Source organism: Castor canadensis, chromosome 9 (assembly GCF_047511655.1).
Source record: "Castor canadensis chromosome 9, mCasCan1.hap1v2, whole genome shotgun sequence".
NCBI lineage: Eukaryota > Metazoa > Chordata > Mammalia > Rodentia > Castoridae > Castor > Castor canadensis.
In genome coordinates, this window is record NC_133394.1 from 50,144,700 (window position 1) to 50,216,788 (window position 72,089).

Below are 72,089 nucleotides of genomic sequence, written 5' to 3' on the forward strand. Positions count from 1 at the left end.
GGAAATGACAATAGAATTTACTATGTGGTAAAAGGTTCATTTGAAATTAAGTATGAGCAGAGGTAAGCTAGTTCACAGTAATGACCGCACATCTGCAATCCAGTCTAGAGAGGCCTAGGGTCCTTCTTAAAGAATGCTTTGTGATCCAGGCAAAATTATCAACTTTCAACCATTGACAACTAAAATTTAAAATGCTCCACATCAATACGATCTGCACCATTTGCCATATAGATTAAGGTCAGTGCACAGAATCTCATGGCTTGAAAGTAGTCTGAGAAAGCATAAGAGGATTTTATCAAAGTCATCACTCACCACAAAGCCTTTGTGTCACAACCCATGTGCTAGTTTTTTCTTTTGATTTATTCAGAGAAGAGCTCTCCAACTACCTCAATGCTCAAATACAATGAACCCAATAAATGCTAGGTTGTCAATGAATATGAACATAAAAGTAAATTTAGAAACACAAATCATTGCCTTTTACAGTCTGTTTCTAGGTTAGATGAGTAAAATTTTAGCATAAGAAAATAATGTGAATTTAAATAATAATTAACAAATAACATCAGGATCAAAGTGTTTTGTATCTCACAGGTGTGCAACCTTTCAAATTTGCAGCACTATAAAATTTTTATTGTATAAGTTGGTGGCACTGTGTGGATGAAGTATATTATAGACATGCATACACACATATTTCAAGTACATTGTAATTGTCCTCTGAAAATAAACACACATATTTATTGTAAGTGTTAGATAATTCATAGTAATTTCATGTGCTCATGTATGTAAATGGAAAAATAAGATCTGTTGACCAGGAATGGGGGTGGGAAGGATAAAGGGGAATAATAGAGGGAATGAATTCAACTATGATACATGGTAAAAACTTTTGTAAATGTCACAATGTACCCCCAGTACAATAATATGATAATATAGTCACCTACACCCCCCAAAAAGTATGAAAACAATCTTTCCCTAAGAAAAAGCAGTTTTACATAGAATTCCTTCTACTTGAACAAAGAAGAGTTACTGGTCTGAGTAACTTACCTGAAAAAGACAAAAAATCCATTCTTAATAGATGGAATAATCTATGATAAGCTAAGAGCTGAGTTTAACATGTATTTCCACAAACCACAGAGCTCAAACAAGTGTTGAAGAAATGAAAGTGGGTACCACTCAACACTTTTCTTATGGTTAGTGTTGCTCTTCTTCCTGTATCTTCTTATCTTTGTGGAACCATATTCATGCCAAGGCACTTCCCCATATCCAAATGAATTGATGTAAACTTAATTCCTAACAGAAAGCAAATGTAATTGTCATATCCTTATAAAGCCTTCAGATCTGATTTGTAAATGATAATTCACTGCATTTGCTTGTTTATCATCTGCTTACCCTGCCAGATTGAATTCAGGATCCATGCTTCTCCTATACACCAAAATGACATTAACAGCAAGTACAATGAAACCTTCTTGTTAATGAGTAAATAAGCATGTGTTTCACTTTTAATTGGTTGACACATACCACACAATATTGAACTCCATTCTCTAGAACTAAAAATCTGTCATTTTTAATTAGTGCTTCTCAAACAAATAAAACTGGCTCCAGGCATTGGATTTTTCTTTAGAAATTCAGTGTGTGGTATTATAATTATGTTCTTAGTTCATTAAAGTCTTTGAAACTTAAGTGCCTTTGTGAGTAAAAATTGAGTTTGACTTCTAAATGTGAAACTACAACTGGAATTCCTAATGAATGAAACAGGCTATCATTTTACATGCTATCAATAAATGCAAGATGAGATGTTAAGAGCAAAACTTTCTTTAGACATAAAGGGAAATAAGATATTTTGCTGTTATTGAAGAATGTCTCTTCAAAAAAAGATGACAAAAAAGGAAGAGTTCATCAGGAAATAACCAAAAACTATCACAAAGAAGTCAGGAAAACAGTCCCACTAAATACAAGGAAATAATAACATCCCCCAAATAAAATACTTAGGAATAAATTAACCAAATATGTGAAAGAAAATGAAAATTATACAACAACAAAGAAAGAAATTAAGGTAGACAATAGAGAATGGAAAGACAGCCAATGTTAAGAATTAACACTGTGAAAAATGGCCATATTATCAAGCATGATCAAAAAAGATTTATTGCAATTTCCATTAAAATCTCAATGACATTCTTCACAGAAATAGAGAAAATGGTGTTTATATTTATATGCAAGCACAGAACCCCAATAGCAAAAAAATCTTGAGCAAGGAAAAGCAATATTGGTGGTATTGCAATAATTAACAAATGGGCTGGAATCAAATTAAAAAGCTTCTGTATAAAAAAAGAAACACTAGCAGAGTGAAGAGGTAAGCCTACTCTCAGTGATAAAATCTTTACCAGTTATTCATATGAAAGGGAAGTAATCTAGAGTATATAAAGAACTCAAAAACTAAAAGCCAAAAGAATAAATAGCCCAATAGCTAAATGGACAAATAAATTTCAAAAAGTAAACAAAACTAACCAGTAAATATAGGAAAAAATATTCAAAATCTTCAGACATCAGTGAAATTCAAATAAAAAAACACTGAGGTTCCATCTCTTCCCCATCAAAATGCTAATCATCAAGGAAACAAATGTCAGTGATGATGCAATGGAAAAGGAAGACTTACATGCTATTGATGAGAATGTAAATCCCATCAATGAAACCACTATGGAAATCAGTATTTGATTTCCTTGAAAATTTAAAAATATAACTACTATATGATCTCCAGGGCATATACCCAAAGGAATCGAAATCACTGTACAGCAGAGATGCCTATGTATCTATGGTTATCATGAAAGTATTCACAATACCAAGTTATAAAATCATCCTAGGTTCCCTTCAATCAATGAATGGATAAAAATTATGGTATGTATACACAGAGGGGTATTATGCAAACATTAAGAAGAATGAGATCACGTTTTTTTGCAGAAAAATTGATGTAACTGGAGATCATAATGTTAAAGCAAAATAAGCCAGGCTTAGGAAGACACATGTTGCAAATTTTGTCTCATATGTCTGATCTCAAGAGAGAGAGAGACATTAGACTATTAAAGAAGAGGAAGGATATTAAGATAAGCTAGAAGGATGGAAGAAAGAGTAACAGAGAGAGTAAATATGACCATGGTGCTTTATATACATGTATGAAAATGTCAATAAAACCATTTATTTCAACAATTAATATATGCTAATATAATCAGGCTGGAAGCAAAACGACTGTGGAGGTTTGACAATCAGACAATGAGCTGTAAAAGGGTGCATTTCCATCTGTGAATTAAGTGTCAGCACAAACAAAATCCTCCCTTATTGTTGGAAAACTAAAGATGAACAACAATTCAGTTGTCTCTTTTTGTGTCCCACTGATGCATGACTCCAAATTAGAGACCACTCTTCCAGAGGAGGCAACTTTTAAGCTTTAATCATTATTAATAGGTGTTAGGTTTCTTAGCATGAACTTTGTATTTGCAGGAGATTTTGCCTGCTGTACAGGTAGTGTCAGTGAGTATGTGGTAGACTGTTAGGCTATGCAGCTTTCTTTATTGCTGATATATAAATCCTCAGTATTTGAATTCTATACTTTTTGTAGCACAAAGTAATCTATAATTAAGCATTTATTGTAAAGTAAATAAAGCTTTGCTAGTGAAATTTACAGTGCAAAGATGAACGAAGTGAGGAAGATGGTGAATTAGAGGTACTTAATGCTTTCGTGCATTTCCCAGAGTTGAAACAAAATACCAGGTACATGGCTGCAAGAAGAGGTGAGTAAAGAGTACACAGAGTCCAGGTAAAATCTAAAAGTATTGAACTGTAGATTTGTATAGAAATAAGGATCATAACATCATGTACTAAGCAAAACAGTAGAGAAGGAAGAAAATCCCCCTCCTTCCCCCCCACCAGTGGGACTTGAAACAAAAGAGAAAGAGAAAGCCTCAATGTTTTCCAGAGGCATATAAATCTGGCCCCCTCCAAAAAAATATAATTTAAGGTCCAAACAGCAAACAGACATGGGAAAAGTTCCCTGGCACTTCCTAGCTTGCTCACTATTACCATGATAGGGAACCATGTAAGGACATGTCTCACAATAAAACCTTTCAGGGAAGGGGAGAAGAAGCTCCTGCTTTCTCCAACCTCCAACATCTCCTTCCTTTTCTCTGGCTAAGTAAGAAACCACCTGAGAATCAGTTTGGGCCCAGAAATGGTTGTCACTTTGACACACACTTAGGGACACAGGTGTACAAGGTGGGAGAATTGTTGGCCTTGCTGAAGAGGGATGTGGAAGGTGATTATATTTGAGAACTGAAAACTGACATCTGGGAAGAGGAGTGAGACCATCTGTGTGTGAGCATGAGTGAAGATCTAAGACAAAAAACAGTGTGGCCTTCAGGATCCTTCAGTGCCCATGCCTTGTCCCCACCACAGCCCCTTCTCAGCACAAACTGTTTTGGTCTGATTGCTTTTCACATTCTCAGAACACTAAAGACACTTAGTGGAAATGCAGCCACTGTTTGGACATTTCCCATTCCCATGCCTGCCCTGACAAAGTGCCTCTGGTCAAGGAAGCACCCAAACAGACAATGACAGAAACATCTTAAGGGAGGTTCCTACACTCCAAGCATTTCTGGGCCTACACATGGAGATTACTGATAACACCATTGGAGAAAGGCAAGAGAGGCTCAGTCTGCAAACAGTCCTTTCTGGTCTAACCTATTTAGCTTCAGAGAGAAAATTTACCATTACCTCACTACCTCCCATACTATGTAAACAGTAAAAATAATAATCTGTGTGGAAAACAAACAAACAAACCACAAAAAGAACAAATGAAAAAGAATCTGCATCCTTTATCTCCTCAGTAAGGAAGAAATATTGTTTGTTCTTTTTCTAATTGTTTTCTGTTGCTCTGTATTTGCTTTATTGTGTTTTCCCTCATCATACCTTCATCCCATGTGATTTTCCTATCTTTCCTATGTGTTTTCTTCTCCTTTTTCCTCTTCCCATCTTCCTTGTTTTTATTACTTACTTATAAATATTTTTTAAATTGCTAATTTGAGGATCCAAGATGGTGAGTAAGGCACAGAAGCAGACAGTGTGAGCTCTGTAAATCAAAAATCTTGCTGAGACACTGGAGCAACACTTGGCAGAAATAAAGCACCAAGAAGAATCAAAAGTTAACACCCAGAACCTCTAGCCCATACAGAGCTTCTCCATGCTACATTACACTGAGAAAACAGGAGGGCTGCCACTGCTGCCAGACCCAGGCTCCAAAACTGCTTGGGAGACATTTGGCAGAACAAACAGGTGAGTGCCCAGCATTGTGTGGTTTTCACCCAGCCACCCCTTGGATAAACCAGCATAGCCCCCTGGGCAGATTGACACCCCCCCAAAAAAAATGAATAATAAACAATGAATTGAAAACTAACACACAGCAGAGGGGGCAGAAATACTGAAAGCACACCAGAGAAGGGAGGAGAGGCAAGGAGCTGATCTCCATGTGAACTTTCAGTAAACAAAGGCAGGAAAGGCAGGAAGGCCAACAGTAGGGCAGTGATAAGTTGCTGCCTGAAATAGGGCAGGTAGTGATCCACAAAGCTCATCTCTTGAGCCAGTGAGCAATATCCAAAGTCAAACAACAATGCAAAATTGAAAAACAGCCAGCAAGCCATCACAACACGGCAATAGCAGAGGGCCAGCTGATGGATCACTGACCTTGCCCCAGACCAAGGGGGCGAGGCAAAGAAACAAGCACCCAGTAAACCAACACAGTGAAAAACCAACTCCAAATCAGGATGGCTGGTGGGCTACAGACCTGACCTTCGGAACCTGAGGACAACATACAAACTTAAACTGCCACACCTCACTGAGGGAGGACCTAAACAAGCAGCTGCCACTAAAAGACAGAAAAAAAACTGGCTAGACTCCCCAGTGATCTGGTGAGACTAAGACAGAGCTTCTGCTTAAATACCAGCACCAGGACTGGATGCTGAAGGGGTAACACCAGAACAGCTATGCCCACCTTATTTTTGACAAAAACACCAAAAACATATGATGGAGGAAAGACAGCCTCTTCAACAAATGTTGCTGGGAAAAGTGGTTATTCACCTGCAAAAACTGAAACTAGATCCATGTTTATCACCATGTTCTAGTAGCAACTCAAAATTGATCAAGGACCTTAATATCACACCCATAACTCTGAAGTTAGTACAGGAAAGAGTAGGGTATACTCTGGAAACAATAAAGAAGGACTTCATCAATAGAACCCCAGCAGCTCGTCAACTAAGAGAAAGGATAGACAAATGGGGCTACATAAAATTAAAAAGGTTATGCAGAACAAAAGAAATGGTCTCTAAACTGAAGAGACCACCCACAGAGTGAGAGAAAATATTTGCCAGCTATACATCAGACAAAGGACTGATAACCAGAATATACAGGAAACTTAAGAAACTAAATTCTCCTAAAATCAATGAACCAGTTAAGGAATGGGCAACTGAACTAAACAGAACTTTCTCAAAAGAAGAAATTCAAATGGCCAAAAACACATGAAAAAATGTTTACCATCTCTTGCCATAAAGGAAATGCAAGTCAAAACCACACTAAGATTCCACTTCACCCCTTTTAGAATAGCTATCATCAACAACACCAACAACAGGTATTGACAAGGATGTGTTGAAAAAGGAACCCTGATACACTGGTGGTGGGAATGCAAGCAAGTGCAACCGCTCTGAAAAACAATATGGAGGTTTCTTAAAAAACTAAACATAGATGTGCAATATGATCCAGCAATCCTACTCCTAGGGATATACCCAAAGGAATGCAACTCAGGCTACTTCAGGCACACTCATGTTTATTGCAGCACTATTCACAATAGCCCAGTGATGGAAACAGCCAAGATGTCCCACTACTGACAAATGGATTAAGAAAATGTGGTACTTATACACAATGAAACTTTACTCAGCTATGAAGAAGAATGAAATCTTATCATTTGCAAGTAAATGGATGGAACTGGAGAACATCATCCTAAGCGAGGTTAGCCAGGCTCAGAAGACCAAAAATCCTATTTTTTCCCTCATATCCAGACATTAGATCTAGGGCAAATGAAGCAATGTTGTTGGACTTGGGTCACAAGCTAAGGGGAGAGCACATATGGGAGGAATGGGGATAGGTAGGAAACCTAAAACTTGAAAATGTTTAATGTCCCCACTGCAGAGGAGCTAATACAGTAACCTTAAAATCACAGAGGTCAATATGGGAAGATGACCAGGAAGTAGTGAAGAGGTCAGGTAGAGATGAATCAATTCAGGTTGTAATACACTTCTGCATGGAAGCAATGCTAGGAATCTCTCTGTATAGCTATCCTTATCTCAACTAGCAGAAATGCTATGTCTTTCTTATTATTGGTTATGTCTTCTCTTCAACAAAATTGGAGAAAAGGGCAGAACAGGTTCTGCCTGGAAGTGAGGGGTATGGGGGGCAGAGGAAGGAGGTGGGGAATGGGGGGAAGAAATGGCCCAAACAATGTATTCACATATGAATAAATGAATAAAATAAATAAATTACTAATTTGAAATTCCTAGTTTTTCAATTAGGATACTAGATCTGTTCTTTTCTATCCTTCTTAGGGATAAAATTTTGCTCCTAATTACTTTTTATAGTTTTGAAATATTGAGAGTGTTTTAGAGTTGTTGTCACTATTGTTGCTGTGGTCTTATTTCTCTTTTCTGAGTGGTAGTGGGGACTGAGAGTTCAAGAAAAGGCTGATCACTAAGAAAATCCTATATAAGCCTGGAAGAGATAGCCATCCCAATATATGTGTAAACTGAAAACAAGAAATACAGGAAATGAGAAATGGAAAGATAATATGACTACACCAAATGTTCATGAGTCTTCAATTACCACAGTCAAAGACATAGAAATGGTTGAAATGTCAGATAAAAATTCAAGAGTCTACATTTAAAAATAACCAATGGCCTCAAAAGGGATTCAAATGAACACATGAATGAAGTAAAGAAGTCAATTCAAGATTTGGATAAGAAATCCAGAAGAGATAGAAATTCTGAAAAAAATTTAGATAACTTGGAAATGAAAAGCTTAATAAATCAAATTTAAAGTTCAGTGGAAAGCATCATCAATAGACTAGGTCAAGTAGAAGAATATCAGAGATTGAAGAGACAGCTGAGGAATTATTAAATTTAGATAGCAATAGAGAAAAAAGGTAGTGATTAATGACTACGACTTTTAACTCTATGACATGATAAAGAGACCAAACCTAAAAATCTTTAGTGTTGAAAAAGGAGCTGACATACAGACTAAAACTTATTATATGATATTATGGCAGATATCTAAAGAAAGAAATGGACATCCAAGTAAAGGAGGAATTTAGAACTCTAAATAGGTATTGACCAGAAAACCAACTCTCTTGGCCATATTATAGTTAAAATGCCAAAGCTACAGAACAATAAAAAATATTGAAGGAAGCAAGAGAGAATTCTGAAGTTATTTAGAAAGTAAAACTCCCTAGTAAGCATGAGGTCCTGAATTCAGACCCCTGTACCACCAAGGAGGAAAAAAAAAAAAAAAGAAAGTAAAACTTAAAGAATTGCATCATACCTCTCAGCAGAAATCCTACAAGTCAGGAAAGCAAGGAATGACATACTTTAAGTCTTAACAGTTAATAACTGCCAGCCAAGATTAGTAGATCTAGCAAAGTCATCCTTTAAAATTGATAGGTAAATAAAGACACTAAAAGATAAGCACAAACTAAAGCATTTCACTAGCACTAAACCAGACAGTACTTAAAGGAATCCTACAGATAGATGAGAATTCAGGAAACAATAAGTTTCATGAGACTAGATAAACAAAAGAGTATAAGGAAATATCAAATGTTGTTCTAATCAGTAAACCAGTAAGTCTCTAAGATTTGTAAAGGAAAAAGAAAGAACAAAGAATACATAAGTCACCCAGGAAAAAATTGCCAGGAATTGGAAAATATCTCTCAATTATAATCTTAAATATAAATGGTCTTAACCAGCTAATTAAAATATAGAGACTGGCTGATTAGATTAAAATACAAGAGCCAATTGTCGGTGTTCTGGAAAAAACATACCTCAATGTCAAAGACACACCCTGAATGAAGGTGAAAGGATGGAAATTGATATATAAGCAAATGGATTCTGAAAGCAAGCTGGAGTAGTTATTCTCATATTTGATAAAATATACTTCAATCCAAAATTTATTGGAATACATTAAAATAGGTCCAGAAATACAATAGTAGGAGATTTCAATGCTCCATTATGATCAATAGACAAATCATCCACACCAAAAATTAGCAAAGAAATATCAGAATGGGAAACTGCACTATCGATCAAATAGATTTAAACTGTAGAATATCCTATCCAATTGCTGTGGAATATGCAAACTTCTTAACAGCCCATGAAACATGAAATTTTTACAAACTAGATCTCATTCTAGGCCATAAAACAAACCTCAACAAATAGAAAAAAGATGGAACAATTTCATGTTTCTTATTAGATTACAATGAAATAAAACAGAAATCCACAGCAAGAATAATCGAAGAAAATATACAAACATGGAGACTGAACAATACTCCTTTATATAATCAAGGGATCACTGAAAAAAATCAAAGGACAATTTAAAAATTTCTTAGAGTCAAATGAACTGAAAACACCAGGTACCAAAATCTGTGGAATATAGCTAAGGCAAATCCAAGAGGGATATTGCTATGAGGATCTACATTAAGAAGTTGGAGATCTGAAAAAAATTAATTAATGATGCATCTCAAGATCTTAGAAATGCAACAAGTGAAACCCAAAATTGCTGGTGGAAAGAAATAATAAAGATTATAACTTTACCGAATTGAAAATCATAATAACACCACATAGCATCAAGGAAACAAAGAATATATTATTTTAAAAGATAAATAGGAATAGCAAAACCTAACCAATCTAACCAAAAGAAAGACAACAAAGACCAAAATCAATAAAATTAGAGATAAAATGGGGATATTATAACATTTACTAATGAAATCCATGGGCTCACTCAGGAATATTTTGAAAATTTATATTCCAATAAATTAGAAAATCAAGAAGAGACAGATAAATTTCTAGACACATATGACCTACCAAAATTGAACTAAGCGGATATGAAAACCTAAACAGGGTTATAAAGAGCAATAAGAATGGAAAGGTAATGAAGACTATCCCAACAAAGAATACCCCATGACTGGAGATATTAACTCCAGAATTGTACCAGACCTTTAAAGATTACCAGTGCTTCTCAAACTATTTCATAAAGTAGGAAGGGAAGGAATGCTTCCAAACTCATTCTACCAAGCCAATGTTATCCTGATACCTGAACAGGATAAAAATGCAACAATAAAAATAAAACTCTACACCAATTTCCTAAATTATCAGCACTAAAATTATCAATAAAATATTGAATTATCAGAATTAAATAACACATTAAAAAAGATTGTGTCCTATCGTCAAGTTTGCTTCATACCAAGAATGCAAAGATCTTTGACATAAGCAAATCAATAAATTTAATATATTACATAATAGAATCAAGGACAAAAATCACATGATCATTTCAATAGATACAGAAAAGGCCTTTGATAAAATTCAACACCCTTTTATAGTGAAATTCCTGAAAAAACTAAGAATGGAAGGATCATACCTCAACATAGTAAAGGTGATTAAGACAAACCAGTAGCTTGTTTTTCTGAAAAGGAAAAATTAAAAGTATTTCCTCTAAGACAGTGAATAAGACGTGGGTCTTCACTCTCACTCATGGGTCTGCACTTGAAATCTTAGCCAGAGCAATAAGCTCAAAGAATGAACAAAAATGGATAAAAGTAGGAAATAAGAATAATAGCTCAGGAAATAGAGTGAAAATTGACAAGTGAAAGCTTCTGCACAGCAAGGAAACACTCAACAGAGTACAAGAATAACTTACAGAATGGGAGAAAATCTTTGCCAGCTATTCATCTGACAAAGGATTAATATCTAGAATACATAAAGAACTCAAAAAATTAAACACCCAAAGAGCAAACATCCTACTCAGTAAATGACTAAACAACCTTTGAAAAGAAAAAATTCAAATGGCCAAAAGTAGAGGAAAATATCTTCAATCTTAGCCATCAAGGAGATGCAAATCAAAACTACACTGAGATTTCATCACATCCCAGTTGGAATGGCTATCATCAAGAAAATAAGTAACAAGCAATGTAGGTGAGGGTGTGGGAAAAAAGAACTCTTATACACTGCTGGTGTGACTATAAATAAGTCCAACTACTATGGCAATCAGTACAGGTGTTCCTCAAGAAATTAACAATATAACTACAATCTGACCCATCTACAGTAGACCCTGGGTATAAGTGAATATATGGTTTTAAGGAGACTGCCGTTGAGGATCAACTATGAAGTCTCAGGATATATAGCAGTTAGTATTTGCTACTGATGCTTAATTCACTTTTTCCATAACACTGTCCAAGTTCCACCACTTTTCAACAAATCTAAGATTTTTACTTAAATTAAACACATTAACTTTTACCTTGTTTTTGGACACCATTTGTTTTTTGGAAGGCAGATTTTTAAAAGCTGGGAAACAGCCTTTAAATACAACTGACTATAACATAGGACTGACTGAAAACTTCACATCAACTGAGCTATGTAATGAATGAAAAAATTTAAAATGTTTGGTTTTGAAATTTCTTTTCATTTTCAAAATTCATCATTATTTTTTGTACATGCTTTTTCAAAACCAAGTATAATAAATCTGGAAATAAAGTGGACTTATTGCATACCACTTCTGGCAATATATCCAAATGAATCGAGGTCAGCCTTCTACGGAGATAAATGCATATCCATGTTTATTGTGCTCTTACTCACAATACAGTCAGTCTTGGTACCAATCAATGAATAAATGAATAAAGAAAGTGTGGTCTATATACACAATGAATTTTATTCAGTATTAAAGAAAAGTAAAATTCTGTCATTTACAGAAAAATCGATGGTACTGGGGATCATTGTGTTAAGAGAAATAAGCCAGTACACACAAAGACAAGCTTGCTGTGTTTTCTCTTACGTGGAATCTTTGGGTAATAAAAGGACATTAACATAAAAACAGAATTATTAGGGATGTAGAAGGAGGCAGGATAAGAAAGGGTAAGAGTATGATCAAAAGTACATCATATTCTTATCTGCAAATATCCTAGCAAAACTCATTACTTTATGGAAGCAATATAAGCAAATTAAAAAGTGATCTAACAGCTTGTTCCAGGTCTGTTCTTAATTAATTGAACTTATATATTTGAACCATCCATGATAAAATGTTATTGGATGTTAAATAATTAAATGTCAATTGTTAGTTTCTAATTTGTCCTCATGATTTTATAATTTAAAAAACAGATAAACAAAACTGATTTTTTAGTACTGACATGCATCTATTGTAGGTAATAACACATAGCAATTCAATTATGAATTTTATTTATATAATTATGTAATTTCAACATATGCATATTCACATTACATCAAAGTAAATACAAATCATACCAATATGTTAAATTACTTTGAATTGTGAGTAATTTATATTGAACAAATAATTATTGAAATTTAATAATTATTGAAAATTTAATAATGTAAGTATGTACAATTATTTGCCTTTACATTTGTGCTTTGAAAATACCTATGTAAATGAAAATATCTTGCTCCCACCTGGCTGTACTTTAAGCCTGCAATCTTAACTACTGAACTTGGGAGGATTGTGGTTTGAAACCATCCAGGGCAAAGTTCGTGGAGACTTCATCTCGACCAAAGACTATGTGCTTGTCATCCCCAGTGACATGGGGAAACACAAATAAGAAGATCACAGCCCAAGATCAGTCTGGATATAAAGCAAGACCCTGTCTCAAATTAACCAACACAAAAAAGGGCCTAGGGGCATGGCTCAAGTGTTTGAGCACATACCAAGTACAAGGCTCTGAGTTGTATCTTGGGTACCTCCCAAAAAATAAAACAAATATTGCTCTCATTTGTATCAATTGGTTTTCAATGAAAAGATACCTACATAAATTTATTATTTATATACAAATCTTATTTATGTATTTTTGATATTTTGTAAGCTCAGTTTTAAAAGATGTGTAAAAGATGTAAAAGAACTATGTCATGATTTCAGCATTGGTTATTTTTATATAATGTTATTAAGGATGAATTTTCCTACTTCTACATTATTTTCTTAAAATTTGCTAAATACATATGAATTACTTTGATAACATGGAAGCAAACAAGGAAAGATAAGTTAAACAATATAACAAAAATATCTTTGACAAAGCTTTGAATATAGAACTTCTTTTTACTTAATTCCAAAAAAACCACAATTTCATTTAAGAAATACAGTTTGTCAGACGTTCATTTGGTGATATGTAAAGTTTTTTTTCACGTATTAAGAACCTGAAAAATCATTTTTCTTTACAGTGCCTAACTCCCTCTGATATCAATCTAGGCACATAAAGCTAAGGTTTGAAACTTAAATGATTTTGGGGGCCACACAAGCTTTGTAAATATGAGAAACAGCTGATAAAACACAAAAGGTAATTATGGGGCCACAGGAAAACTGGAAAGCCCATAACCTGCCTAGGGACATTCATTTGAAACTTGTCAATACTCTGCTAGCTGAAGGAAACAAACAAAATTCACATCGAAAGATAAAATTTGCGATCAGTAATTATATACCCAACTTTGTTTCTTAACCAAAGCTAATGAAAATTGAACTGTAAATTCCAGGTAAAATTCACTATTATCATATTGAAAAATTATCCAAAATGGAGATAAGTAAGTACAAAGCATAAAGGATACTAATGTTCATATTAAAGATCATGAACATATACACGTGTTATGGAAAATATAAAACCTAGCTACATAAACCTTAACTACAGTTCACTGTAATTAAAAATATAAATTAAGAGTGTCAATTTGCTCAAACTTGACTTTAAAGCCTCAACTGGCTAGAGGCATTGAGTTCCTTCATTGTGACATTAATCTCACTTGGTTTGTACTTTTAGCCCAGACTAGGATAAGAAATCTATGCAGAAGTACAATTTCTACAGTTATTTTATGAAATTCATGTGCTTTTCCCTCAGTCTCCATCCCATTGATCCAGATTACTATTTAGACCATCAGTTACTCACTGAGTCTTCATAGATGAATGTTGGGCCCCTTGAATGTATTCCTAGCATCCCACTCAATCCTTCCCAAATTCATAGAAATAGGTAGATTCTTAATCAGATGGAGCCTTGAAGTTAGTGCTATTAAGTTTGTAAATTAAATAAAAAAACAAGAAAGACTTTCAAGCAGATAATTTTGCTCAATCAATGAAGAATAGATTATGGTAGGACATACTGATAATGATGAATTTTACCTGAGCTCTCTGCTCCTAGAAAATTCCGATCACATTTGTGTTGTGGGAAATGGCTTACTACAATGAAGTATCTTTCCCCAAATGACTTCTATGAGACTCTGATACCCAAACAATGGGGCCTTATTTACCAATGAAAAAGCTAAACTCAAGCCCTATAAATCCCCTTTTTTTATTTATAAGTAAATGACTGAACTGTTAGTCCTCATTGATCAATCAGAAGAAAATGCCTGACCAAATATACAACTCCCCTGAAAAGTGGGATCTGGGAGCACAGAGGGTAAAACATTCTCTTATTCACTATTGCATTTCAGCACTCTTCCATTCCATTGCTCCACACTCATTCTTCCTAGTCTAATTTAATCCTTCCCATAAAAGACAAACCTCTTTTGACTGATTCTGCAGATGCCTGGGAGATCATGGTCAAAACCAATCCCCTGTCTGTGATAATCCACTTCCCTAATATCCCTTTCCCTCTTCATGTAATAATCCTTCTAAATCTCTTCTCTCTAAATCCCTACTTGTTGTTATTTATTTGACAATGAGCACAGATGGAGCATAGATATAATTTAGGACATTTGTGTCATAAAAATGAGGTGGAATGATGGATTATACTTATATAACTTCAAAGAGCAAGGACAGTTATGTGATTTAGTAAGAAAGGGAAGGCTGAAGGAGAAACATGTTTATTGGTAAGCATAAATATCGAGATTACATTGGCAAAATTTGAGATGTCTTTTAAACACCCTAGCAGGCACTTCAGGTTTCAGAAAAGTGATGAGAGAGGGCATTAATTTGGAAGTCACAGGCATAAAGGCAGTGTATGAAACTGTATATGAAGAGGGTATAAATAGAAAAGAGAAGTTTTGGATTAAGCCTTTGGGCATGCTAATATTTGATAATCAATAAAAAGATGAACTGAAAAGGTAACCGCTATTGATTGGTGTTGGCAGAAGAAAACAAGGAATTCACACGTAGAAATTGGAAGAAAAGTTATTGAGGGTACAAAGTACAGTGCATCCACTCTGTCCACTGGTATGAGAGTTCAAGTAACATGAAGAATGAAAAGTGACCACCAGAGATGTCAACAAAGAAGAAACTTGGGGTATTGGCATGGCTAGTTTTAGTGTAGCTGAGGGAACAGAAGCCCCTTTGGAATTGATTTAGAAGACGCTGGAGAGCAAGGGCAGGCGAAAGCTTTGAGATAACATCTTCTGCCACCTTTCAATTTACTGTGAGGTGGAAGAAATAAGAAAGAGAAAGTCATTTCATTAAGCAATAAACAAAGAGAAAAATGGCATCAATAGAGTATTAAGTTTTTTTGTCACTTTGCAGAAGAAGAAATATTTTGCATCTTCCTTCTGAGAAAGATGTTGACTGGGCATCAGAAAGATTGACAGGAAAAAAGTATGAATTAAATTTATTGAACCTAGTTTTATGTGACATGGGAGATCTCCTATGAAAATAAAGACCCACAGAAGCAGTGGGTTTGGTACACTTACAAAGTTGCACAAAGAGTAGTAAATTGTGAAACTATGACAAGGCAAGGGGACTTATGGAGCAGTTAATCATAGAGAAGTGGCCAGGAAGACAAAGGTTGGTCACAAGTTTCTTTATACATATTTCTTTTGGCTTCAACTCTCCATCCCTGGTGGTAAGAATGCTATTTTCCTCTTTGTATAGGCAGGACATCTTTCATGTGGGAGTTTTCCTTTCTGCCATCAAAAAGAAAAAAGAGAAGGTCAGAGTGTCCTTCTGGTACTTGCTATTTTTAAAGTGTCTTTAGTGCAAAATAATCCTTATGCCAAAGTAGCATATCTTGAGGTGACATCTTCTGCTGTCCTTCAGTTTGTTTATTTTTTAGATGGATGATACGACAGTATAATTGTATACCGACATTAAAGCTCGGAAAATAACAAAAATTGTGATGACATAGCGGAGAGGAAAGACAATTTCAGAAGCAATGACAGTTTGTTTTGAGTAGACGAAAAATGTTGAAGCGCAACACTGGTTTCTGATTTTAGAAAAGTAATTACAATCTTTTGTAATAATCCTTCAAATTGTGCTTTTTCAGACAAGAACTGCAACATTTAAGTACTATAAATTTTAATGCATATAGCCTAGCATTTTGTGAATGTTGCTGGATTTCTAGTATGCTCTATTAAGTTTATCATGATTATCTTTATTGTTTATTCAATCAGAATAGATAATTAACATTTAAAGTATGAGATCAGTAAACTCTGGGCCATTACTACCAGGTGTGCTACTTTGATTTAATCTAAACAATTAATTTTTTTCTTGCCATCCATCTTTCAAAGAGAAGAGAATGGAACTTAGCCATTCCAGCTGACTTCTTACTTTGGTGAACATGTTAACAAGAAGTATTCATTTCTCTGTAGGAAACAGAAGCATATCTCAGAGGTGGTCTATAGGAAGAATTTTACTTCAGCTGAAGGAAGTTTAGTCACCATCAAAAGGAAGGAAAAAAATGCTTGCAAAAATTTACACACATTGTTAGTTGTGGCCACACACACCTGTAATCCTGGCACCCAGATGGCTGAAGTGGAGGATCAATAGGTCAAGGTCACCTGGACTTCTAGAGAAAACCTGTCCAAAAAATTATATATATGTAAATACACATGTATATGTCATGTATATTTCAACTTCTTCAAGTAAGAAATATTTTTTTATGTTTACAGAAGTTTTATTCACAATCAACCAAACTTGGAAGCAGACAACATGTCCTTCAGGAGGTGAATGGATATACGATGGTACATTAGAAAATGGGATACTATTCAGTGAAGAAGACTAAACAAAGAACTAATGAGCCATGAACAAACATGGAGGGAATTTATATGCACATTACTACGTGAAAGAAACCAACTTGAAAAGGCTGCATAGTATCTGACTCCAACTGTATGACATTTTGGAAAAGGCAAAACTATGGATACAGTAAGATAGATGGTTGCCAGCATTAGAGGAGAGGAAAAGATGAATAGGAGAAGCACAGAGGACTTTTAGGGCAGTGAGAATAATCTGTATGATATTATAATGATAGCTACATGACACTATAAATTTGGTCAAGCACATAAAATGTATACCAAAAGAAGAAATACTTAACTTACTCCTCATCCTTTCCAGTACTTGAGCTGTTCCCTATGAGTGTTTTTTTTAAATTTTTTTTATTGTTGTGCTAGATGGGGTACACTGCTGCATTTACAAAAATTCTTACAATAAATCAAGTATATTATACTTGAATTCAGCCCCTTCATCATGCTCCTTCATCTCTCTTTCCCCCATTCCTGGAATAGTTTTAACAAGTATTTTTCTACTTAACATACATGTACACACAGTATTTGCACTATATTCATCCTCCCACACCCTTTCCCCACCTCTTCGCTTTCCCACTGGTCCTCAGGCAGGACCTGTGAGTATTTTAGATGAGTAGGGATTCAGCAGGTCTTACTGATCATGCAGTATAAGAATAATTATGAATATTATAAAGATATGTCATATTATTGTCTCCAAATTCTGTTGATAATAACAATAAATTTTATTGCATATACTTATCCATTTTCACTGGCTGTTTAGATAGGATACGTATTTAGGACAAAAATGAAAAGAAGTCACTGGATTACTTTTTCTCAACAGAAAATCACTTAACTGCACAGAAACAGAACTGAATACCACATCCAACACTTCAAACACAGAATCATTCCTGGAATCACTTTTACTGCCAGCACATTCCAAATTTGTATGTCAATCTAACACAGAATTTGGCTATTCCAGTCCTCTGAAATTGTTATATTTTCAATTTTATATTCCCTCATAAAACTAAGTTAAAACCTATAATACCATAAAAAGTACATCTACAAAGTAATTTCTGTTTGAATCCTTGTGTCTTTGAAACATCTAAAAGTAAACAGACTTTATAACTGTTACCTTGCACTCACTTGGCTCTCATACTGTCAGTCTTGGTATGTCTGTCCCATCTTCAAGGGATAAATCTCACACCTATTTAGGACAATGCTAGGGAACTGAGTATCAGTATGTCACATCTGTACCAGGTATTTAAAAATTATCATCAGAACACTAACTATAGTACACAGTTACCTTTTGTTGATTTATTGTGCATCTTGGCCTAGCACCTTCACACTGCTACTTTTTGCAGTCTGATAATTTAATGGATTTCAAAGGTACCAAGTGTTCATTAGAACCTCAGTTATCTTTAGATCTCAGTTTCAAAGCTTAAGTTTCTACTTTTCTATTTTAATTATCATCTGTGCTAACACTATAAACACAACTCATAACTTTGAAAAAAGTTTTATTTTAAAAACTCTATTCAGAAGCTAAAAACTAGCCCAATGCTTCCAGCCTATGTAAGTTTACATAATATATGTGCATAATTTGTGACAACACTAAAACTTCCAAATGAGTTGTGAAATTTGATAGCACTGTTTAAAAATTCTTATTGCAGTATATTTTATACAGTCCACATTTTAAATATCCTTGTGGGTTGAAAATTCACAAATATGTTGAATGTAGTTTCCTATTTGAAAGTAAATTAGAAGAGACCCTCATTCTATTTATATCCATATTATGATACTAAAATGGACATGGATGTTTTATAGATTAATATATTATATGTGGATGTAAAATAGGTACATTTATATGTATTAATATACAAATATATTTATAACACATCACATATGACAATATTAGCTGTATTATTAAAATATAGTTAAATTTCTGTTGACATGTAAAACCTTAATAAGTATGTTAGTCAGCTTTCCATCATTGTAACAAATACTTAAGATAATCAATTTATAAAGAGAAGTGGTTTATTTACACCCATGGTTTTAATAGTTCCAGTTCTTCATTTATTGACCCTGTTCCCTTTGGACCTATAGTGAGGCAAAACATCTTGAAACTCACGCCAACTTGAATTTTGACAGCATTCACTAAAGAAGACAAATCTTCACCAGGAAAAGAATTATAGACAAATGAAATGTGACATTTGCTGTGCTCCTGTAGTTATTCTGAAGAGAAAACAAGTGAGCTAGTCCTCAAGTGATCAATAATCATTGTAACTTGAACAACCACAATGATTTCCTTCCATATTTAGGTGATTCATTGTATCTGTGGCTGATGAATCATAAGAAAAATCAAACAGCTTTCTTAGGAGAAAGTGACAACAGCAAAGTATATGCAGAATCATTATTTTTGTGCTTCAAAATTGAGATGGTTTATGCTTAGAATAAAAGTTTGCTTCTTTCTGTTAACTATGAAGTATTATAAATGTAACAAAGCTCATCCTGATACTTTTATGTGCTATGTAAAATGTTTATTAGGTACTGAGTCCTACACTTGCTATTCCACTAATTTCAAGAGCACTTGGAGACTCCAGGTAAAAAAACAACAGCTGCCTGTAATAGGAATTCGGTTACACAAGGGCTACCTGCCAGATTACATGACTGAGAGGAAGAAGACAGCGGTCCAAAATAAGGCAAACAAATAGAACACGAGGATTTTGGATGTCAAAGAGGAAATTTCTTGGATAATAATCAAATCTCAACAACAGCAAAAGAGGGTCTCAGGAAATGGTTGCAGCAACTCTCCCTTGGATGCTTTTTCTAGAGATAAGAGAGTCTAGATAAACTGGAAAAATATAAACAGATTCATATTTAGTATTTAAGCACGCCTATTTTATTGTTCATCTTAAAAAGTGTAAAACTGAGGATAGTAATTTTCCCACATTCAGATGAAAGATGAACTTTAGAGTCATAAGTGACTCTAGAACATTCAGTGCTAAGCCCTGGGCAAATACGATGCCGAGTGGAGTTTGATAATTACACAGCAACAATAACTGAAGAATCAAGCCATCTAGAAATGTATAATCAAGTGGCAAATAGAAAGCAAGTGAAGTATAATGCAGTACTTGATTTTGCAAAGGTGAACATCTCTTGTTCATAGAACATTTAATGAAGGATCCAGCAAAGGTCTGACAAGCTCAAAAGGAAGACACAGGTATGGTTGAAAATTGCACCTAAGTGAATTTCTACTAGAAGTGTGAACAGAGCTGGCAGGCAGAGGGCAAAGAAACAAACAGAGCTCTCCAGCTGTCCAGAGCACAGCAGCTGTTCAGGAGAAAGAGTAGTGGTGGAAAAGGTTCAAGCTATGACCCCAGAGAACCATTGTGGCAGGCCAAATCCAGTTTATGAATTTTGAATTACAAAGGAGCTAAGAATGTTTTTTGCATTTTTAAAGGATGATGGAGAAGAGAGAAGGATAACAGAAAGGACAAGGGAGGGGCTTATGTGACCAGCAATGCCTAAAATCCTTACTATCTGACTAGATAAAGCTTGTCCATCCTTGTTCTACATTGGGAAGAAATTCCCAATGAATTGCTCTAAAGTTAAACTACCAAGGAGATAAAACAGTAATGAAATTTCTGAAGGAAATTCCTGGAGAACTTCTCTTTTCTTACAAAAGAATAATCAAATCGGCAAATAAAAAACAGAATATCCTCTAAAAAGATATTACATGGAAACCATTTTGAAAATCATACAGTGATTAATTAACTTAAATGTTAGTACATATACATTTCCAATAAAGAATAAAATGTACATATTTAAGCAACAATTTGGTGTTGCTGAAACCATTAACATAATCAAGATTTCATATGTATAAATACATATGAAATACATACAAGTACCATCAATATAACCACCTAATATAAAATGAACCAATGATGTATACAAGCATTTCATCAAAGTAAATATGTATGTATGTGTATATATATGTGTGTGTGTGTATATCTATATATATATATTGCTATATATATATCCATTGCCTTTAAAATTTCTTCAGCCTCCTTTGTCATCATTCTTTTTCTTTCCTTCTTGTCTTCCTTTTCAGTGTCATCCATCTGCATGGAACTTGATGTTTACCTTCTTTTATAATGTTAATTATAATGTTATTTATTTTTATATTAATTTTTTATCATTTTGAAATTTCTTCATCTATCCTTGATAGGTCCATTATTGACATGTGATTTGAAAGTATTTTTTCCAGTCCTTGGCTCATGTTTATATTCTTTTAATATAGAATTATATTTATATTGTATATATTGTATAAATAAATACTTCATATATTTATATATTTATATCATATATATGTTATATATATGTCATATATATACATATATATGTAAACCCCCAGAGGGGGGCTATTTTACCTTTCTGTTTTCTGTTTTTGAAAAAATGCATTTTTTATGGTTAAAGATAACTCTACAGGGAGTTTCCTTGTGACATTTCCATGGTTGTATATATATATATATATATACACATACACATACACGCATATATATATAATATGTAACATATATATTATATATAACATAGATATATATGTATAATATATATATATCATAACCCAAATTCATTCATTCTCTCTAATTTTCTCCTTTCTACCTTCATCCCCTTCATATGGTGATTTCAACAGGGTTAAAATTTTTATATTCATTCTTGTGCAGAAAGTATTAAGAAGGTGAATATTCACCTTCTTAAGTTCCTTCCTTTATATTTCCTCTCTGGTTAGTGACCTCCCCTTAGTGTAACCTGTTTTTTGTAATATTGCTTGTACTTGTATTGTGTCCATCTCCCACATATGAGAGAAAATATGTGGGTTTTGTTTTTCTGAGCCTGGTTTATTTCATTTAACATGATGTCTTCCAGTTGCATCCATTTACCTTCAAACCACATGGTTTCATTCTTTCTTATGAATGAGTAAAACTTCATTATATATAAATACCACATTTTCTTAATCCATTCATTAGTTGAAGGGCATCTTGGCTACTTCCATAGTTTGGTTATTGTGAACAGTGTTGCAATGAGCATCAGGGGACAAGTGTCTTTATTGTATCCTGACTTACATTCTTTTGGGTACATCCCTAGAAGTGGTATTGCTGGATCATATGGCAATTCTATTTTATGCTTTTCTAGGAACAACTATCAGCATGGGAATATTTAAAAGTTAGAAATGGGATATTTCTAAATATCTGTCTTCCATCTGAAAACCTCATGAAATGTATTGAAATAAATTGTGCAATCCTTTTGCCTTTTGCAGCATATTTATGTAAATACCTAAACTCTTTCATAATCCCCTCATCTGAATTCTTCTTCAGAATATGACTTTCTAAAAGAGATGCAACAGGTCCAACACTGTAATCTTGAGAGAGCTGGGCCAAGGAAAAGTATTAAGCAGAATAGGTGGTGGCAGCAAAATTCATATCAATGTGCCAACTCTCCACTGGGGCATTGGTGTTGAAATGACCTCCAATTTATTCAGCCTCATTTTATAGTGCAGTACTGCTGGCTGGCAGCATGTATTTTGTAAAGTTCCTACAGATTAGCTTTGCTTCCTGGGGATATGTTATTTATTTCAGTCTGTCTTTGAGGTTAGTCTTCCCAAAGCGGGCATGTAGCCATGAAGAATGACATCCCTCATGCCTTTTTCCTAACTGTGATGTTACAGCCTCTTTAAGGTCATGCTATTTTTTTTTTTGAATTATTCCTCTTAAAAAAGATAGTTGATATATAGTTGTAATTTGTTTCACATAAAAACAAAACAGCATAAATATTAATTCAAAACCAAATGAATGTAATTGTTCCAAGTTGGAAATAACTGTAAGAAAAGGAAAATATCCCAGTTGTCTCAGTGATTCCCATATGTGTATGCTTGTAAAAAAATACCTCTGCAAAATTGGAGAGCTATAAGAAAGAAATGTCTTGGAAAAATTATACTTTTGTAAACTATGGAGTTTTTTTTGAAAAATCTCCTCTATATAATTCTTTGAATGTCCTTAAACTATTTAAGTTATTAAGGTTTCACCATCATTTAATTTCTGGTTAATTTTCAGCCTGCAGCATAAAATGACTAAAATAAATAAGCCAGTCTGTAATATAAGGTTTTGCTGAATGTCAATCTACGCAGTAAAGAATCATGAGATCTAATTATCCAACATTGCAATTAGATTTAGTACAGCCTCCACTACCTCTACAAGTATTTATGTTTTACTAAGAGAGATATTTACAGATGTGACAAGCTTATCTACTTGTAAATATCTGAAAAAGTTTTAATTAAATAGTCAATGATATTTTCATGTTTTATTTTCTTCATGTGTTACTATCCACTTGTTGAAAATAATTATTTTGCCATCCATTTTCCAACACGTACTATAGGTTCACAAACTCTTGAGTTAGTTCAGGCCCTTCCTATTAAACTCTCTACAAATGCCACTGTTGCCGTCACCACGATATTTTGAAATCATCTAGTTGTAAGTCTTTGTGATTTCCAAGAATCTAAGCTTATTCAGGAGACTTGAATAGCAACTAGCTTTGAAGGAAATGGAAAATTTTTGCAGAGTAGAATTAAACTGAATGTGTTCTTTTGTAGAAAGTTTATGTATTTTCCAGAATATATTAGCTGGATTTTATTTTCATGGAAATAGTTCAAAATATACCAAAAACCAAAAATATATTTAGAATTTTAAAGGAGGGACTAGTAATAGAATTTACAAAGAGTTTAAAAGTATGTGCTCTGTGGGAAGGGATATAGCCCAGAAGTACAGCCCTTGACCAGCATGAATAAGGCCCTGGGTTCAATCACAGCACCAAAAAAGATAGAAAGAAAGAAAAAAAAAAAAATGTATGCGCTCTGCAGAACTCCCACTTTTTTTTTTTTTTTTTTGGCCAATCCATACTTGGAAACATTTAAATAGATTCTTTACCTCATGGATTTGCATCTAGAATAGCCAACTGTGTAATAACCTTATTAAGAACAGAAATCTTACTGTTCATTGAATAATCTATAATCTTTCTCCTACAGCACTCAGTGTCATGTCTTTCCGAAACTGTATTTAAATACTTAAGTTATATTTTCTTATTGACTTTATGTAAGAAAGTAATTCAACACAGCAATTTTAATTTAATGATTTTTGGCATCCAATATTGTTATTGGAACTTCAAATCATAAAGTTGAGCTCTGGGTCCAAATGTCCACAACATCACTGTGATCATCACAATGATCAGGACATTTGAAGAACTAACCTGTCTTATGCCATCTAAGGAAGTCTTTCTCCAAGAACTGATCTGTAGGCTAATCCTAAAGAACACTGATTGAGACTTTTCCAGGAAGAAAAAACAACACATGAAAAAAGGCACAAGGTTGAGAGGTTTTCACTGGGCCTACTAAAAAATATAGGCATAAGGGTAAACATGAGAGATAAGACAAAACGTGTACTATGCTGAGATATTTATAATTCATCTGAACTCAGTGAAACTTAATTAGAAATTAAACAAGGAAGGGCACAATCTGTCATACTTAATATCATTGCTATAGAACAGAGAATAAAAGGGAGAAGATGAGCCAAATAAAATACCAGGTAACTTGAGAGTGTTTCACATACGTTTGGGGGAGGGGTGTAGGGTAATTTAATACAGCAACAGCGTTGAGAATGAGGGAAAGCGTGTTGTGCAAGAAATATTTTAAAAATTATATCTGCCACAAGTGATGCTGGAACAACTGGGTGACCACATGCAAGGAATGAGCCACACATGTGAATAAATGTAAAAATGATAAAATTAAAAAATAAATTTTTAAAAAGATAAATTGTACTAGAGTTTCATACTAGCTCATAAGGCCATTCACTGAAGCAAAGATTACTGGAGGAGAAAGATGATTTTTTTAATAAAATGAATTTGATAGGTAAATTTGGGACAACCTTAAAACATTAAAATAAGTGTGGTGACTCAAGCTCAAAGCCCAAGCTACTTGGGAAGCTGAGGCAGGAGGGTAATTTGAGATCATGAGTTCAAGACAAGTTGGACAACACAGTGAGACCCTGCCCCATCAGGGCAACAAAAAACACAAGATAGAAAATAAAACTGAAAGGACCAACAATGATTTGTGCAAAAGTCCTGGAAAGAGAACTAATAACTCTCTCCATTAAACAAAGAGTGATTACAGGGTCATCATCATACCATGAAGTCTTACTGTGGCCAGAAACCTGTGAGGACGACTATGTAGAGGAAAAGATGAAATGGCCAGCAAAGGAAGCCCACCTTCTCACTGAATCTTTGGCCAGGAATCATCAGCTGATACGGGTTACAGCCAAAGCTTGAGTAACGGAAGTTCTATGCACGGATCCTCTCTTACTTATGATGCTAGGAGCATGCTTCCCAATGGGAAAAGGAGACATTCACTTACTGAAGAATCTTGACCTGAAAGGGCATCTTTCATTTCATTTCTCTGTAGAGTCTGTAACTTATTTGCAAAAATACTAAAGTACATTAAAAATAATAGTCATTAAGATGAAAAAATATTTTTCCCAAATGCAGTTATTTTAAACTAGAATTTTATTAGCACCCACTCTATTAAGAATGATGAAGCCAATGATATACAAATTATGAATCATTTGCAAGATCCCAATGCAGTATATAGTTTCTTAACTACATTAGCATTAAAATAGATTTAAAAATAAAAGCTAAATTTCAAAAAGATTATGAATTTCTACACAAAGAAAGAAAATCATTTTTAAAAAGAATATGCAATTCTACTTAAAGGAGAAAATACTTCTTAAAATTTATTTCCACAATTATCTTTAATTATGTTAATTGAATGTTCTATGTGTTTTTTCATACAATATAAACTTGTTACTAGGTTGAAGGTTCCTAAATTTTAAAATTATACCAAATAATATAAAAAATGAAAAATAAAACATATTATTGTGTGTTCATATATTTACACCACTAGCCATTACAATACAAGTTTCATTTACAAAATCAAAAAGGATGCAGTCTTATGTGTATATAGCAGATGAATCAGGATTTCAGCACATATCTATTGTAACAATAAGATATATTGCATTTAATGTACCTTTTAATTGAAAATGAACAACTCCATTTATTTTCTTCTGTAATGAAGACTGAAATTTGTTATTCTTTTAAGGATTGAGGAAATGCAATCTATATCCCTAGCCACCTGCCTTAAATCTCTGTGAGCATACTGGTCTTTTTCCTTGATTAGAAATGTCTTGCTAGTAAATCTCTCTTCTTAAGATTCTCCTTTTCCCAACTCACTCCCTTTCACTTCTGTGTATTTACTCCACCATCACCTCTGCACTGAGGCCTTCTCTGAACACACTATTTAAATTGCAATGATGTGCCTTACACTCTCTGCCCTAAACCCTGCTCTATTTTTTCTTTACAACACCAAGCATTCTTCTAAATTCTATGGCTTTTTAAAAAATGTATGCTTACTGTTTTTCTTTCATCAATAGAATGAAAACACCACTGGCACAGAGATCTTTTGGGCTACTTTAGTTAGATGACTGTCCTCTGTCCCTAGAATAGTGCTTAGCAATTGGTAAGCACTCAACAAATGCATAATTGTTGGGTTAATGAAATGGATTAAAGGCACAAGTAGAAGAAACTATGTTGAGAATATAGCAGAACTCACAAATGCAGCAAATCCAATAAATGTCACACCAAATAAAGAAAATGCATACTAGACACAACATAGTGGGACTTAGAAAAGCCAAAATCAAGTAGAACTTCCTAAAAGTTGTCAAATAAAATACCTGACTACATTCCAATGAGTGAGATTAGTCTGAGAGCTGACTTACGGACAGCAGTGATAAAATACTGAATCCTATGAATACTGAATCCTAGAATTCCACACTGTAGAAATTCCTACCTTTGTCCTGGGTAATTAGGACCCTTGCTCTGGGCTCAATACTTTACAAGGCCCTTCTCTAGCCTTCCCTGGCTTCACCCCTCAAAAGGACACTGTTTATGATTATGGGATCAGAGCTCACACATGTAGGCCAGAGTGTTCACATCCCAGAATTCTTCTGGTGACAGACAAACCTGGGGATGAGGAGAAAATATGGAGGCTATAAGTAGGCTACAAACTAGATCTTCACTTTGCTTCTTGCTGTTATTCCATAAAAGTTATGGATGGGGTAAACAAAGACAAATGATCTTTATGGCCTGAAGATAACACAAAAATGACCTTTTTAAAGTCAAAATTGACAATGTGCCACCAGCAAATGCTTGGCCCCCCCCCCAAAAAAATTCAATTCTAAGACTATTTGGCTCAGAAACAAAGTAATCTCAGATAAAAGATCTGCTAGGAAGGAAGAAGTAAAAAGCATGGAAAGGAATAAAAATATAAATAAACCAGAATAAACACTGATTTCATGAAAATAAGATATTTTAAAGCAAAATAATGATGCAACACACAGTGAGTGATGACTGTGTTTGAATCCTTATAAAGGGAAGGATAAGGATAAAGTTACTCATTTGTTTTACAGTTTCACAAGTTTAATATTTATATTGCAGTTCCCAGGACAATCTAAAAGCAGATCTATGCATTCCAAAGTAGAAGGGAAAATAATGGAAAGAGTAATCAACCCAACAGAAGCAGAGAGGGAGAAGGAGAAAGGGAAAAGGAAAGAGAGAAGGAGAGAGAGGATATGTGAACCAAGTAAAACAAAGACAAACTTAGATGATAAAATACAAATTTATTGGCAATTATATTCCATGTTAATTGGCTAAATACTCTATTAAAAACCAAACATCATCAAACTAGAGTTCTAAATATCTAGTTTCACACTCTTTCAAAGCGATGTATGAGAACCAGGCATGGTGGTACACTACTGTAATCCCAACACTCAGGAGCTGAGGCAGGAAGATAACAAGTTTGCCACCACCCTAGATGCACACAGACAGTAGGTCCTGTCTGAGAGAGAGAGACAGAGAAAGAAAGCACAAGAATGAAAAAGATAAATTAAGAAAATTCTAACCAAAACCAAGTTGGTGCATCTACATTAATATAAAGGAACACATAGGCTTTAATGCAAACGTAGTCCTCAATCCTGGACACTACTGCTGCCACCAAAGGGCACCTTCCACACTGCTGCTGGACACGGCCACAGGAACAGAGGCCCAGCTCATCTTTGTGTTGCTTGTTTTAGGTTCAAACCCTAATTTTTCCCCTTTTCCTCTAACTGTCCTCATAGTGGAAGCAGAGCCTGTCTTCTCTTAGATTCCTGACTAAGGAAAATACCTCCTGTCTTTTTCTCTTGGTTTATTTATTTTTGAGGAAAGTGGGACTCTTTAATCATCTGAATAATTGTCTATGACTTCTAATCCTAATTTATTAGAACAGGATTGCATCATCTTCCAAAAACATCATCACCATAATGAGTGAATTGTTCTAAAGAATTCAGACACACTCCAGGTATCTCAAGTACCAATTATTTTCCAGCTTGAATTTTTCAAGATGTAAAAAATAATTAATAAAAAACATCACCATGGCAAATAGAATTAAAATGTTCTATTAGAAATATGGCACCCAATATTAAGATTCATAGGAAGCACTTGGATTTCAACTTTCCTTTTTCATTCCTTACTTGGAATGGGATTTCTGATTTATTGTTACATCTATAAGAAAAGTCCCTAAAATAACCTTAAATAATTAAAAGTATTAAGTTCAATCTCCCAAAGACAAATAGGTTGTCTCACATTTCCCCCCAAGTCACACAGTATTGAGCCATTTGTGATATGAAGTTCTGCCCAAGAGTGAGCCCTTGGCCTAAACTAATTACGACCAGGCATCTGGCAATTTGACAGGGGGAGACAAGCTGACAGCTTTTCCTCAAACATCAAGCATGTACTGTGTTTCCAGTGCCAAGCTGGATTTGACATTTAATTAAAAAAAAGTATCTTAACATAGGTCCACACAAAAAACCAGGCTGCTGCAACAAAATCAATTTTGTCTTATTTAAAGCTGAAAAAGCTTGATGCCCAAAAGGCAGAATTTTTATAAGAAAAATATCAGTGCTCTACCACTGGGAATACTGTGGATATTAAAAATAATGCATTTTGACTAGTTTAGACTATTGGACTTGGCTCAACAGTACAGATAATAACAGTGTTTATTAAAGAAGTTGAACTATTATAATTTTTTTTAAAATCCATTACTATAATTAGCTAGAAATTTAGACAAAAGTATCAGCTTCATATATTAAAAATAATTTATTCACACATGCACACACATACAAGTCTCTGCACAAGTCTGTGTAGCTATATGTTTGCTCATAGAATGGTTTCTAGAAGCAGAAATTGAACTTTAACTGGACTTTACAGTACAAAAACCACATACAGGCTTTCTACCACAATACATTTAATGATAATGACATATATATGTGTGTGTGTGTGTGTGTGTCAAGGTGATTTACAAGTTAAACTCTTGTTAGGTGAGTAGCAGTTTTCAGTATCTTACTATTCAGTGTATAAGGCTTATTTGTTTGTGTTTGGTTGTTCACAGGATGCAGAAGGTAAAGTATTGTTCCTTATTAGCCATTCTATTTCAAACTTCAGAATATGGTGAGAAACTGTTCCAGATTTAAAGTATACTTAAAGTTTCACTTGTCATGAAGTCAGTGTTACTGCCTCCATCACTGAATAGCAAATATCAGGTCCTACTCACAGTACATGACCCGTGTTCACTGGTTGGCTCATTTCTGCCCACTTTGTACTACTGTTACCCACTCTTAGTGCTGTCTGCATTGCAGAAAGGCCAGGAATGATGTTTTCAGAATGTCCTCTGTAGTGTCCAGGTTAGAGTTTAGCCAAAGTAAGGACTTGAGCACATTTGCAGGAAGTTATAAATCCCTCAGAAAGTCATGATGACCACATACTGGAGCTTCTCAGACTTCTATCTGATCTCCTGCTTCTCTATTGAAGCTTGACTATTACAGCAGTCTTCCTACCAGCAAAGGAGTCCTCACGTTTCATTTTTCAGACTGAAGTCATCAGTGACTGGCTCTTGATTCAAATGACCTTTATGTAATGGCCTCTGCTCTAATTCACCAATTTCCCCACTCCCTCTGTCTTTTCATATTCCAATCATCCCCAAATTCTACATTAAACTATTTATTTTCCTTAGTCCTTAGAGAAGTTCTGGTTTTCTGTCCAAACTCAGAATATACATATTTACTCAAAAATAAAATAGATGTTATGTAATAGACCACACAATATTGTGATTTCAAGGCAGGCCTGACATGATAACCAAAAAGCATCAACCAAATATCTGAAATTGTCCCTCCTTTATAGAAACTAGTGACTTTAGCAAGATATCTTGATGGCCTTTGAGGGAAAGACTTATTTCATTTCATTTCAATTTAAATGACATCATTATAATGAGTCTTAAAATCTTACATCTTGAGTGCAATATTGTCCCAAAGCAGAGGAGGACTAACTAACTTTCTACACTCTATCAAGGGTGTGGGGGGGTGGGGAATATAATCAAAGTGTATTACATGTATGTGTAGAAATGCCATAATGATGCCCCTTGCTTTGTGCAATTAATATGTGTTAATAAAAATAAATGAAAAGTAGAACGCTGGGGGAGGAATGAAAAAATTAAGTAAATTATTAAATAAACAAGTAAAAAGGGGTTTCACAGGAACAACAATGCTACAATTTAAAAAATAACTTGGAGTGGTCTATTTCATACATAGGTATTATTTTGTCCTTTTCATTCTGCTATAAATCATTTGAATCATAAGGCCAAAGCTATTAGTTTACATAATTATCTTCATTTTTCTCATAGTTGTATCATAGCACTTTTTCATAAGCATGTATTTTATAAAATTTTAAATAATAATAATAAAATAAGGATGAGTAGCAGTGACTCATGCCTATAATACAAACTAGTTGGAAGGTAAAAAAGGAGAATCATGGTCTAAGGAAAATCTAGGCAAAAAGTTAGCAAGACCCCATCTCACAGAATAAGCCAGATGTAGGGTAAATGCCTGTAACCCCAGCTATGTGGGAGGCACAGGTGGGAGAATCATAGTAAGAGACTGGCCTGGACAAAAAGCATGAGACCCTATCTGGAAAATAATTGAAAGCAAAAAGGATTTGGGGTAACAGCTCAAGTGGTAGAGTACCTGCCTAGCAAGCATGAAGCCTTGAGTTCAATGCCCAGTATTTCTAAAACCAACAAGAGCATGAACAAAAACAACAACAACAAAATGGAACCACAGGAAACTTGAAAGAATTTTCTAGTGAAAAGACTAGTGAATGTCTGCAAATTTTATATTTACATAACTGATAGTTTCCATTCTCTTGTACAATAAGAGCAAGAGCAGAATGCTAAATCCTTCCTTTAAACATGAGACTAAAAATGAGTCTCTTATAATCATTTATCTTTTTCACACTCATGCTTATTAAACCATACATGTAAGCTTTACATGATTCACTATATTTTATAACCTTTAATTCTCAAAACAATCCTAAGACCATGGAGGGAGAAATACTCGTTACTTATATAATTATACTGGGACTTTCAAAATGTCGATCTCCTCACAGAGTATGATTTCCATTCCTAACAGAGCTTTCCTCCTTCAACTCAGAGCCCCTACTGTCTATGGATTCTTACCACAGCTGTCAATACTTAATGTTACTTACAACACCACCCTGTACCTGCAGTTTTGAATTGAAAACTGTTCTGAAAGTTGGTTTCCATTACTTGTTGTCAAAAGTGTTCCAAAGCATAGTAAGAATAAACAATTCAAAAAAGTTTTAAATAACTTTTATGACAGTGCATTTTTATAATTGTTTTATTTCTTGTTGATCTTTTATTATGCTTAATTTATAAATTAAACTTTATCATAGGTGCTTATGTATAGGAAAAAAGAAAAAAACACATCATATATAGGATTCAGTACCATCTGCTGTTTCAGGTGTCCACTTATCCCTCACAGATTAGGGGGGCTACTATAACTCTTTACTGTTTCCCTTATTATACTGTAAGCTTCTAGGGAAAAGGATATTTCCAGCTCTTAATAGATATTGAATAAATAAAATTAGTTGTGAATAATTTTTTTCTCAGTGAAGTTGAAGCAACAGTATCAACTTGTAATAAGAATGATAAATAGGCAACAAAGAAAACTTAGAATAGAATGTTCCATATTCAGCACATAAGCCAAAGGAAGCACATAAAGAAGATGAATTCAGACAATAGTTTCAAAGACTATATTGTTCCTTATTTCTGTTGAGAGTAGACACTGTGCTTCCTTCTTCATTCCCCTCCACATGTCCCAGTATTTCCTGATTATAGTAAAATAACATCCATTTTCTATTTTCTACCCACAGAAGAAGTTTGGGCTAAAGAAAATACTGGAAAAACTAATAAAATATAATCTAGGGAAGCTGATGGAAACCAGCTATATTTGTGGTACCCTGATTGAATGAGAACACTTGTGATTAATGACTGCCAGTCATAGATTTTGCTGCAGAGGAAGGACATTGAATATTATGTTCAGAGCTCAGGTGATGAAGTGCAGTATACGATAGTAAGAGATGGTCTTTTCCCTGCATACTAAAAAAAATCAGAATCACCCCAGTCTTCCAAAGATGAGACATCTGTGAAATATCTAGAAACAACTTCCTTAGCAAAAACCTTGGCACTTCTTTGCAGAAAAGATATGACAAAATGGCAGCGGGAGCAAGATTTCATTGAGAACAAGGAAGCAAGGAGTGGCTTTCAGTGGTAAACTTGGGCAATCTGTGTGGTTTAAATTTATTGAAACAAGGAGAAAAGAAGAAAATTCAATTTAATTAAAAAGACACATATAAGTACCCATTGATGCTCATGAAAGTACACATAGCAAAAAGATCAGCCAGGACAAAAGTAAGTCCCAGGGAAAATAAAATATAAGGAATATGTGTAAAAAGAAAGAGAAAATGATAGCAGAATTGTGATGATGTAAAAGCTAAGGAGTAGAAATACTCAAGAAGTGAATGTTCCATGGTTTAAATTTTGCTGAAAATACAGCATAGTAAAAAGGCAGGTGTGTGCTTAACTAACTTTATGAGACAAGTGAGCAAAACCAAAGGGAAGTGTAATGATATAGGACCAGTGATAAATTTTAACTAGGAACGCATTTGTTGTACACTTCCTAAAAAATAGCATCAATATAGCAGTAAACTGGTGGCCTCCAAATACTTTTGATCACCTATTCATCTTAGTAAAATAAAATTGAACATGATTCCTATACTTGTTTATTTTAGAAAATCCTTATGTAACAGTTGATATAAATGAACTTCTAATCCTATTTATTTTAAATAAACAGATCCAGTAGAAAATGAAATGAGGAGGAATACATCAAGAATGTACATAATGTAAAGGAAATCTTGGAACCATAAAATGAAAGGGCAACCTTACTGTTATCTGTCACAACTCTTTTTTGCCATAGTTAATTCAATGTTCAAGAAAGATTCAAAGAGAGAAATAAAGTTTCATCATTGAATAAATATCTTTAAAATTAAGCTATCAAAAATATACTAGTAATATTTTCCTAATATAGACTACAAACTGATTCAGTTATTATGAGACTCTATCTCTCAGACATCTGCTAAAAAAATCTTATATTGTTAAAATTTTACTTCCTAAACTTCAAAAATATGTCCAGTTCTAGAGATTATCACCAGGGATATTCAAACATAGGTAATGAAGTTCCCCAGTTTGCTTTCAACACTTCAAAATGCTTAAAAACAATTGCATATTTTTTTAAAAAGAACACTGAACCTATGGTTTGGGTTTGGAAATAAGTATTGGAAACAATGCATTCCAATGGTGAAATAATAAGTAAAGGTCTTTTGTGCTAAAAAAAAAATTATTCATTGATTCATTTCTCATGACTTTATAGTAATGAACAAGATGAAATTAATTGCTGAGGAAAAAATGAGAGACAGTGTAATTTTGTCATCATAGAATTTTGATAGCCATGAAACTGAAGACTGGACATAATTACTAATGTATTTTAGACTTCAGAAGTTTAGGTAAAATGAATGCTTTAATTCATGCCTCCGAAGTGGACAATAAATCAGTCTACTGGAATGCTTTCAGAGAAAGTATTTCTGGCTTTGTAATTATAAGTAAAGAAGAAAACTAAGATATATCATTAAAATTATTTTAGGTGCCAATGAGCTTTGTGAAAATTAAATTCTGGAAGAATATTTGCATTGATACATAAGTAAGAACATTTAATAAGGTGTAAATAAAACCCAAACCAATGGGAAGATTAAGAAGTATCATAGTTGTTGTAAGAATACTATCAAGTAAGGCTTATAATTTTTAAAAGTTTAAAGACTGCTTCTGTTAAATACATGTACAACAAACTTAACAGTGAGTGCAGAGCTTGCTGCCTGGAGTTCATGATGTAAAGATAATAAACATTACAAAAATAAATGCCATCATATTGTTTCTGTGTTTCAACAAAGAAAAGAATTTTCAAATTAAAACATGCAATAAACATTTGTAAAAAGGAACTGAAAACAAAGACAAGAAGTGGGATTATAAGGGTGCATTTCACTGCTACGTAGGAGGCCAAGTCTCCTGCCTGGGAAAAATGTCATCCCCGGAGACGAAAAGGAACTGTAGGTAGTTATCAGTTTAATATGACAAGTAATTTTTGAGTAATTATGAGGGAATGAAAAGATATTAAGACACTGAAAGTGGGTAAAATTGGTTATACTTTTCTGAAAAAGATTATGACAGCATATAAGACAAATTAATATTCTGAAAAAGAATAGCTGGCCACTAAGGATAGCCAAGTGGACTCATGGGGGACACATTCATAATATTTTCTATTCAGTATTCCTGAACTTTGTTAAGAATTTGCAGGAATGATTTGCAGAGAGAGATTGAAAATGATTCTAGATTTGCTAGACAAATGTAGCTGAGATATTGTGAAGCAATGAGATGATGGAATGAATCAATGTTTAAAAATATACCAGCAGAAGAGGAAAATCAACTATTTTATTAAGAAAAGTCTGCTTGACCCTTAATTCTCACAACAACTCTGAGAAGTGGATTTATATATCTTAAGATGATAAGATTGAATCTTTCATACTTGCTGAGAATTGTTAACCTTTGCTTGGTCACTCACTTGGTAACAGTAAAACTGAGATTCAAATTTACATCTGAACTAAATTGTTCTGCCCCAAGTATGATCTAGAAAACTAACTAAAACTTTCTAAGATGTACCTAAAAGGGTTAAATAAAAAGGAATAAATTTTACGACACACATTTAAAGTATCCAACAGAATAAAAAGAAGAAACATAATTTACAAACAGAACATTCTATTTTATTTATGTGAAAATATATAGATGTCTTATTATTTATTCATTCATTAAACAAATATTTGCTGAATATATACTATCCATTAAGTTCTATTTGAAGCAGTCAGGATAAAATAGTGAAAAATATAGACAAAATGAAAACAGAAGAGACATTTAACAAATATTAAAACATATAGGATGTTAAATATTGAACTGTATTTTATGGAGAAAAATTGAAACTGGGAAAAGAGTTGGGCAGTTTGAATAAGAGGCTTTTAATTTCAAATAGACCATTAGAAAGGCCTTCTGGAGATGGTGAGCATTTTTTCATGTGTTTTTTGGCCATTTGAATTTCTTCTTTTGAGAAAGTTCTGTTTAGTTCACTTACCCATTTCTTTATTGTTTCATTAATTTTGGGAGAGTTTAATTTTTTGAGTTTCCTATATATTCTGGTTATCAGTCCTTTGTCTGATGTGTAGCTGGCAAATATTTTCTCCCACTCTATGGGTGGTCTCTTCAGTTTAGAGCTCACCATTTCTAGCCATTAAGGAAATGCAAATCAAAATCACACTAAGATTCCACCTCACCCCTGTTAGAATAGCCATCATTAGAAACACCACCAACAACAGATATTGGTGAGGATGTGGGGAAAAAGGAACCCCTATACACTGCTGGTGGGAATGCAAACTAGACAACCACTCCAGAAAACAATATGGAGGCTGTTTAAAAATCTAAACATAGATCTGCCATATGATCCAGCAATACCACTCTTAGGGATATACCCAAAGGAATGCAACTCAGGTTACTCCAAAGGCACTTGCACACCCGTGTTTATTGCAGCACTATTCACAATAGCCAAGCTATGGAAACAGCCAAGATGCCCCACTATTGATGAATGGATTAAGAAAATGTGGTAGTTATACACAGTGGAATACTACTCAGCCACGAAGAAGAATGAAATCTTATCATTTCCAGGTAAATGGATGGAACTGGAGAACATAATCCTGAGTGAGATTAGTCAGGCCCAGCAGACCAAAAATCATATGTTCTCCCTCATATGTGGACTTTAGATCAAGGGCAAACACAACAAGGGGATTGGACTTTGATCACATGATGAGGCAAGAGCATACAAGGCAAGTATGAGGATACGCAAGAAACCCAAAAAAACCAAGATAGCATTTGATGTCCTCAATGCAAAGGAACTAATGAAGAAACTTTAAAGCAACAGAGGCCAGTAGGAGAAGGGGACCAGGAGCTAGAGAAAAGGTTAATTCGAGAAGAATTAATTTAGAATGTAACACATATGTACATGAAAGCAATGTGAGTCAACTCCCTGTATAGCTATCCTTATCTCAACTAGCAAAAACCCTTGGTCCTTCCTATTATTGCTTATATTCTCTCTTCAACAAAATTAGAGATAAGGGCAAAATAGTTTCTGCCTGGTAGCAAGGGGGTGGGGGGGAAGGAGTGGAGGGGGGCAGGGGGGAGAAATGATTCAAACATTGTATGCACATATGAATAATAGAAATTAAAAAAAAAGAAAACTGAAAAAAAAAAAAAAGAAAGGCCTGGAGAATATGACTCTTGAATAGAGAAAAGAGGTCATGGGGTATCTGTGGCATAAAACTTCAAAGAGAAAAACCAAGGTCATTGACTGCTGAGAGAGATTTACTTTATCATAGATAGAGTACTCTCACGTAAGTCAATGGAAAACTTTAAGAGAGCAAGGTATAAAAATCTGAGGAAATCTGAGACTGAAAGATAGAAGGATGTGGAACAGAGCTTGGCACATAGTTAAGTGTTTACTAGTTATTTGTTGAATTAATGATAAGTGATTAAATGGATCTCTATGACTTTTTGTCATAAAATCATTTCAGGATTAGTTCAGAGTAAAGTACTGTGCAATAGTGGTTTGAACTTACCCAAAAAAGAGCTCTGACTTTGCTCTTGACTTCTGGGAAATGGTCTCTAAGTCTTTGAAATGCCCTCCCTTGAAGTGTTTTTGTTTACCTGACCTTGGGCCACACTATATAGTTCATATTAGCAATGCATTCCTGATGGAGTCTTTGGGTCATTTGGTATCAGCTCAACTTCCAAAGTTTTTGGAGACTAGACTATGGCTAGCCACTTGGGCATCACATCTACAAGGTCAAGACCCAATAAAACTCTGGATACCAAGGCTCAGGAGAACTTGTCAAGTAGGCAATGCCTCATGCACACTGTTACACATTATTGTTGAGAGCTTACCACTGTTCACAGCTCCACTTGGAAAGGATACCTAAAAGCACATGTTTGGACTCTCCTGCGGCATTCCCAATGCCTTTCTTCCCTCTGCTGGTTTTAATCTGAATCTGTTAATGATAATGAAACATAACCTTGAGTAAAAAAGTTTTCAGTGAGCTCTGAGAATCTGACTAATGATTTATCATGTCTAAGGTTAGTATAATATTAAGGAATTCCGAATCTTACAATTAGCTTCAGAAGTAAGGGTAATGATCTTGACAACCCCTGAACTTCAAGTGTCAAGGAAATTCTGACCAGAAAGTCAGGGGGAAATGAGAGAGTTGATATTGGAAGTAATACAAAGGCACAGAGAGGACAGTTTAGCACAATTTCAAAGAAAACCTTACAGTGATTGAGTCTTACATCAATGAATCAGTGAAAGTGTACTGGTCATTCACATAAATGGTTAGGCAACAAATAAGATGCACTTGATTCCTCAGAAAACTTTTGCATAGCTGTTATTTGTTTGGTTGACATACTCTTCCTTATTAATGGTAGAGCTTATGAGATGTTCCCAGTGGCAAATGAATGGATGTTAGCCTTTATGACTTTGATAAAGATTCCAGGGTATGGGTCAGGAGCAGACACGTGAAAAATAGCTAGACGTTTTTTGTTGCTCAAATATTCCCACACAGTTGATCATGATATTGCCCAACAATGGCTGCAACTACTTCATAGGATTCCAAAGAGTATGTGGCAGATTATTGGATGTGAATTGTATGTACCTTCATCGAGAAACAAAATCAAAACTGCACTATCTAAAACTTGGTAGTTATGTAGAGTAAAAATACTTCCTGTGTTGTTTGATCTGGGAGGTGGGATTGCTTTAATTTTGCAGTTATAGGTTAGATACCAACATATCATTCAGAAAGTAGATGAATGCATGTTAGGCAAGCACTTAATCAATGAGTTACACCCCTAAACCAAGGACAAGACTGGACAAAGCATCTTCAGGAAAAATTTCAGCTAAAAAAGATGAATTTTCTTGATTTACAAGTCTGCGTTAGTTAACTGTACTAGTTGAGTGATTTATTACTACTAAAACTTCTTACACATGGGCTTAAAACTGGAGAAGGAATTAAAGCTGTTTTTGTGGTGCTGGTGGAGTGGTTCAAGTGGTACAGTGCCTGCCTTGCAAGAGTGAGGCCCTGAGTTCAATCACAGTATCACAAGAAAAAAAAAAGCTGTAAAGCTATATTTATTTGGTTGGCTTAAGTGTAGTATCAAATAAACCCCAAAACTATATAAAGGCACAAACCCAGAATACGTTTATTTCTCCCTCACTAAACCATTTAAAGTAAGTGTTCTACTAGTTTTGATTCAGAAAATATTTTTTCATCTCCAGGTGTTCACTAAGTAACTGTAATACCTACCATCCAGATAGTCAGAAGAGAAAAGCAACCAACATATCCACTCAAATTCTACTACTGAAAACTCAATCATTTAACTCCATTTGCCTTCAAGGAAGGCTGGGAAATGAGTTAGTCCTGACTCCAAAAAAAGGGCAAGCAAATGTTTTCTGGCAACCTCTTTAGTTAGCCATTGACATTTTGCTCTTTGTATTGCCATAGATAAGGTTTTCTAATCTTTGAGCCTAGTCCATATTTGACCAAATGATTGTAAAAGTATTAAAGATAGTGAATATCATTGGGTAGTACATATAGATTTACTAAGAATAATTTAAAAAACTAAAAGATTTTTCTTTCAAGTTTTCAAAATTGAAAGTCTTATTTTTGCAGAGATTTTGTCAAAGTGTTTCATGGTACGCAGTTGTTCAGAAAAGAAAAATAAGTAGATTGAAGTGGATGTAAAAAAGTTAGTTTCATTAATTCTAACACCCTTACTCCAAATTGGTCTAAACATACCAGATCAATCTGGAAGGGGTATCTTAGTGGTTTTCTTTTGATCCTGTACTGAATGGATAGATTAACTCAGTGGAATTAGATTATGAGTTAGACATTCTATTTATTAAACTGTGACTACCACCAAGTGGAATAAAGTTTAATAATTTAATAAAATCAGAATTTGTAAAGCCATAAACATTTAACAACCATGGCCTGTAGCAGATAATAGATATGGTGGATCTGTGTATGCATAAGGAGAAACTCCTGGTTTTGGTTTGAACACATCAAGTACCCAACAGCCATTCCTAAGTGGAAAACACCTATGAGTTTTAATTGATTACAAATTCAATAGAGTCATCAATTAACTATGTAAAACTATTTAGGATGCATACATAGAAATGAAGTGGTTTCTCAAGGAAATAAAGAGTTCCTTTGAATGTCATACTTTTATCATCTCAAAACACTTTAATTTCCAGGCAACACATTTCCAGAAAATAGTGTTTACAAATACAGTGCGTCCTGAAGAATCACAAATATTTTGAAATTGCTTTATGAATAATTGTTGAATTAATTCAAAATGTTTAAGATTCCACCTCACCCCTGTTAGAATAGCCATCATCAGCAACACCACCAACAACAGGTGTTGGCGAGGATGCGGGGAAAAAGGAACCCTCTTACACTGTTGGTGGGAATGTAGACTGGTACAACCACTCTGGAAAAAAATTTGGAGGCTACTTAAAAAGCTGGACATCGATCTACCATTTGATCCAGCAATACCACTCTTGGGGGTATACCCAAAAGACTGTTACTCCAGAGGCACCTGCACATCCATGTTTATTGCGGCACTATTCACAATAGCCAAGTTATGGAAACAGCCAAGATGCCCCAGCACTGACGAATGGATTAAGAAAATGTGGTATCTATACACAATGGAATTTTATGCAGCCATGAAGAAGAACGAAATGTTATCATTCGCTGGTAAATGGATGGAATTGGAGAACATCATTCTGAGTGAGGTTAGCCTGGCTCAAAAGACCAAAAAATCGTATGTTCTCCCTCATATGTGGACATTAGATCAAGGGCAAACACAACAAGGGGATTGGACCATGAGCACATGATAAAAGCGAGAGCACACAAGGGAGGGGTGAGGATAGGTAAGACACCTAAAAAACTAGCTAGCATTCGTTGCCCTTAATGCAGAGAAACTAAAGCAGGTACCTTAAAGCAACTGAGGCCAATAGGAGAAGGGGACCAGGAACTAGAGAAAAGGTTAGATCAAAAAGAATTAACCTAGAAGGTAACACCCACGCACAGGAAATCAATGTGAGTCAATGCCCTGTATAGCTATCCTTATCTCAACCAGCAAAACCCCTTGTTCCTTCCTATTATTGCTTATACTCTCTCTACAACAAAATTAGAGATAAGGGCAAAATAGTTTCTGCTGGGTATTGAGGGGGGGAGCGGGAGGGGGTGGAGTGGGTGGTAAGGGAGGGGGTGGGGGCAGGGGGGAGAAATGAACCAAGCCTTGTATGCACATATGACTAATAAAAGAAAAATGAAAAAAAAAAATAAAATAAAATATTGAATGAAACCGTAAGAAAAAAAAAAAAAGAAAAGGAAATACTTAAGACATAATTACCTGAAGGTTTCTCTTGTGAAAAAAAATTTAGTTCTAATCCTTTAATCTCACTACTCAGAAAATGTCATCTTGTATCAATGTCATATTTTATACCATTATTTTTGGATTATTACTATATTAATGTTCCAAATTATAGTGCTATAATAATAACATAAGCTGATCTATGTTATTACAAAGGCAAGTTACTAAGCCTTCATCAGGACTATCTCAAGTATTTCTTGCAACACTCCCAGAAGGTAGGAATTGTTTGTGTTCCATGTTACACATGAGAAAAAGGTTAGGTTATGACATGCACATGTGTTCACATGACTAATATGTGCTAGAACTTGGATTGAAGCCATAAAGTGTTCACTACAGATGCTTGTTTTTCACAATTGCCATTCTGAGAAATGAACAATGTTATAAAAGTATATACAAATCTCAGAGTATCTACCTGATAGGAAAATAAGATGACCAAGCAAGAAATAATCAAAAAGAAAATAAGCCCCCAAATAACAGATGGGTAATTTAAAAAACTAGTAAAATTTTGGAATAAATGGCTACCTATGGGCTTTCAACTTTTAAGGTTTTATGATTTTATCATGCATATTATTTTGCCTTTTCTTTCTCCACACTGCGCAACTACCCTTGGAAAAGAATGGCATTGAATTATAAGCATATGCACAAAGGAATTTCACTGTAATTGAACATTTTAGTGGTTGCCATACTTTCGTTGTTCCATTTGTTAAAATCAAATGTCTCCCCACATTCTTTCACTCCAATATTTCACCCATCCTTTTAGGAGCCTTTTAAATTGTCACCTCCTCTATAAAATTGTCCTTGACTCTCCAGGCACACTGGCTAATTGTATATGTCAATTTGTCTCCAGTTATTTGATCAAAGACTATGCTACACATTGTTGTAAAGGTGGAGATGAAAGCCTGAGGAGAAAAAAAATATATAACATAGAAATTTCTCCTGAGTTTTCAGTCTTTAGACTCAAGACCATAATAACTCTACCCTGATTCTGCAGTTGACTAAGCCTGCCCAATTTCCCTGCAGATTTTGCACTTTCTTATTTCCATATTTATATACATATATTATATATATACATATGCATATGTATATATAACATATATAATCTCTTACCAATTTTGTTTCCTACTCTAGAATCTTGACCAATATAGTAAGAGATAATTTTTACTCCCATTGTCTTTTGTTGCTCTTTTTGTTTTCTTTTATGTTTTTGAGAAAGGATCTTGCTTTGTAGCCCATCTGGCCTCAAACTTATGATTCTCCTACCTCTGCCTCCCAAATACTGGAATTATAAGCATGAATCATCACACCTAGCTTTCCCGTTTCTTTATTTCTCTAGTTCTGTTAGTTATTATTCTATTACTGTGAATTGTGTTGTTTCTTTGTTTTAAAACCTTATTTGATTATTTCACTGGCATTTTTAACCTTACCTAAATCACAATCAAACTTAGACTTTCATATTCCTCTCAATAAAGACCTAGGAAGTGTTATCTAGCCTAATTACCATTACCATCACCATTACCCCTCCACACTCCACTGTTTATAGATATTATCACCAAGGGATTTTCTATATAATACATAAACAACTGCTATGGCATTGAACCTATGGATTTGTTATTGCTTAATTACACCTCCAGGCCGGGGACAGAAAAAAACACATCAACCTACCTAACAACCAAGACAGTCACTACACAAAAATTAAATCATGGGAAAGAAAACAGGCAATTAAAACACCAATTAGCCTATCAAGAACATAATTGCACAGCACCAAGTGGAGTGATGGGAAGAACAAGAAGGGATGGAAACCATACTACTTAAAAAAATAATTCAATAGAGGATTCAGTGGGAAATGAAGAAAATGGATACTCAGCTCCTGACTCAAATAAAACAATGATAAATGTCACAAAGGAGCCCAGTGATAGCCAAAAAACCCAAAAAAAATCCTCAAACAGGAAAACTTGGAAGAAATCACTGGAATCATGGAGAAGATACTAGACATGGTTAACCACAATGTTCAAGATACACTGAAGAAATTTCAAGGTACCAAAAATAAAGAGCATGAGAAGACACAGAAACAAATAAATGAACTCAGAGAGGACTTCAACAAACACCAAAGTGAAACAAAAAACATTATACAAAAAGAGACATATAAATTAAAGTTGACAACACAAAATATAAAAAAGGAGTTGAACAAAGATATGGAAAAGCCTCAGAAAAAAGAATCAAATAGAAATCCTGTAAATAAAAAATCCCTCTAGTCAAACAAAAAACACACTGAAAGGCCACTCCAGCAGACTACAACAAGTGGAAGACAGAACCTCAGAGCTTGAAGATAAAACAGAAATTAAAGACAAAACATAAGCAATCTTAGTCAAAGAAGAGCTGTGTAAGGAATATGCAAGAACTCAGCAAATCCACCAAAATATCAAACCTGAGAATCATGAGCATTGAAGAAGAAGAGGTGCAAGCAAAAGGGATATATAATATACTCAATAAAATAATAATGGAAAATTACCACAAATCTCGAGAAAGTTTTGCCCATTTCATGTACAGAAAGCCTCCAGGACATCAAATGTACTTGACCAAAATAGAACCTCCCCACAGCATATTATCATTAAAACAACAAGCACAGAGAACAGAAAAAGAATATTGAAGGCTGTAAGAGAGAAAAAACAAACAACATGTAAAGGTAAAACCATCAAAATAACAGCAGATTTCTTAACAGAAACCTTAAAAGCAAGAAGAGCATTGAGTGAGGGAATTTGGGCACTGAATAAAAATAATTTCAGCACAAGGATATTCTATTCAGCAAAACTATCATTCAAAATTGATGGAGCAATAAAAATCTTCTGCAATAAACAGAAACTAAAACAATATGTGACCACAAAGCTACCATTACAGAAGATTCTGCAAGGAATTGTGCACAGAGATGTTGAAAGCAAACAAAACCATGAGAGGTTGGGAAATATTAAACCACAGAAGAAGAAAAGGCAAGTAATCAGATAACAGAATTGATTCAACTGCACACAATCAAATCCTTAAATAAAAAAAACAATTAAATGGCAGAAATTGCCACATATTTATTAATATTAATACTGAATGTTAAAGGACTCAATTTCCCCATCAAAAGACACAGTTTGGCAAACTGGATTGAAAAGGAAGATTGGACAATCTGTTCTTTACAAGAGACCCATATTATTGACAAAAATAAACACTGGCTTAAGGTGAAAGGCTACAAGAAGATTTACCAAGCCAAAGGCCCCTGAAAACAGCCAGAAGTAGTTATATTTATATCAAACAAAGTAGACTTCAAATTTACATTAGTCAAATGAGACAAAGAAGGACACTTCATATGAATAAAAGGGGAAATAACAATTATACTTACCCAAAGTCAGTGCACCCAATTTCATCAAACATACACTAAGGGATTTAAAACTTTAACACCCCTTTATCACCAGTAGAAGGTCATCCAAACAAAAAATTAATAAAGAAATCTTAGAAATAAATGTCACCATAGATCAAATGGACCTAACTGATATCTACAGGATATTTCAACTGACAAAAGCACAATATACATTCTTCTCAGCAGCCCATGGACATTTCTCCAAAATAGATCATAGGGCACAAAGCAAGCCTCAGCAAATATAAGAAAATAGAAATAACCCCTTGCATGCTATCTGATCACAATGCATTAAAACTAGAACTCAACAGCAGAAAATACACAATTAGTTGGAGGCTGAATAACACATTGCTTAATGATCAGTAGGCCTTTGAACAAATAAAAGAGGAAGTCAAAAGTTTCATTGAAGTTAATGAAAATGAAAACACCACCTACCAGAACCTATAGGACACAGCAAAGGCAGTCCTAAGGGGAAAGTTTATAGCTATGAGTGCATATATTAAAATGATAGAAATATCTCAAATAAATGACCTAATGCTACATTTCAAACTCCTAGAAAAGTAAGGACAAACAAAACCCAAAACAAGCAGAAAGAGAGAGATAATAAAAATAATGACTGAAATTAATTAAATAAAGACCAAAAAACCATGCACAGAATCAATGAAATAAAAAGCTGTTTCTTTGAAAAAATACACAAGATTGACAAGCCCCTGGAAAATTTGACTAAATGAGGAAGGAAAAGACTCAAATTAATAAAATCAGAAACAAAAAAGGGGCAATAACAACAAACACCATGGAAATCCAGGGAATCATCAGAGACTACTTTGAGAACCTGTATTCCAATAAATTTGAAAATCTGAAAGAAATGGACAAATTTCCAGATACTTATGACCATCCAAAACTTAACCAAGAGGATATTAGCCACCTAAACAGATCTATAACACATTATGAAATTGAAGCAGCAATAAAGAGTCTCCCCCCAGAAAAAAGGCCCCCCAGAATCCATCCCAGGACCTGATGGATTCTCTGCTGAATTCTACCAGAGCTTTAAAGAAGAATGAATACAAACGCTCCTTAAAGTTTTCCATGAAATAGAATGAGAAGGAACACTGCCTAGCTCATTTTATCAAGCCAGTATTACACTCATCCCAAAACTGGACAAGGATACATCCAAAAAGGAGAACTACAAGACAACCTCCTTAACAAACATCAATGCAAAAATCCTCAATATAAAAATGACAAACCAAATCCAACAACATATCAGAAAGATCATTCACCATGACCAAGTTGACTTCATCCCAGGGATGCAGGGATGGTTCAACATATGCAAATCTATAAATGTAATACAGCACATTGATAGAAGCAAAGACAAAAACCATCTCATTCTGCATCTCAATAGATGCAGAAAAAGCCTTTGATAAAATTCAACACAATTTCATGGTAAAAGTTCTAAGAAAACTAGGAATAGAAGGAATGTACTTCAAAATTATAAAGGCTATATATGACAAACCAACAGCCCACATCATATTTAATGGGAAAAACTGAAACCATTTCCCCTAAGGTCAGGAATGAGACAAGGGTGCTGACGTTCCCCACTCCTATTCAACATAGTCCTGAAATTTCTAGCCAGAGTAATAAAGTGAGAACAAGAAACAAAAAGAACACAAATAGGTAAGGAAACAGTCAAAATATCCTTCTTTGCAGATGACATGATCATCATAGACCCAAAAGACTCTACCCCAAAACTCCTAGACACCATAAGTAGCTTCAGCAATGTAGCAGGATACAAAATCAACTTACAAAAATCAGTAGTCTTTCCATAAACCAACAATGAAAAAATTGAGAAAGAATACAGAAAAACAATTCCATTTATAATAACCTCCAAAAAAAAAAAATCAAATACCTGGTAATAAACTTAACAAAGGATGTAAATGACTTCTACCAGGAGAACCACAAACCACTGAAAAAAGAGACTGAAGAAGACTACAGAATATGGAAAGTTCTCCCATGCTCATAGATTGGCAGAATCAACATAGTAAAAATGGCTATACTACCAAAAGCAATGCTTGCTCAATGCAATTCCCATCAAAATCCCAATGACATTCATCACAGGGATTGAAAAAGCTACCTTAAATTTCATTTGGAAACACAAGAGACCACGAATAGCCAAGGCAATACTCAGCAAAAAGAGCAATGCTGGAGGTATCACAATACTCAACTTCAAACTATATTACAAAGCAATAGCAATAAAAACAGGATGATACTGTCACAAAAACAAACATGAAAACCAGTGGAACAGAATAGAGGACCCAGATATGAATCCACACAACTATATCCACCTCATTTTTGACAAAGGTGCCAAAAATATTCAATGGACAAAAGACAGTCCCTTCAACAAATGTTACTGGGAAAAGTCGTTATCCATCTGCAAGAAACTAAAACTAGATCCATGTCTGTCACCCTGTACTAGTATCAATTCAAAATGTATCAAAGACCTTAATACCAGACACAAAACTCTGAAGTTAGTACAGGAAGGAGCAGGAAACACTGGAAGTAATAGGTATAGGCAAGGACTTCCTCAATAGGACCCCGGTAGCTCAGCAACTAAGAGAAAAGATGGACAAATGGGACTTCATAAAATTAAAAAGCTTCTGCTCAACAAAAGAAATGGTCTCTAAACTAGTCAGACTACCCACAGATTGGGAGAAAATAATTTCCAGTTATACATCAGACAAAGGACTGATAATCAGAATGTATAGAGAACTCAAAAAACTAAATTCTCCCAAAATTAATGAACCAGTAAAGAAATGGGCAAGTGAACTGAATAGAATTTTCTCAAAAGAAGAAACTCAAATGGCCAAAAAACACATGAAAAAATTCTCACCATCTCTAGCCATAAAGGAAATGCAAATCAAAAGCACACTAAGATTCTACCTCACCCCTGTTAAAATAGCCATCATTAGAAACACTGCTAACAACAGGTGTTGGTGAGGATATGGGGAAAAAGGAACCCTCGTACACTGCTGGTGGGAATGCAAACTAGTACAACCACTCTGGAAAAAAATTTTAGTTTTCTTTTAAATTTAAGATTTAAGAATTATTTAAAATTAGGAATTTGCCAGAAGGTAGCAGGTGCCTCAGTGGCACAGTTCTTGTCTAGCATTCATCAGAACCTGGTAGTCAATCATGAGAATCACAAAATTAGATAGGTAAATAGATGATAGATAAATGGATGGATAGACAGACAGAAAGACATAGAAAAATGGGATATATGGCTAACTAATCACTTGCATTAGAATGAAGGGATCCTTTTCATACCAACTCAGTTGATTAGACTTTGTTTTTTAACTCTAGTCACATTTTAAAAGAGACAAGTATTCTATTGATAAATTCCCACATTGAAATAGTCTTAATACCTTCAGAAGTGCCTCTGTAGAAGCCTTATTAACATGTAGCATTAATATCCTAACTTTCTGATATGCTAAAAAAGTATTCATCAAATTACTTAATATTCAAAATATTTACCATGACTTCCCACTTTCATTTCACAAAAGACTGTTATCATAAATCATATGTCATACAGCCAATTTCCAATAATTAGAGTTAAACAAAGAAATAGAAACTTCATGCTACGTTGTTTTATTATTTCCAAAATTTTGCATCAATATAATAAGCATTTTTGTCTGTAAATCCATGTTAATAATTATGTCATTTAAACTATTCAATTTATTAAAAGCAAAAAATGGCACATGACTAACATTTTTCTTACATGAGATTGTCAATAAATATCCTTAAGTTCTCAATACTGTTGTTAAACCAACCTTGTTTTTACTTTTCCTCTTTTATTCATATTTTCTGCCTTAATTTGTATGCTTATCAAATACAATCATTTTAATTTTAATTTATGCATAATATGCTATAAATTGTATATAATTGTAAGTATCATTATATTATATACATATTTTTTACTTATTAAGGCATTCCTAAATATGAAAAGAAAGCCATTGTTAGTGCTTTTTTCCACCACTGAAACACTTCACTTGGGAACTACTACATTTGGTATAAAAGTCTTAATTTTATTTCCCTAACCCTAATGGACATATTTATAAATGTGTATGTATATGTGCATGTATATATGTGTACTAGCATACACACAGCCATCATTTTGTGGAATAAAAGATTACAGTTGAGACTAATGTCTTTTCACATTTTGCTTTATCTTCAGAGTCATAAGTAGATCCCCATGAGGCTATTTCAGAAAATTAACTGGATTATAAACCAAAGAAAAATAATCTGTTGACATTGAGACAAAGATAAATTAGGGTTGTATGGATTATTGCAAATTGTTACAATTAAGAAATTACTATGTGCTTATTGCTTGAAAAGGACTTCTTTAAGGGATCCCCAATCACACTCATAAGTATTTTATGTTATTCATGTTGAGATTATAAGTGTGAAAGAAAAGACCATAATTTGCAGAGATACCTCTTGAAAACTTTCAATTCCCATGTATGGAATATTATTTTGTGACAGACCCTATGAAGACATCAGAAAACTAAATCTTGATCATATTTGTATTTCCCAATTTAATATAAGAGACAAATTCTATTCTAATATAGCAATAATTTTTGATAGGTAAAAAACAGTTCTCACACAAGCCAGCTGTCTGTGCAATGAAACTTAAACAAATCTGTATGTGAAATCTCTGCACTATCAACTTAGTTGTCTAGATAAAATTCACTTACAGAAAACATGCCTGCCAAATATTTACAGGAAGAGTTCTGGAAAAAGCAATGAAATCAACTGTAAGAATAAAAGTTTGCAGCAATTTCCATACTGGAATAGTCCATGTAGCTGAGTTGTGATTTTTGCTTATTTCTAGAAAAGCTTGATTCAATGGTTTAGACAGTCATAATCATTACATTAAAAACTCACTAAGTTTTTGCCAAGTGCAGGTGGCTCATGCTTGTAATCCTAGCTACGTGACGTGGAAGATCACATTTCAAGGCCAGCCTGAGAAAACAGTCCAGGAGACCCATCTCCAAAATAACCAGAGAAAAACGGACCTGCAGAAACAAATCATTTTCTCATTCTGCCTAATGATGTATTGATTGTTAAGTTGAAAATAATTGTCAAAATGATGAATATAGTATTTTTTATTTAAAGTAATTCTTATACAATTTTAGAAAAATAAATCATGGGCTTTAAATCATTTTTGTTTATTACACATATACAATCTTTTGTGACATTTTGAAATATGAGAAACAGAGAAGGTTGCTTCATTAGAACCTGAAAACTTTTTGTTAAACTAATAAAACACCTTTTGAAGATTGTCACCCTAATTTTTAAGATCTGAGTATTACAAATTCTTTGAATATTTTTTCTTTTGTAGAATAAGCATGATATTTACAGATGCTTTAAATTTCACAGATCTATAATCCACAAAAAAATCAAATCTGATGTATGTAAATGCACCTTTAAACATAGTTCATATTTAAACATAAGTATCAATTTAGGAGAGTATAACAAGTTATCTTTTTTCATTTTCTGCACAAGGTAAACTAACTGCAAATAAACTAGCTAAAGGTTAAATTTTAAAGGCACGATTTTAAAAGTGAAAATATTCTTGATTATGGAAGCAACAGATAATTACAGTGTAATAGAAGTTTTGGTCAAGGTACATTTCTGCTACATCTATTAGCTGCACTAACACTATCTTAGCATTACCTAAGCACAAAACATAAGGTAAATGAAATTTTTCAATGTAAATGAGAAAATGGTAGCATAAGAAATTCATTTTAAATACCACCCACTGAAAAGCAAAGCATGAAAGCAGTATGTTCAAAGAATCCAGTCATTTGCATTGCTGTAATTAATTTTATTAATTTTTGTTTACATCTACAAGCAATTGCAGATTTTCTCAATTAGGGAGATGGAGAAGCAACAACTGTTGGCTCCAGGAACACATCATCTCACCTATAATTCAGAGACCTGCAAAGTGATATTGGAGCCCTTGGTCCCTCAGCCACACTGGCCAGGCTACAGCTGCCAGGGAATAGAATGTTCCACAAGCAGCCACTTTTATCATAACTAGCTTCCAAACTCTAGTCTTGTGTAAGTGCATATGATTGGTGGAACACAATCCATACATGTAGAATCCTAGTCACAAGAGTGTCTGCCACGCATTGACCCTCCAGGATATGTGGTACCAGATGGTGCACCGCAAGTGGGTGAAAAGAAACGTGAGCCACAGCACACAACTCTGACTACATGGTATGGGCCCACAGACTTCTTCCACTCTCCTTCTGTACAAAACAAATAGCAAGAAGTTCTCAATAAATAAATAAATAAAATAACAGTATCTATATATTCTTTCCAAAAGGAAATACCTAACTTCCCTTAATCATTGCATTGATCTGTGAAGAATATTCATTTCTTCCCTTTCACTTATGTCAGTCACTGTCTTATCTTGATGTTCCATAAGCTGTGGTCCCCAAATGTAAAGTAAAAACCACAGTGTGCCATATGTACTCTATATATAATATGCTACAGCATGCTGTAAAACTAAATGTATATATTCTATGAGTCTATGTTGTACACTACATCCCTCCCTCTTTCTCTTTCTCTCTCAAATTAATTCTGTTCTGAGAAGAGAATTGCATTCTGTTTTACATTATTTCTGTATCCATTCACAAGATCATTATATTTCATTTCTTCATTATAATTATATATTTATTTTTTTCCTATTTCCATGTTCCTTGATGAGAGGAACAAAATGTTTATTCCTGAAAGATGTGAGCCATTGGTGGGCATACTTGCATTATCTTGTTGACATCATTTAGTAACTTTCATTACTGGAAATATCAATTCTGGGAAACACTCCAGATGAGTACCTGGGTTATAGGCACACTTTCTCTGCCCCTTTGTGTAGCAGTCTTTCTCTTTCCTTTTGAGAATCATGACCCACCAACCCAATACTGCTCTTTCCCAAGGGACATATTATTGAATTGGAATCAAATTTTATCAAAGTATTTATTCAGGGGCTTGATTTTCCCTATGATACCAGCCCTAGCCCTGGCTTGAAAAAGCCCCAAAACAATAACAAATATACCAATTTTTACATACCAAATTATACTATGCATGTGGACATAAAGATGTTTTTAATGCATTCATGTGAAATCATATAAATTCATTGTAAAATCATTTTAGTACAAACTTATTTATCTCCTAAACCCCCAAAGCAATCCATACTGCTTCTCACTGGTCCTGTATATCAAAAGAACTGGTATTAATTAATCCAAAATCCATATTATACTCCAAAAATTTCTACACATTTCCCAAGTGTACAGTCACTGGCACCTTTAATAACGATCAAGAAGAAGACTGATGGTGTATGCGTGGGAGGTTATCCTGAGGTCTTCCTTCAAAAACATCTCTCTCCAAAGGTGTAGGGATTCATAACCTGATCGAAGTTCAGGATTAGGTGAGTGGCAAAGACTCTGTATCATTGTGATGTCTATCAGGCTAGATTTACAAAATTTAAAGTTGAGTTGTAATAGAGAACCAAAAGACTTTAGAAGATGACCTAATTACTTAATCCCAGGAATGTTATTTTCAATTGACCATTCTAGATACTGCTTTGGTCCTGCTTCATCAAAGGGCAACCACATGTGCTTCCTTGTGGAGAATGAGGAAGAGAAATGATGGCAACAATAACTTAGTCATGCATTGGTACTCCAAACCAAAGCGAATTTTCACAATTAGCTGTATTCTTTCTTTTCTTCCAGGGATGAAAATTTCCCTAGATACAACGGAAAATCTATTTCTGCTTTCTGAACTCAATTCCTTCTGATTGAGGATTGAGTTTTAATGTATAATTAAAGGAGGAGACCTCCTTAAAAATATGTCGTGTGCATGCATGTGTGTGTGTGTGAGAGAGAGACAGAGAAAGAAAGAGAGAGAGATGAGTAGGACGAAAATAAAGCAGTTAAGTATTTCGTTTTAAAATAACGTATCCTTTTTTATAACTAGGGCTTATTGTTTGAAAGTTAAAAGAATAAATTAATAATAGAATTATTTACCAATATTCATCAAGGCACCATTGATGCATTTAAAAGAGAAAAAAATTATCATTCAGTTCCTAGAACAAAAAGAATAACTGCATCAACATTGGAATGAACTAACCTATACTCACTACTAGCTTCATACAGAACGCAACAGGCTCTCCTCTTGGTGTGTGCAAAGTCAAAATAAGCATAGTCAAGAGACAAAAGAGTAGAGAAAGATTAATTACCTTCAGGAGGTAAGGACATTCCGAAATGATGCCCTCCTCCAGCAAAGGAAATAGGGAGTTTATTTGGGGAGCCTATACATATTCAGATGGGGAAGCATTTTGCAGGCAGGCGCAATCCTGAGCATACTAATTCAAGACATACACTACTAACCATCCTCAGTTTATGGTCATAATACAAAAAGGAGAGGTGGTAGACAGAAACACATCTGGACACATTTAGCTTGCATCATAAAGATGGCAAACAGGAATACATTGGGATATGCTTAGCTTCTTTTCCCAAAATGGCTTTAGCTGTAGCCAAAGTAAAAGACACTTTGAAAGTACATTAATATAGGAAACTGCCCCTGAGGCACCTGCCTCACTTAGCTGCTAAAAGTATGACCAGACAACAAAACAGACTGTTGATTCAGTCATGCCAACACTCACGGAAATGAGGACAAACAAGAAACTAAATCTGATCACTCTAGACGGAATCATTCCATCGTGTTTTAGATATCCCTTTACTTTGACAAAATATCACATCTTCTGTCGGGGGAGTTGTACTGCCTCGTACAAGCCCTATTATTTCACTCCACTTATACAAGTAAAAAATATGCCAACTTGGGACTGAAACGAGAATCATGCTAATTTTAAAATTTTTCTAAATAAAATTACCCAGACAGGTTATTATTCTAATGTATTAGTTACATATTTTTCTTCTTTTTCCGGGGTCTGGCCCTGATGAATTGAGTAAGATTAATAAAATAGGGCTGGTGATTCCTGAATCAAAACCATAGATTGGCTGCCAATCATGCAGTGAGTTCAGGTTTTTATCTAATCTTTGTCATTCAAGTTTCAAGTGTATAATCTACATAAAGAATGGCAATGATTACTATTACTATTTTAAATGATAACTAAAGCATTTGGTTTCAATTCTATATCAATATGAAAATGTCTTAAATTGTTTTCACTCAGCAGTTAAATCTAAACAGTCTAGTAACTCATAATCTGTTCTTTTCATCCATAAGTAAGGAAAACAGGTGAAAATGCAGACCAATTGATGCTTTCCTTTTTGAGACAGGGTCTTCCTATGTATTCCAGGCTGGCCTAGAACTATGTACTACAGGCAGAACTCTCTATGTACTCATGTCTCTACCTCCTGAGTGCTGAGAGTATAGGTATGCACCAAATGCAAACATGTTTCTGTCAAATAAAAGCATGGTTTGTTTTGCTCTCACATAAACATAGACTCAGGAAATGCCTTTGTGAATCCTCTTCTGTTTGTGTGTTCAAGGACCAGGATGTTTGCCCCACCATCCCTGGTGTGAGTCTCCTTAGGGTTCGTGGAAGTCCCTGTATGGAAGTAAATAGAGTTAAGGAGAAAAAGAAGAATAAAAAGGGTAAGGTTTGTTTTTGTTGTTTTCTTTTTTTAAAAGAAGTTTCTAGAAGTTTCCATGAAACACTTGCATTTACATTTCATTGGCCTAATATTCTGTTCTATGTCTATATTTAATTTCAAAGAGCCTGGAACATAGGATCACCAATGTAGGAAAACATGTGCCTAGCTAGAAAAATAAATATTGATGATCTTCTTATTTCTTTTTAATATTTTCTTTCTGTTTCATTTTCTTCCAGATTAACATTACTTTTATTTTCCTTTTCACAAGTCTGATATTTAATTACCTAAACTCAGATTCCTTAATGAAAGAATAAAATGTGAAATTTCTTGACACTTCAAGAAATTCTTCAGTATTAGTATTTTGCTGTGGCTGTTTGCCTATCACATTCTAAATTATCATTATTTCTGAATTTCAGGATTTCTCAACTTATCAATCTGTCAGCAATGCCTAGCTTTTATTTTAAATGAGTTTTGTTGAAAACCTTCTGATGTTTTCTGTAACACTTAGATTAAAATACAAACCTTACCTTAGCTAACATGTCTAAAACAGTTCTGTTCTTGGCCTACTCTGTCATGTCATAAGCCCTACAACTGCTATGGTATGTCCTCACTGGCCTTCCTTTTGTACCTGGAAAATAAAATAGATTAAGTTTGAAGCCCAGAAACTTTACAACACTTATCTCTTCTTCCTGTCTGCCAGTTTCTCTGACCTAATTATGTCAGTACTTTCTTGTCCATCAGCTCTCACCATAGTTGGCACATGTATTTAAAGAATCCTTCTGTTAGAAACTCAAGTCCTTATCTCTTAATTTTCTTCATGTCATCCCTACCATTTGACTTAATTTATGGTTTACTCTTATTTTATGTCTCTTCTCAATAGGTTCCAAGCAACTTAAGTGGTATTTGTTGCCTGTCATAATGTATGTAAGCCATAAATCCTTTTTGAATAAATAATTGAGATAAGATATGACCCCTATTGCTTAAGATTAGTATGATATGGTATTCCTACTGTTAACTCAAAAGAAACAGAAAGGCTATCAAGGCAATTTCTATCATGGATGGAATTTTTAAGGCTTCTGAAAGTTTTCAAGACTTTTCAAAGTAAAACTTTTAAGAGGTTATCACTTGGATAAGTTTAATATCATTTTCTGTAACTGTATTGTCATCTATAAATTTTCAGATACAGATTAAAGTCGTTGATAATAATGTTCTTCTGTGGTAATTGAAAATTCATGTTCAAATGTTAGACTGTTGACATCCCTATACCCCAGCAGAGACTACATACCCTGAAGAAGGAATATCAGGGGGCCCCAAAAGGCATCCATGGGGGTTCTATAATCAGTGAGAAACAAAGCCTTTTCTAAATCTACAAAAGGAGAAGCAACTAACCCTGGGAAAAATGACTCACAGCTCAACATCCTGATTCCCATGCCCCCCTCAAAGTCTCTGCTTGCTTGGTGGTAAGTCTTGCTCCCCAGCACACACAGAACTTGGAGCTCCACACTCCCCCAACTATATGACCTGCAACTTTACCCTGAAATGCCAGGGAAAACAGCACCACTGTATAAGCAGGGCTCCCACTACTTCATGGGTAATAGAAGGTGCAAGCCAACAGGCTTTGCTCCTCTAACCAGCAGCTGCTGCTGTACCACCCTCCTGAAAGCCTGCAACAAGAAAGCCCCAAAGCTCCTGCTGCCTGCAGGCTTTGCTCCCTGTACCTGCAGTAGCTATGGCAGCTCCTGGTAAGCTGTGCTGGCAGCAGGCCCCAGGGCTCCCACTACCCAAAGATTTGGTTACCCCATGCCTGCAGAGCTACTGTACTGCCCTCCTGGAGCTTGCACCAGCAAGCAGGTTCTAGGGCTCCCACTGCCCACAGGCTTTGTTCTCCTGTGACTGCATTAGCTCCTGTGGCTCCTGGAGGCCGGTACCTGGCAAGCAGACCCCAGACCTCCTGCTGCCAGCAGGTTTGGATTCCCCATTCCTGCAGCAGTTGGCATGGCTCCTGGGAGATCCACACCCCAACTCAAGTAGATCCCAAGGCCTCTGCTGCATTGTGGGCACCAGACAACTCAAGCCTAGTAGCTTCTCTGCCCGATGGCCACCCTCAACTTGCTGCTCAGTGCCAGTAGCCCACTGCCATACACCCAAGTGAAACTAAGGCTCCATGCTTTGCTATTCTGGTGGTGTCAGGAGGCTTCCTTCCCCACTGAACACAGAGGCCCAGCATTAACCTCCAAGCCTTCCTGTGGGAGAGCCCTCACTGTCCCACCAGAAAGTGGGAATCCAGCTCTTCCACTGAGTGGTAATCTGCCATTCTGTGGGTGCCAAGAGACCTGCTTCCCTAAGGCACAAAAAGGCCCAGTGCTTCTTACTGTGCCCAACCATGGGAGAGCCCATTTCTCCATTAAGGAACAAAAACACAGATTCCCTATTGAGGGGAGGAAAGTTGAAACCTACTACTCAGTGAGTGTCACCAGAAGGACTGCCTCCCAAGGTGCACAAAGGCACAGCACTCTGCACTGTGTCTGACAGCTGGAGAGCCCTAACCTCCCTGGAGGAAAGTCCCATCTCCTGTCCAAAAGCTGGAATCCAGCTCCACTGAGTGGCAATCCACTACTCTGTGGGTGCACGGAAGCCTGCCTCCCACAATAAACAGTGTGACTCCCCTGTGTGACCACAGGAGAGACCTTGCACCACCATTAAAGAGTTGGAACTCCAGACCCCTCTCTGAGGAGAGAAAAGAGGTAATCTGCATCACAACAAGAGCCCTGAAAAGGGTAATAGTTCCAGCATACCACTCTCTGAGGAAAACTGTTGGAGCTCCAGGAGAAAAAAACTCAAAACCCCAGCTACAGGGACACAAGAGATTAAAATCCTAACCAAAAACAACTCCATATGCGTAATCTCAATGCAGACTGAAACAGCAAGACAACTGCTCTCCCTAAAAGTCAATTCCACCACTGAGGAGCTAAACACCTGTGTAGAGGAAGACATATCAAATAATGAATTCCAAAAAATAGTAGTAGAAATGATTAACAACCTCAAAGAAGAAACACAAAAGCTAGTATTTGACTTCAAAGAGGATGTGAATAAACAATTAAATGAGCTCAAAAGAATACAAACAAACAGATGAATGAAGTTAAGAAGACTATCCAGGATATGAAAGAGAAAACAAATAAAGATATGGAAACCCTGAAAAATAATCAATTTGAAATAAACAACTCAATATCCTAAATAAAAATCTCAATTGAAAGCTTGGCAAACAGAGTGGAGAAAGTTGAAAACAGAGCATCAGGAATGGAAGACAAAGTAGAGGAATTAGACACCAAGCAGTAAAAGATCTTGAAAGAATGCTAAGAAAATGTGAATGGAACATGCAACTTTTCTGGGACACCTTGAAAAGTCCAAACCTATGAATCATGGATGTAGAAGAAGGAGAGGAGATACAAACTAAAGGCACTGACAACCTATTCATTTAGAAGAATAGCTGAAAACTTCCCTAACCTTGAGAAAGAGAGTCACCCACATGCAGGAAGCTTATAGAAAACCAAACCTTCAGGAACAATAAAAGGAAAATGCCCAGACACATTATAATCAAAATGCTCAGCACACAGAAAAAGAAAGAATTATGAAAGCTGTAAAAGAAAAAAGACAATTCACATATAATAAGAAAACCAATTTGAATAACAGCAGATTTCTGAACTCAAATGCAAGAAGGTCACATAATTCAAGCCCTGAAAAAAACAACTGTCAACCTAGACTAGTCTAGCTAGAAAAACTTTCCTTCCAAATTGAAGGAGAAATTAAAATTTCACAATAAGGAATACCAAGCCAGCACTCCAAAAGATACTTAAAGGACTTTTACTAGAAGAAGAAATTAGAGTGATACATGAAGACTCAAGAAAGAACAAACTCATTCGAGCAAGCAGACCAGTAAACAAGGAATAATAAAACTAAACAATAGGTGAATAAAAATGGCTAGAAACAATAGGCACCTCTCAATATTAACATTGAAAGCAAATGGCCTCAAAGCTCCAATCAAAAAACATAGAATAGAAAACTAGGTTAAGAAACAAGACCAAACCATAGGTTGCTTATAAGAGACTCACCCCACTGAAAATAATAAGCAATGGCTTAGGATCAAAGAGTGGAAAAAAGTTTTCCAAGCAAATGGACCCCATAAACAAACAGGAGTAGCTATACTCATATCTTACAAAATAGACTTCAGACTAAAATCAATCAGGAGACAATGAATGTCACTTCATATTAATTAAAGGAGCAATTCATCAAGAGGAATATCAATCCATAACATATATGCATCAAACTCAGGGGCACCCATCTACATTGAAAAAAAAACTCTTAATGACCCTAAGAGCACAGATAGTCCCTAACACAGTGATGGTGGGAGACCTGAATTCCCCATTGTCACCAATAGATGGGTCATCCACACAAAAGATCAACAAATAAATCTCAAAGCTACTCCATAAATTAGAACAAATAGATGGTTGATATCTGCAGAGTATTTCACCCAGCAACTAGGCAAAATATAGCTAATGGAACTTTCTCCAAAATAGATCATATTTTAGGACACAAAGCAAGTCTCAACAAATTCCAGAAAATCTAAATAAACCCCTGCATCATATCAGATCACAATGGAATAAAACTAGACCTCAACAAAAGAAACCACAGAAAATATTCAAACACATGAAACTGAACAACACATGGCTGAAAAATCAATGGGTGACTGAAGAAATAAGGGATGAAGTAAAAAATTTCCTAGAAACCAATGAAAATGAAAATGCAACTAACAGAATGTGTGTGTGACACAGTAAAGGCAGTGCTAAGGGGAAAGTTTATAGTTATTAGGGCCTACATTTAAAAAACAGAGATCTCTCAAATAAAAAACCTAATGATCACCTTAAGCTCCTAGAAAAATAAGAAAAAAACAAACCCAAAACCAGCAGACAGAAAGAAATAATAAAGATCAGGGCCAAGATCAATGAGATTAAAATTAAACAAACTATATAAAGAATCAATGAAACAAAAAGTTGTTTCTTTGAAAAGATTAACAAGATCAACAAACCTTTAGCCAACAAGAGAAAATGAAGGAGGGAAAAAAGCCAAGTTAATAAAATCAAAGGTGAAAATGGGGACATAACCACAAATATTAACAAAATCCAGAGAATCATTAGAAAGTAATTTGAAGACTTGTATTCAAGCAATCTGGAAAATCTAGATGAAATGGATAAATTCCTAAATGCATATAACCAGCAAAATCAAAGCAATAAGATATTAAACACCTAAATACTCCTATTACATGCAATGAAATTGAAGCAGCAATAGTCTCCCTACAAAGAAGAGGCCAGGACCTGATTCATAGCTGAATTTTACCAAACCTTTAAAGAAGAATTGATACCAATACTCCTCAAACTTTTCCAGAAAATAGAAAGGGAAGGAACCCTACCAAACTCATTCTATGAAGTCATCATTACACTAATTCTGAAACCTAATGAACACATAACCAGAAAAAAGAAATATAGACCAATATCTTTAATGAATATACATGCAAAGATTCACAACAAAATATTGGCAAATCAAATTTGACAAGACATCAAAAAGATTATATACCATGACCAAGTTGGTTCCATTCCAGGGATGCAAGGATGGTTTAGCATATGTAAATCCTAAATGTAATACAGCATATAAACAGAAGCAAGAACAAAAACCAATGGTCCTGTCAATAGATGCAGAAAAAGCCTTTGACAAAATTTAACATGCTTTTATGATAAAAGCTCTGAAAAAACTAGGATAGAAGGAACATTCCTCACCACAATAAATGCTATATATAACTAACCTAGAGCCAACATCATAATAAATGGAGAACAACTGAGACCATTCCCATTAAAGTTAAGAATGAGACAGGAATGCCCACTTTCTCCACTGTTATTCAATATTGTTTTGATATTCCTAGCCAGAGCAATAAGACAAGAGCAAGAAATAAAAGGGATCTAAATAGGGAAGGAAGAAGTCAAACTATCCCTATTTACAGATGACATGATCCTAAACCTTTCCACGTGTGATAAGTGAAAGGATTAAAATTCAGCTGAAAACAGACTGGGATTCAAAGAGGAAAGCTTTGCTTGATCCAAATGAAAACCATTTAGACTATATTGTTCAATTATGGGGTTTTTATATTTTATAAAAAGATTTTAAAAGACTATATTCTCCAATTCTTTCAGAAATTCAACATCAAAAGATCATCTCATTCCTCAAAATTTTGTCTATTGGGAAAATTGTTTTCATAAAACTGAATAGGTCAAGCAAATTACAGTTTATGGAAACAACTAACTTTCATACCTACCTCTATGAAAACAATTTTTACATGAAGTGAAATACAAATATATAACCCTTGTTTTTCACTGAGATTCACATGACTTTCACATATTCAATAGTGATTTTTAATCAAATAATTAACTCATTAGAGGTTTTTTTTTCATTTTTCATCCTCATTGAGAGTTGAAGGACTAAATTCAAGAACAGTTATGCAAGACTTTTACAGTTAAAACTACAAAGCATGTCTCAAATTTAAACCAAATCAAACCACACAGTGCACTTTTAATCAAAATCCCAACAGGCATTTTCTTGGTAAAAATTTTCTATCTGGTTCTAACACATGTGTAAAAAGGTAAAGGACCTAAAATAGGCAAAATAATAATTTTTTATACAATTAAAAAACTCTGGTAAAGATTTCAAAACCTTAAAAAAGTTGTATTTCTCTGATACTATGGTATTGCCTTTAAATTGGACAAAAATAGCAATGGAAATGAATAGAAAAAATAGAAACACCACCCCTATGGATACAGCTCATTGTTTTTCAACCAAAATACCAAAAACTCATTGGAGTGAATATAACAGAATAAATTTGTGAAAAATAGTTCAGCCCTTACCGCTCATTGTACATAGTAATGATTTCATGACAATGGACATAAAAATAAAGTAAAAACTCTCAATCTCCTAAAATATATATAAAAATATCTTTGAGACCTTGGAATAGACAAAGATACATTAGTGAGAACATAAACAGATAATGTGCACTTCATCAAAATTAAACAATTTAGCTCACCAAGAGACAATATCTACATAGCAGAAAGAGAAGTCCACATAGGAAGAAAATATTTCAGCGTACATAGTTTTCTAAGGGATAGTTTTTCAAGTCAACAATAAAAAAAAGAAAGTTGTTCAATAAAAATTGAATGAGGAAGGGAAAATAAACAGTTTGTAAAAGAAAATATATGAATGAACAATAGATATGTCAAAAACCCTTAATATCATTAGAATTCAGAGATATCCAAATGAAAATCAGAGATCAGAAACACTTGAATGTCCACAAAAGGCACTGGCCCAAAACATCAAGAATTGAATACAATATAGAGATACAGGAGTCATCATATTTTGCTAGGAATATAAAATTGCTTTACAATTTATGAACACAGATTATAGTTTCTTATAAAGTTAATATGCAGCCACCCTATTACCTAGCAGTTCTATTGCTAGGTGTTTATTCTAACAAAATGAACACATATGTATACACATGTAACAGCATTGACACTGGAAATTTGTGTAACTAAACTCTGCAACTAATAAATAAAGCAGCCTATTGTCCTCATCATGTGAGTAAGTAAATGCGTTGTGTTGAATTCTCGCACTGGGATACTTTTTAAATTAACTGGTGGCATATGAAACAACACACATGAAACACAAAATCATATTATACAAAAGAAAGTAAATCCAAAAACTAATGTGGGACTCTATTACCTGAATATCAATAAAAGAGAAAACTCATGAATAATGCTGAAAATAAAAAAGCAACATCCTATGGGCATGGGATTGCATGGGTGAGGTAACAAGAATTCTTTCATAGTTTTACTATATTGTTGCTTGCTTTCATTTGTCAACATTTGTAAGTTTATACAATGTTTTTTACAGCATGCAACATTTACTATAAAACAACTGAACAAACAAAAATGAGCTATACAAGAACTGCATAATTTAAGCTGTTTTTATTAACATACAAGAGTTATACAGGGTGATATATGTGTCATTTACACAGTGCTTACAAAATATCCTAATTAGATTCACCTCCTCCATCATTCTCCCTCACTCCCCTCCTCCCCTTCTTACAACAGTTTCAAATAGTTTCATTGTTCGATTTTCATACATGAATAAGTAATGCACCCACCATATTCACCATGCTTCACACTTTCCTTATGTCCTCCCCAGTTCCACTGATATACACCACTGGACGGGACCTGTTTTACTCCTTCTTCCTTCAATTCTTAAGTGTATGTTAATAGAACAAGGGGAGTTTACCCTGGTATTCCAGACATGTATGTATCCTGCTTTAATCAGATTAACCTCCTCCATTACTTACTCTTTGTCTCCCTGCTCCTCTATTATTCAACAGCTTATAGTACACTGCCTTATATTATTTTTACCTCTCTAACATTCTCTTTCCCTCTTCCACCTCTCCATAGTCCCCCTTCTAATACAATTATGTTCATTCTCCCTTTCTCTCTCCCTTCTCTTCTCTTTCCCTATCTCATATATGTGTATGTATATAACATCATACATGTACTTATGTGTACATTTATTTTATAGATCTAACTTCCACATATGAGAAAAAACATTCAATCTTTGACCTTTGAGACTGGCTTACTTCACTTAACATGATGTTTTCCAGTTCCATACATTTACCTGCAAACAACATAATTCCATTCTTTTTTATAGCTAATACTCTATTCTGTACATCTACCATATTTTCTTAATCCATTTATCAGTTGTGGGACATCTAAACTGTATCCAAAGCTTGACCAATGTGAATAATGCTGCAATAAACATGGTGTACAGGTGGCTATATCATATCCTGGAACACATTCCTTCAGATATAGTAATTCTATTTTAGTTTCTTGAGGATATCCATATTTCTTTCCATAGTGGCCATACTAATTTACATTCCCACTAACAGTGGATAAAATTTCCTTTTTCCCCTTGCCAGCATTTGTTATGTGTGTTATTGATGATAACCATTCTTATTGGAGTGAGGTGAAATCTCATTGTCATTTTGATTTGTATTTCCCTTATAGCCAAGGGTACTGAGAATGTCTTCAAATATTTATTGGCCATTTGTACTTCTTTTTTTGAGAATTGCATGTTCCATTCATTTGTCCAGTAGGTCTTTGGTTAATTTTTTGAGCCCCCTATATATTCTGGGTTTTAATCCCTTATCAGATTTATAGCTGGCAGACTTTCTGACACTCTGTAGGCTGTATCTTCAGTCTGGTGACTGTTTCCTTTGCTGGACAGGAACTTTCTAGATTCATTCAGTCCCATTTGTCAATACTGTCTCTTAATTGCTAAGCTATTAGAGTTCTATTCATAAAGTTATTACGTATGCCTGTTTAATCCAGTACATTCCCTTTTTTTTTCTGGAGTAATTTCACAGTTTCAGATCCAGTTTTCAGTCTTCTACAGGGAGAAATCCAGTTTTCCAAGACTGCTGTTTGAAGAGGCTGTCTTTTCCCCAATGTATATTTTGAGGTCCTTTGTCAAAAATCAAATGGCTGTGGCTGTGAGAATTTGTATCTGGGTCTCTGATTCTGTTCCATTGATATCCATTTCTATTTTTATGGCAGTACCATGCTGTTTCCATTACTATGGCTCTGTAGTACAGACTGAAGTCAGGTATTTTGATATCTTCAGAATTGCTTTGTTTTTCTCTGGACTGCTTTGGCTGTTTGTAGTCTCTTGTGCTTTCATATGAACTTATGATTGACTTTCCTAAGTCCATGAAGAATGTCATTGAAATTTTGATAGGGATTGCATTGAAAATACAGATTGCTTTCAGTAGCATAACCATTTTCTCAATATTGATTCTGCTGATCTATTAAGCATGGAATGTCCTTCCATCTTCTAATGTCTTCATTGATTTTAATGATTTTTAATTTTTATTGTATACCTCTTCCAACTCTATTAAATTTATTACATAGTATTTTAATTATTTGAAACTATTGTGAATGGTATTGTTTTCTTGGTTTCTTTCTCATACTGTTCATTATTTTGAAGAGAGGTGCTACTGATTTTTGTGTATTGATTGTGTATCCTGTTGTTTTGCTGACAATGTCCATGAAATGTAAGAGTTTTTTGGCAGAGTTTTTAGAGTCTTTAGGGTATAAGATTGTATCATTTGCAAATGGGCATAATTTGACTTCCTCCTTCCCTATTTGAAGCCCTTTCAACTTTTTCTCCTGTCTTATTGCTCTGGCTAGGAATTCCAATACTATATTGAAGTGTGGGGAGAGTGGGCACCCTTGCCTCATTCCTGATTTTAGAGGAAATGTTTTCAGGTTTAAACCAGGATAGTTAACTTCAATTCATTTGAAAGAATGATTAGAAGGCATTAGGGCATTCTAGGGAATATTTATAATGTGTTGGATTTCAGACATTTTGAAAATGTCTTTCATATTTGTATATTCACTTTGCCTATTCTCTTCCTTTGTGAAGAGGCACAGCTTGGACAGGCATGTGATTATGTCTTTAAAAATATTATTCATATTAATTTCTTATCCACTTTATTAAGAGGATACAGAAAAGATTTTTTTTACTGTTAGTAATCAGATTTGCTTCACTAGGCTTACCAAGTAAAGGGTACTCAGTAATTTCACCCATAAGACTTGGTCATATTAATGCCAAAACTTAGAGGAAAAAATCAAATAAAAATAGCTTAGAGAAGTGATAGAAATTCTAACTTTTTAAACTCAATATTAAAAAGTAAGCTGCTTAGGTAATAGCATCCTCATTCAAGAATTCAGTCAAGTGATTATTAGTATGTGTGCTTTTATTTGGAGTGTTTTACCCATTTGTTTTATAAAAATGTTGATTAAAAACAGAAAATAGCTCAATTCAAAAATAACTTGCAAATTCATATCAGTAAATATCTGATCTCTAACATTTCATGCAAAAATCTCATTATAATAGCTACAAATGTGTCTCATAGTCTTTCAGTGTAATTCTTCTGCTTTTTGATAAACCATGCTATATATTTTTTGTTTTCTCATTAATTTTTTTTACCTTTTTATGGAATTTTTTTAGTTTTTATTATCATATTATTATTGTACTGGGATACTTTGTGACACTTATAGAAAGTTCTAGTTGAATTCACACTTTCCATTGTGCTCCTTTATCCCCCTTCCCCCATTCCTGGAATAGTTTCAACATGTCTCATTTTTTTAATTTCATACATGAGTACATAATATTTCCACTATATTTGGACTCCTTACCTTTTCCTTATATCTTCTCCCCTCCCACTGGTACTAAATCCCAGATAGGACCTGTTTTACCTTTCTGCTCTCCATTTTTGAAATAAAAGGCCTTTTTGTTTGTCTTAGACAGCTCTATAATGAATGAAACTTGTGACTTTTTCATGCATATATGTATTGTAACTCAAATTGGTTCATGCCCTCTATTTTACTCCTTTCTATCTTACTCCCATTCTTATGGTGATTTCAATAGGCTTAAAAAATTCTGTGTTCATTTTGTAGAGAAAGTACATAACCCAAATTTTCCTTCTTAACATCCTTCTTTTATCCTTCTTCTCCTATTAGTGACCTCTCCTTAGTGTGACCTGTTTTTCATAATACTGCTTATTTATATTGTGCCTATCTCTCACATATGAGAGAAAACATGCAGCCTTTGACTTTCTGAGCCTGGCTTACTTCACTTAACATGATGTCCTCCAATTGTATCCATTTACCTTCAATCCTCCTAATTTCATTCTTCCTTAGGACTGAATAAAAATTCATTTTATACATATATTTTATATATATATATATATATATATATATGTATGAAATGGAATCTTAACATGTTTTGATTTGCATTTCCTTTATGGCCAGGAAGATTGAGCATTTGCAATTCTTCCTTTGAAAAATCTCTGTTCAGTTTATTTGCCCATTTCTTCATTGGGTCATTGATTTAGGGGGAGTTTAGTCCTTTGAGCTCCCTGAATATTCTGATCATTAATCCCTTGTCAGGTGTACAGCTGGCAAAGATTTTCTCCATTCTGTGGATTGTCTCTTCAATCTGGTGGCCATTTATTTTATTGCGCAGATGCTTTTTAGTTGCATGTAGTCCCATTTGTCAATCTTTTCTTGTAGGAGCTGAGTCATTTGTGTTCTAGTTAGGAACTCATTGCCAAGGCCTATTTGTTCCAGTGTATCCCCTGCTCTTTCCTTCACTTAGCTTCAATGTTTCAATTAAGGTCTTTAATCTACTTTGAGGTGATACTTGTACCGGGTGAAATACATGGATCTAGTTTCATCTTTCTGCAATCAGATATTCAGTTTTCCCAGCAATTTGTTGAAGGGGCTGTTTTTTCTCCATCATATGTTTTTAGCACCTTTGTCAAACGTAAGGGTTTTCTATTCTGTTCTACTGGTCTTCATTTGTGCCAGTTCCATGTTGTTTTTATTACAATGTCTTTGTAGTCAGGTATTGTGATATCTCCAGAGTTGCTCATTTTGCTCACTATTACCTGGGATATTCAGGGTCTTTTGTGCTTCTAGATGAGCAATGAACTTTAGGATTGATTTTTCAAAATCTGTGATGAATATCATTGGAATTTTGTTTGGATTGCATTGAACATGTAGACTGCTTTTGATAATATAGTTATTTTCACAATATTGATATTGCCAGTCATGAACATGGGAGATCATTCCATATTCTGTAGTCTTCTTTGATTTCTTTCTTCAATGTTTTACAGTTTTATAGTTTTCCTAGTAGAGATATTTCATATCCTATGTTAAGTTTATTCCTAGGTATTTTTGAGGCTATTATAAACAGTACTGTTTTCCTGGATTCTTTCTCAGTCTATTCATTGCTGGTATATAGAAAGGCAACTGATCTTTGTAAAGTGATTTTATATCCTGCTACTTTACTGAGGCTGTTTGTGGTATCTAGGAGATTTTACTTGAGTTTTCTGGGTCTTCTGGTATAAGACCATGTCATCTATGAATAGGGATATTTTGACTTCTTCCTTACCTATTATATTCTTTTCATTTCTCCTTCCTGTTTTATTGCTTTGGTTAGGTATTCCAAGACTATGTTGAATAGCAGTGGAGAGAGTGGACACATTTGTCTCATTCCTGACTTTAAAGGAAATGGTTTCAGTTTTTCCCCCATTTAGTATGTTGGCTATAGGCGTGTCATATATAGTCTTTATTATGTTAAGGTACATTGCCTCTATTCATAGTTTCAACAGAGCTTTATCATGAAAGAAAGTTGAATTTTATTGAAGGCTTTTTCTGCATCTGAGATGATCAAGTGGTTTTCGTTTGGTTTTGTTAATATACTGTGTTACATTTAATGATTTGCATATGTTGAACCATCCTTGCATCCCTGGAATAAAAGCAAATTGATTATGGTATATGATCTTTTTGATATACTGTTGAATTTGGTTTGCCATTATGTTATTGAGATTTTTGTGGCTATATTCATTATTGAGAGTGGCCTGTAATTCTCTTTTTTTATTGTGTCCTTGTCCAGTTTGGAATGAGTGTAGTAATGACTTCATAGCATGAGTTTGTCAGTGTTCTTTCCCCTTTCTCTTTCATGGAAAAGTTTAAGGAAAGTTGGTATTAGTTCTTCTTTGAAGGTCTGGTAGAATTCAGTAGAGAATCTGTAAGGTCCTGGACTTTTCTGTTTTGGGAGACTCTTTATTGCTGCTTCAATTTCATTAGGTATTAAAGATCTGCTTAGGTGAGTAATATTTTTGGATTGTCATATGTTTCTAGAAATTTGTCCATTTCTTCTAGATTTTCCAATTTATTTGAATGTAGGTTTTCAAAGTAGCACTGATGATTCCCTGAATTTCCTTTATGTTTGTCATTTTATACCCCTTTCCATATCTAAAGTTATTAATTTGAATTTTTTCCCTCTTCATTTAAGTCAGATTTGCAGGGGTTTTACAATCTTGTTTACTTTTTCAAAGAACCATCCTTTTGTTTCGTTGTTTAATTCTTTGGTTTTTTTGGTCTCTTTTTCATTAACTTTGGCCCTTATTTTTATTATTTCTCTCCTTTTACTTGTTTTGAGTTCAGTTTGTTCTTGTTTTTCTAGGAGCTTGAGCTGTTGCATTAGATTGTTTATTTGAGATCTTTCTGTCCTTTTAATATATGCATTCATGGCTATAAACTTTCCTCACAGGACTGTCTTTGCTGTGTCCCGTAGGTTCTGATGGGTTGTGCTTTCATTTTCATTAAATTCCAATAGTATTTTATTTCCCCCCTTATTTCTTCTATGATCCAATGATCATTGAAGCATGTTGTTCAGCCTCCAATTGTTTGAGCATTTTCTGCTGCTTCTTTTGTTTTTGAGTTCTAGTTTTATTGTGTTGTGGTCAGACAGTATGCAGGGGGTTATTTTAATTTTTTTATATTTGCCAAGATTTGCTTTGTAACCTAACATTAGGAAAAAATTCTATGGGCTGTTCAGAAGAATATACATTGTGCTGTTGCAGGATGGAATAACCTATAGCTTTCTGTCAGATCCATAAGCCTTATGGTGTCATTCAATTCTAGAATTTCTTTGTTGATATTTTATCTGGATGACCTATCCATTGGTGATAGAGGAGTATTAAAGTCTCCCACTACTACTGGGTTGGGTCTATCTGTGTTTTTAAGTCTATTTGTACATGTTTAATGAAGTCAGATGCACTGACATTGGGCATATAAAAGTTAATAACTGTTTTTTCCTTCTGTTGTATTCCCTTTTTATTAGTAGGAAGTGACATTCTTTGTCTTTTCTGACTAATTAAGTTTGAAATCCAGTTTATGTGACATAAGTATTGCTACTGCTGTCTGTTTTGGGAGGTCATTAGTTTAGTAAATCTTCTTCCGACCATTTACCCTAAGACAGTGTTTGTTTTTGTCAATAAGATAGGTTTCTTATAAACAATAGATTGTCAGGTCTTCCTTTTTAATCCAGTTTGCCAATTGGTGTCTTTTGATGAAGGAATTGAGGCCATTAACCTTGTGTAAATATTGAGAGGTCTGATGTTATTTCTGCCATTTGGTTGTTTTTATTGTGTAAGGATTTGTATGTGTAGCTAATTCTATGCTACTCTCTGATTACTTGTCTGTTCTTCTCTTGAGGTTTAATATTTCCTGTCCTTTCATGGTTATGTTTGTTTTCATCTTCTTTGTGTAGGATTCCTTCTGTGTGTAGGATATCTTCTGTAGTGGTGGTTTGATTTTCATATATTGTTTTTGTTTCTGTTTATCATGGAAGACTTTTATTCCTCCATCAATTTTGAATGATAGCTTTTTCAGTGCTCAAAATACCTTACTCCATACCCTTTTTGCTTTTAAGATTTCCTTTAAAAAAGGGTTTACCTTTGTATGTTATTTGATTTTTTTTTCTTGCAAATGTCAATGTTCTTTCCTTGTTCTCTGTGCTAGTTGTCTTAAGTATAATATGCCATGAAGAGGTTCTATTTTGGTAATGTCTGTTTGATGTACTGGAGGCTTTTCCTGTACCTGAATGGGCACCTCTTTCTCATGCTTGGGGAAATTTTCTGCTATTATTTTGTAGAATATATTTCATTTACTTTTGGCTTGCATCTCCTCTCCTTTTTCAATGCCCATGATTTGCAGGTTTGGTCTTTCGATGGAATCACAGAGTTCTTGCATCTTCCTTTTGCAGCTCTTCAGTCTTTTTTCTAAGGATTCTCCTTGGAATATCTATTTTGTCTTTGAGTCCTGAAATTCTGTCTTCCATTTGTACTAGTCTGCTGGAGAGGCTTTCAAATGTAATTTTAATTAGATTTAGGGAAGTTTTTATTTTCAGGATTTTTGTTTTATTCTTTTTTCTGAGATTTTTCCATATCTTTATTAAATTCCTCTTTCGTATTTTGTGCTGTCTTCTTTATTTAGTATATATCTTTTTTGATAATCTCCTTTGTTTTATTTTAGAGTTTGTTAAAGGACTCTCAGAGTTCATTTATTTGTTTCTGTGTCTTCTCAAGTTTATTATCTGTGTTCTCTTGATATTCTTTGAGTTGTTTTTGTATGTTTAGCTTCTCTTTAAGCTCCTTTGTAAGTTTCTCTTTGAGTCCTTTTTGAGCTCTTCTTTGGAGTATCTCTTTAAGTTCCTCATTAAGCTCATTAGACATTCTCATCCCCATTCTACTGGGGTGAGCAACTGGGAATTCATTTCCTTCATTTGCCGCTAAATCTTGTATTGAATTATTGTTAGTCTTATGAGGGGTTGTATTCCCCTGTCTTCTTCTCCCCATGTTTCTATTTTGTGCCTTGCTCCTGTGTTGGTGATTGGCTAGTTAAGGGCTTTAATCACCTGTTATCTTTCCCTTGACTTAATTACTGTGCTGTGATTTGCTTAGTCATTATCTAGGTTGTTGTGCTATTTCTGTTCCCTGACTTGGAGGTGTTATTTAGCAATAGCAAATTCACAGATTCAATGAAGAACCCCTTGGTGATATTATCTATACACAGTTGGTATTGGGGGGATAACGGTTGGATAGAAAGAGACACTTAGATATTTAAAAAGATAGAGCTAGAGGAGAGGGTATGAAGGGAGTACAGAGTGAAGGAAGAGTATGAGGTGTGGGGACTATGGGATTGTAAGGCCTAATGTGTGTTAAGGTATAGTTCAGTTATTATGGGGAGGGATTGCAGAGTGATAGAGAGGGTGGGGGTAATACACCCTATAGTAGATATTGGGTGAGTGGTGGGGGTGGAGGAGGTAATGGCAGTGGGGTTAAAAGCAGGGTGAGGTAAGGAGGGGAAGGTGGGGAAATGAGGAGAGAATGGAAGAAATAGCAGAAAAAATTGTTGGGGAGAAAATGGAAAGTGGAGCAAGAGAGGGCTAAGCAGATTGATATTTGGACAGAAAGGAAGAGGGAGATAGGCAACAATGGATTGCAGCACAAAAAAAAAGGAGAGAAAACTAAGAGAGTAAAAATGAAAATAAAAAATAATAGTAATAAAAATTAAAATATTAAATTAAAAGGGTGAAAAATAACTTTGCTGAAAGTTCTGGACTTTTTCCTCTGAATAGAAATGCAGAAGATGCATCTTTTGACAGGGGCTTCCTCATTGTCTCTGTCCCTTCTAAAAGTTGTTATGCTTGGCTGTGTGGTGATGGAAGTTGCCTCTACTTATTGGAGAGCTTTGGGGGGAGCTGGCTTAAAACAACAGAAACATTTTCTACCTTTTTGAACAAAAACTACCATAAAATCTAACAAACCTTTTCATTTGCAGTACATGGATGGACTGATCTTTACTATAAAGAAATGATAAATGATTGATTTTTTTATACCATTAAAATGTATCAGTTAAAATAAATTTAATTAGAAAACAATTTCTGAAGTTAAATTAGAACAATGAAACAATTAGAAGATTTTCCTGCACAAATTATTTACTGAGTATATCTTTGCCTCTATTTATAATATAATATAATGTATTTGTGTATTATTTATTAAATGCAGAAGACACAGCCACTGATTTCAAGGAAGTTTTATCTCT